The following is a 70889-nucleotide window of genomic DNA, read 5'->3' as shown; positions in this document are numbered from 1 at the left end:
CATCTTCAGGACAAAAACTGTTATTAGTTTTAGTCATATGTTAGTCATTACTATGTGTCATAGTATTAGTTGGTTTTAGTCGAATAAACTCAAAAAGGCTTTGTCTAGTTTTAGTCAGTTTTATGTTGCAATTCATAAAACAGTTAACCTTTGCAATTATGAATAACAACAAGATTCTTTAACAGACTGACAGCTCTTGCCTAGATACTACAATTGCTGGAGAAAAAATGCTGACGTGAAATTCATCACTGCTGTTGGACAGAAAACTGATTTCTAGAATTAAAATAAACGTTTTATTATTTAATGCCCTAGCAGACAGAGAAGCTGACAAGGTTTACAATGAAGGAATGGTTTTAGACAAAAAAGGTCTCCATTGAATAGCAAACACTTCCTGATCTACTATGAATTATGCATTATACACAGATCAATACAATCTCCATTACTCCAAAAAAACAAAAAAATATTTATGTATATATTATTCTTTCTACTTTGTAAAATTTTGCTTTATTTCTAAGAATTTACCCCATACTGCTGATCAGAGTAGATTAAAAGTAGATTTAAATTCATAGGGGTCTGATATAAAAACAAATACACAGAGAACCTAGATAATTGAAATATCATGCCATGGCAATCCGGACCTAAATTTCAAAATTATGTTAACAACAATGTTGACATATTTAAATACATAGAAACAAGAACTGTGAGAGAGAAATATTCAAAGATCTATGTACCTTTTCATCTGCGTGTTTATCAAAAAAGAAACAGTATGCAATGAAATATTTGCTTTGGATATAATCTTGGGATTTCTATTGGTAGCAATTAAAGAAGGTTTAACATCCCCTCTTGTGAGCTGGAAGAAATAAAATCTTGATGTTAGACAAAATGATTTTCTACATTTGGCAAAGGATGATCAATCACATAATTTAAGTATCCAGGGCAAGAAGAGCCATACTGGAAGAGTGAACCATAAGTGCAAGCACAGACTCAGAGCTAAGCATGGGCAAAGATGTATCTCTGCATAAACACAGCTGGAATAGCAGAGTTTGTCAGAACGGAGCACATTAGAGGACCATTCCGGTGCTTATTTTCAACCCTGCCACTGCTGTCATGGTACATCTATGGTCATGAAGAATGTGCACTGCTGCACGCCAGGTGCGTGGCATGACCAAACAGGACGCAGCAGACTGATACTGCTCAGCAGGTTACAGCAAAATTATGCCTTTTAAATGTCTGACAGACCACCCGTTAACATTTTTATTTGGTCTCGTCCCGTCAACGAAAACTTACACCCATGACTCTTCATGTTTTCCTCATCAAAGATCTATATTTAGCTAGTCAGCTCTTGTAATCGCCATAAAAAAAATGGGTGTGAACACAATTATTGAACACAATAATTTCATCATAGTCATTGTTGATGAAAACAACACTGACTCAGAGTCATTTAGCAATGTTACAATTATACACATCTACAATATAAAACCAAATGAAAAGTTTCTACTTACAACCAAAACAAAATCCAACATTGCCAAAAGAACAAACTCACCGCACTATCAATCAATCTGTCTCTGTCTGTCTGTCTGTCTGTTGGTCAGTCGGTCAGTCTGTCGGCTGGTCTGGCTGTTTCTCTATCTTAGAATATGTGAATGACCAGTTTTGATTTCTTGGGGAATTTAGCCTTCCATTCAGCAATTTGTGACATATTTTTTTTTAATTTAGGCGTGTTGGATTAATATTAGGCTTAACTAGGCTAGCAGTTCAATGTTAAACATGATAGAGTTTGAATGCACATGGCAAAGAAAATAAATATATTACTTCATAAGAAGTCTGTAGTACATAGTTGAGTAGTCCAGCAAGTTTCCAGTAGTCCAGCAAGTGTTAATGTAAAGCAAACAGAAATTTCATAGGAAGAGAAAAATGACTGTCTACTGATGCTGCTTATACATTTTGACTGAGGAGGAGAGATACTACTTTCCCAACCTTGAAAGGTTTTTAGAAGATTGGTGGCTTGGTCTTCAGGACTAACATAAAATATTACTTATAAAATATATAAGTATTATATATAAGTATATATATAATATATAAGACATGCAAACCAATTCAAATGAGCAAATTGTGTGTTCTACAAGTAGTATAAAGACTCGTTCCCACTGAAAATAGTGGGTTAATGCATATTTTTAAACGTAGATCAACCTGATAATCTTAATTTGGCTTCCTTCCCATTGGCGAAAAAAGTTGGCTCTAACTCATAGCTGGCAAACTGCACGGCCTCCCTCCACCACTACGTGTATGGTGACACCGTCATTTCAGGTAAGCGTTGCTGTAGTCCCTAGTGTGACAGAAATCAGGAAAGTAAACAATGGAGAGCAACATGTAAGGATGCCAGCTCATATTTAGTGTGCATTATTGTTTTGCTTTTTTATCTTTCAAAATCCCTCTCACCAGTGCTGCGCCCATGTTTATTAGATGGAAACAGAGTTGTTAGATCAGAAGCGACTGGCGTGGTGTGTTGACGTCCATATGTTGTGCTCAATGGTATCATGTAATTTAGCAGGTTACCCTGGATCTGGTGTTCCCACAGCATGCCAGTCAGAGCCGAGGCAATTTTAACATTGCTCTCTGTAAAGTGAGCCTTCCGGCTGTGACAGCCAATCTTACAAGAAAAGACAGAGAGCCAATCAGGAGCTTGTGGGCCATCAGTGTCTGTGTACCGTGTAACATTGTTTTTGGACAGTAAAAAGTACGGGGGACCAAAACTGGCTTTTGAAAATGTGCAGGGGAGATGTCCCCTATCGATGAAAGCTTACTGTAGACAGTTCCTTCTCTACCTCGCCAGATACACCAGACGTCGTCAAATTCATAGTGTCAGATGGTGACGTTCAGTTAGCTTGATTGCAGTAATAGTATCAACCTCACCACTTTTACTGCCTTCTCCAGTCATGCTGGGTTTGACCTAGTTTCAATCTTTGACATTTTGCAACTGGCACAGAGATCTCGCCCAATGTTTAACGTTGAGTACTCGGCTACATACGTGATGTATATGCAGTATAGGGTATGAGGGGTTCCGCAAGACGCTTCTAGGCACCATTCTTGTCGAGAATGTCACATGTCTCCGGCTTTTTCAACATTGGACAATAAAGTGAAATTTGCCAAGAAACCTAATAATTTTATCCCTAATTAAATAAAAAAAAAATTAAAACCAAGATACCTATGGTCCGGTTCACACTAAATGTAGTCAGTATCATTTAATTAACAATGTGAACTTACTTAACAGAATCAAAAGGGTTTGGTGATGCCTATATGCAGACAATGTTTACACCTCAGTATTCTCAAAGCTAAATCAAAATTTCTTTACACAGAAAATCAGTATTAACTGGCTTTATAGGTATAATCACAACGATTTCTAACTTCTGAACTCACAAGTAATTTACTGTGTTAAATTTTTGTATTTAAGCGGAATCTTCTCTACCGAAGTCCATCTGGGTGTCCACAGTTTACTAAGTCCCAAACCCGACGAAGTGACTCGGCGGGTTATAAATTTTGTCTGCCATCCTGAATATAATTCTTCTACTTTGGAGAATGACATCTGCCTCCTGAAGCTGTCATCTCCAGTCAAGATTACAGACTACATACAGCCTGTATGCTTAGCCTCAGGGGAGAGCACCTTCCACAGCGGTACTACCAGCTGGGTCACTGGTTTTGGTCAGGGTGGTAAGTTCCAAAAAATGTATTTTAGATAACAACACTGTTTCTATATTCCCAGTAAAACACTAAAATATTCCTTCACTTAGGTAACGGGATGACACCTGACATTCTGCAGGAGTTAAAACTGCCAATTATAGGAAACAATAAGTGCTCTTGCTATAATCAAGACTTTGCCAATATCACGCAGAACATGATTTGTGCAGGCCTTGATCTGGAAGGAAATTACTCGTGTCAGGTTTGTGTGTCAATGCACCCGTTTTGTTTTTCTTTGTTTTGTTTTTATTTCTGTAGGAATATTCCAGAATGCCTTGTCACTGAAAGATAAGCTTAATATGTAAAATAACCATCCATCTTTCTGTCCATCTATCCAGCCATACATCCATTTACCTTACCCATTTAATACATTTAGAGAGAACCATGAGAGAGCCCACAGATACACAAGAAAAAAGCCATTGAATATTTTTTTGGAGTAATAATTAAATCCAGTTCAATTATACTTTATTAATCCCCAAAGGGAATTTAAGTTTTGGTGCAGCCCGTCCAGGGGATGCAGCATTCGAGGCCTTGCTGACATGGGAGGGGGAAAAAAAATAATACTTCTTAATTTATGCTCGGTAAGATACAGATTGAGATTGTAAAAAACCTCAGCAAAGGCACAAGAAAACAAACAATGAATAAAGGATCATACCTATTCTTACATCATACTTATAATTTTAGTCTACTAGCTCATCATTTACACCAAAACAACTGGCACTACAGAAACAGACATACATTTAGGAAAATAAGCAAAAATTAGAATCGGAATCAGAAATGCTTTATTGCCAAGTAGTACTTTTGAACTTGCAAGGAATTTTTTTTGGTAATGAGGTGCTACACTTAGACAAGCAAACATTAAATATTATACAAATAGAGAGCACAGTGGCAACAGCAGTTTAATATATTATTAAATATTAAATGTATAAACTCTAAAACAACATGATGAATTTAGATAACTAATTTATGTCAAATAGTTCCACTAAACATAGTTAATTAATGGAAAGGAAATTATATATTTACTTTGCACATAATTAAACATAACTTAAGTGAAGACAGATAAATTACTAAATCACTAAATCCAATATTAGGTTTGTATAACTCAGTGTTGTAAAGTGAAATTTAACAGATACTAATAAGGGTTGCTTAGTCCAGTTTAGACTAAATTGTGGAGTTGCATTAACATTTTTGGATTTCTTTTTTTTTTTTTTTTTTTTTTTTCATTATGTCCTTTCTAGTAATGTGGTAATAAGAATTACTTATCCCAAAAAGGTATAGTATATAAAAGTATATACAAAGGGATAGGCAAGGGTGTAATGGTGAAGGGTATGCAATATTTGTTAGGAATGGGCTGCAATATAGAGTGCTGGGGGAGAATGTGATAGAGTCATCTATAGATTTAACAATAGTGTTAGACTCTTTTCATGGTATTTGTTGTTGTACAGTTGATAAAGATACTACAATTGGTAGCGACCATTATCCTTTAGAGATTGAATTGTTTTTTTATCTTGATGTTGTTTGTACAGATATCAGTAAATCGGGTTCTAAAGAGGTTAAATGGGACAGATTTAGTTATTTTTGTTAGAAAGAAATGGAATAGATTAATTTTAATGATAAAGTTAATGTTTTTGATCTTCCTTTATGTAATGCAATTTTGATGGCAGCAAGACAAACAATTAAAAAGAGAAAAGTAAAGAGCAAAGAGGAAATGGTTCCTTGGTGGTCAGGATAGTGTTCCAAAGCTATTGAAGTGTTTAAAGAATTTTAAAGAAATCCTTTTTTTAATCTTTGTGAGTATAAATGGAAATTGTCATAAGAGAGAAAGGAGATTAAAGGGGAATACCTTTTTTATTTTTTACTTTGGCTTCTTGATTTTACGTTATTACATCATGTTCTACTCACCCATTTTAGTTGTGTGTCATTTTGAGCTGTTCCGAAGATAATTGGTTTTGTTATATCCAAGTAACATCTATAAAGTAACTTCTTCCTTCCTTAGAAGGCACAAACTAAACTGTTTATAATTTAAACATTTAGGCGAATCACTGTCCACCAGACATCCACTGTTATATTTTTTTATATTTATATTTTTTAAAACAAAGCGAAGTGTGTATGAAATCATCCGTGCGCACTGGCTACCGTTCATTCATCCTGTCCGCTGAACTGCTGCCAGTTTTACTCACATGCCTGGAAGATGTATAATGCTACAACGACACATGATCTCGCTCTCGAAATGGAATTGAACGATTCAGATTAGCTAGCAGAATGAATGTAATAGGGTAGAGCGTAGCCGCCTGTTGCCCAGGCTGCTTGTCACAACTCCAGTCCGGCATGTGGATGACGTCATACACAGTCTGCTTTGTTTTTTAATATATAACCGCGGATGTCTGGGGGACATGTTATGAATGCTGGCGTACCATAGATGATAAATTATGAACAGTTTAGTTTTATGCCTTCAACTCGTGGCCCATAGGAAGACGTTACTTGGATGTAACCTAACGGAATATCTTCAGAACAGCTCCAAATGACACAAAACTAATATGGGTCAGTAGAACATGATGTAATAACATAAAATCAAGGACCCAGTGTAAAAAAACAAACAAAAAAAAACGCTTTAAAGAAGCAAAGAGGAAATGTTGGAGAAGATATTGTAACTTGTTATGGAGACATGCCTATAGATAATATTTGGGAGTAATTAGGAGAATCAATAAAAAGTTTGGATATTCAGTAATCACGTGTGGAGAGAGGGTAAAATTAAAGCAGAATCCATAACATGGAAAATTTAAGCATAGAAGAAAGGAAAGCCAAAAGTAAGACAACTGGACAACTGGGGGTCCTTTTAAAGTTATATAACAAAATTTGGACTAATAACAGATTGCCTGTTCAATGGAAGGAAGCAACTGTTATATAGATTTGTAAACCAGGGAAAGATCTATGCATTGCAGAAAGTTATAGACCTACAGCCTTAACATCCCATGTTGGAAAATTGATGGAAAACTGGTAAAATATTTTATAGATATTATCTGGAGAGTTAAGAGTTACTTAAAAGTCATCAATATTTATTTAAAGAGGTAGGAAGTATATTAGATCTCTCTTTTCTATTGGAAAATAAAATTAGAAAAGCGCAATTAATAAAGAGTTTTTTGCTATCAAATTTTGATTTCCACTTCATCCTTCAGGACCTTTATGTAATTTGATAACAAGATTAGCAGTTTAGGCAGTGTACAATTCGAGAAATGCCTTAGTATGAGTATGCCTTTTTTTGGAAAACAGACCTGTGGACTTAAGAGGTTTTAAATTGCTCTTGGGAATGAGTGCTCATCATACATAATCCTCTGTCCTGTTTATCTCTGTGAAAGACTAGTTAATTTTTCTGGATCTGTATAAAGCTGTTGCCCAACTGCATAAGATGCTCAATTAAAAGCAATGTAACAGCTTGTAAACCATAAACAAGTTAAATAAAACCAAAGGAGAGAATAATATAGTTTCTGAATTTAAAACATAAACTTACAGTCACTTAGAAACTCATGTTTCTTCCACAGGGGAGAGAAGCAGGAGGACCACTGGTGGCGTTCAATGGGTTTACGTGGGTGCAAGGTGGATTGGCGAGTTTCAGGTATGGCTGTGCCGTTCCACAGAAACTTGGAGTCTTCACCCGAGTGTCAAAGTATGAGAAATGGATCATTGAAACTGTCACTGAAAGGGAACCAGGCTTTGTAACCTTCACCTCCTCAGGCACAGACTCCGACTTGAATTTTACCTGTTGTACATCGATGCCTTGTAACTCTGGTGATAATATTTTTGGCAGCAATGAAAACCTGAGTCTCTTCACTCAGTTCTTGGTTCTTTTGGCTCTTGCTCTATGTTTCCCATGTCTTTAATGGTAGTATGGCAAAGTACAGGTTTTTAATTGTCATATGCACTTTTAAAATAATTTGAATCTTTTTCCTCTCATAGTGCCCCTCTTGGCAGCTGGATTCATATACACCAATTTTGAATACTTTGCTATTGCTTTATTTACTATAATCTAATACTTTATGGTAAAATCTAAAAACGTATCTTTACACATTAACCTTTAACCCAACCCAGACTTTATTTTATTTCTATATTTAGATTTTCTTTTAGCCTGTTTATATTACTTCAAAGTTTTATTGCCTTGTCATATTTTATTGTTTTTATTCTAAATTCATTATTATTGTTTGCTTAGGTTTATTAACCCATTATAACTTCTTTTTGTTTGTTTTTTTCATTGTTTTATGTTTTATGTGGAGCGCTTTGTTTCTGCATTTGCTGTTGTAGCGCTTTATAAATGAATTTAATGATGATGAAAAATGAAAAATCAGTATGAAAATATATATTGCAAAGCCTTCAAAGTGAAAATGGATGCAAAAAGGTGCAAAAATACTACAACTATATAGAAGCACAAAATACAGTACCAAATAAGGAATAAATAATAAAGCACTGACACTGGTTATGGTTGTTTTTGAAATGATTTCTGGTGCTTGGTGCATATGAAACTATTGTGCAGCAAAGGAGAACAGGAGATGATAATGATAACCCTACAATGTAAATGACATAAACACTTCATGAGCTCTCCAAAGATATCCACATCCTTTTCTAAAAGTGACAGTGGCGTTGGATGTAGGAGTTTAGCGTAGTGTAAAGCGCTTTGGTCAAGTCTCCAGACTTGAAAAAAGGCGCTATATAAGTACATGCCATTTACCGTATAAACTAAGACTTTAACGTGTTATTTTCGAGCAATTAATCAAAAACATTTTAAAACAATGAAATTGCAGTGTTTTCTATACATTCTAAAATCCCAAGCGGGAACATTTGTACTCACTGTTTTTTGTACACCCATAAATCTGCTGCACAAACAGCATCACAGGGGTTGGTCCACTGGGGTAATTCAAGCTTAAAAACAATGTCTCGAACTGAATAAGAATTCTGAAGTGGGTTGTACTTGTCATGGAACGGGACAGATGGACCCAGTATTCAAGGAGAGACAGTCAGTAGGAGAGTTCAAAATGTTTATTAAACAAAGAACAAAACAAAACTAAAGTGGAGCTGCTAGGAACTGCAGCTCGCAGATGCTGCAGGAGAGGAGGTGGGGCACCGCCTAATCACTGACACTCTGGTTTAGCAGTTCAGACCATAACCCTTAAAGGGGCGTGAACCAGCAGATGAGTGTCCCCAGTGCTGCAGCTCCAGAGGATTGGCAGGAAGCAAATCCTGGTCAGGGATAAAGATCAGACAGGAACAGAAAGAACAGGATCCAGATATGATAGGAACAGACAGGTGGCAGAATCCAGGCTTCCAGGCATCGTAGAGCTCCCAGGCGGGTTCAGAGTCTGACAGGGTCTGGAAGCATGACCAGCCTATCATGCACCAGTGTAGACAGGATCAGGTGCAGACGGGCAGGCTCAGTGGTAGAGGGTAGCAGAGACAGGACGTGCAACCAGAACTTGATGCAGGACCTTTAAACAGGTCTCCACCTTGGAGCCAGGCTTACTGGGATAAAAACTGAACCTCCCCACATATAGAGCCAAAAACCCTGAGGACTCAGCAGGGGAGGAACAGTGGATGAGCAGGAGACGAGACAGACACAAACCCTCTTTCCACTGGCCAGCAGGATCCAAAACATGAACCATGAAATAAACAGAACTGGAAAGACTAGCAGAAAAACAAATAATGATCTGGCCCCGAATGCTCAGGCTGAACAGAATATAAACCAAAGGAAGCAGGTGGGAGGAATGAATGATAATTGAGGCAGGGAGGGAAAATGACAGCTAAAAGAAATGACAAATTAAGGCAGAGCAAACAGGCCAGATCAAGACAGTACTTACCAAATACCTCAAAACGGCATGGAGCTAAGCTACGGTTAAAGTTCCTCCACAGTAGCCATTATAAGCTATATATATCCGAACAGTCCTAGCAATTAGGAGGAAACTAGGACAGAAAACATGGAATCTCTGATTTAAGAAGAAACAGTAGCCTAAGTGGTAGGCCTAAATATGTAAATCTGTGTCTGTAGATGTTATACATTCAAAGCTGCTCATTTTTACTTTACCCCTTATTTTTGTTGACTAAATCTACTGTAGTTTATTCAACTATAATATTTCGGTCTGAAAAGCTCACACAAAGAGAGAAGTCTTATTGATGCAGTATTTAAATCTTTTGCACTCAAACCTCTGCAGAAACATCAGCACTGAAATTTTATTTGATTATATGCATGAACTGATAAATGTGAATAAGGGGGATTTCCCCAGGTATAAAACTGGTGGTGAAACACAGAAAGAATGAAGATGGCACCAGTTAGAATAAGGTGCAGGTTCATATGAACTTCCATGATGAGCAAGCAAGAAGTGATAGTGAAGAGAAAAAACTCCCCTTGGGAAGAAATCTATGGCAAATCCAGGCTCAACAAGGCGTACTTCTGCCGCACTGGCTTGGGATGCCTTGTGAATGCAGTAAAAAACAAAGCAATCAACAGATGGGACGAGGAAGCACTGTCCAGTGTTAGGTTCTTTATCCTATTGGAGAGGACCTGTGAGTTAACAATGTGATATAGTGTGTTGCTAACCAAAGGAGTGATGATGGAAATGTGATGTTTGGCAATCTTGTAAGTGACAGATATAATGCTGCTGATCATGGGTCTGAGAGGAACTCCTTCCTTGTGTATTTTTTGGAGGCTCTAGATCCAGGGAACGGCTTCTCCTGGGTAAAGCCGGTGTAGGTACCAGACCTGCTCGGGTGGTCAGATCTGCTTGGGCCGTATGCATGCCAGTGAGGTTATGCTACATGATTGGCTGAACATTGCCAGATTATGTAAAACATAGTGGTTGCCCAGACAATGATAATAACATCACACGCCCAGACAATGATAATAACATCACACGCCCAGACAATGATAATAACATCACACGCCCAGACAATGATAATAACATCACACGCCCAGACAATGATAATAACATCACACGCCCAGACAATGATAATAACATCACACAGCGTCTGTTAGCATGTCTAATGACCGATTAAGTTTTACCTGATGTTTTCTTTGTCTAAAATCTCTACGGAAGTCATTTTTTAGGATGTTTCATTTGTCCTCCTCTGCCCTCAGATCTTAATAAAAAGAATAAAAATAAACTGAAACTTTTTTGTCACCTTGTTAAATGACAGAGCTCAGTCAGTCTTAAGCTCGGCGTACACGTGATTTTTGCATTCTACAGAGCAGCTCCATCTCACTGCAGAGCTGAATCCGACGTGGTTTTTAGTCGTAGAGTGTGAGCAGGTGGATTGCATCAGAGCTTTGGGCGAACATAAATCGTGAGCTGTAAGCTCACACTGAACGACTAAACCCTGCTGTTAATCGTACAGTGTAAGCAGTAGCTGTGTGCAACGATTGAAAAAAATTGCACAGTGTAAGCCCAGGTTTAGAAGGTAGTACTTTCCTTCAAGACTGAAAATTATTGTTTTCTACTTTCGGCTACTTTAGATGGCCAATGAAATGTAAAATAATGCAAATATAGGTAATAATATGTTGAAACTCCAGAAGAGATTCAATCCTTAAGAAACGGGTGCAATACAGTTTGTCCGAGTGGAGTTGCCATATGTTGACGTATTAAGAAGGGGCAGGGCCCCAAGCAGATCTGACCTCCCAAGCAGATCTGGTACCTACACCGGCATTATTGTTGCCTTTCGATGGCTTTGTCCTTTTCTAAAAGCTAAATGCAGCTAATGACCATCTTCATGTAGCTGCTGGTGTGATCTTTCTTTAGTGACCTGGATGACTGAAGAAAGACTTCAGATGTATTTAAAGTCTTGTATATCTCAGAGGGCTTTGCCTCAAAACCAGACAATAATGATCAAATTGGGCATCGTCTTAAAGGTATAGTGTAGGATTTTCACAAATTTTTGAAAAGCTCCGTCCTCTCCACATTTAAAAAAACATGCACAAACCTGCATCCGCTCCAGAGAGGGAACGCAAATTAAATGCATGCAAGAGCATGCACCACCCCATCTCTACTCGTGCATGCTCCGTTTAAAAGTTGCTGTTCATATAACTCATGTAAGCTTACTGTATCCGGAAAGTCCGCCCTAATCCCTAAATACCTAAGTCATTATATAGAGCAGAGACTTTATAGTGGACTTTTTAGTGAACTCAGTTTACTGAACGGATGATCACTGCTTTTGCTCTCCGTTGGTCATATAACTCCTGTGCCTGTCCACCGCTAGTCACCGCCTATGTCAGTTGTGACAGCAAATCCCATAATGCTTTGCAAAGAGAGTGATAGGATATAGATATATTCGCCTCTTCTGAGGCCTTTCTTTTCTTCTCATACACTTTGTAGACACTTTTTCTTTTACGACCCTTGACCATTTTCAAAGAACCGTGGTGAGAAAGGTGAGCTTCAATGACTGGCTGAAAACGTAGCTCAACACACGTATGCGGCAGAAGGTGCGAATGCGCCAAAAAAAATTGCTAACTGGGGATGAGCAAGTACGACAGCCTTAAGTAAACCTATCACCAGAATTATTAACAAATAGGAGGACCACATATTTAAATGATCCACACGGAAAAAGAAAATCTTGCACTATACTTTTAACAGTTTTAAAAATACATATATAAATTAATATTCTTCCTGATATATGTCTGGATTGCCCTGCATGCCTATAGTCTTAGATAAACCTTATGTCATTGAAGCCTGAAGAAAAAATGGAAATCCATAAATGCAAATGTGTTTATGCAAAAGTTGCAGTGGCATTAAAGTTTGTATGAACAAGATTATATTAATATACCTTTGATCCTAAAGCACAGAAATAGTGGAAAATCCTAGAAAGTCAAGGTGTCTTATCTGCTGAGATCATTACGTTTGGTTGGATCTGTCATGGTTTTGGTCTTATCTTTCAGTTTGCATTGGTTTTATTTCCATTTTCAGTTATTCTAGTTATTTTTGTAATTTTCGTATTTGAGTTCCTAGATATTTCTTGTTTGCCCTCCGTTACCCTCTTGTGTCAGTCTCCTTTTCCCTAGCCCCCTTCTAAACTCCTCTCTTCACACCTGCTCCCAATCTGCTGAATAGCCTGGTCTTTGTTTCTCTCTCCCATATATGCACCTGCTGCATAGTCACTGTTGCTAGTTTGTCATCATTTCTTTGCCCCCTTGTTGTGAGTATTCCTGGTTTTAAGTATTTTTGGATTTTGTTTGATTGTTGATTTTTGCTTCTGTTACCTTTTTTGTTATTAAACCTCCAAGAAACCACTTCGGCTTCAGTTTCTGCATTTGAGTCCTCTTCAAACCTCCACCCAATCGTGACAGGATCTTATCAGAATTGTGGCGTGTCTCAAAGGGCTATTTCTAAAAAGCAGAGTAGAAGAATCATGGTTACAAGTGGAAGTCAGGCTTGAGAAAACATGATTAATGTTTTTTAGCTTTGAAATGATTGTTTTCGACACATGCCACAAAGGGTTCTGTGCTACACCTGATAACTGCAGAAACATCTATGATAGAACTCTGACTTGTAGAGAACATCTGAAAGTTACAAAGTGGAAAGCAATGGTATAAGTACAGTCCCAAGAGATGCCCCAGTGATGCTGGCCATCATGTCAAACACAAAACCTATTAGCGTTACTTTGAGAGAAAGACATCAATAAACCATTTGGGCATTGTGTTAACACATATTTATATATTATCCTTCCTGAATTACGTTACTCTTGTCTTAGATAAACCCTATCTCTTTGATGCCTAAGAAAGAGATCCAAATCCAAAAATGCAAATGTCTTCATGCAAAAGTTACAGTTATACAGGATATTTACATACGAAAATTAGAGTTATTTATAAACTAGAGTTAGTTATTTCCTTCTTAATACAGTTCGGGTTTGTCTTACATCTTTGTTGTTTTAGATGAGCTGTATATCACTGATACCTGAGGAAGAAATGAAAATTGATAAAAGGTAATGTAGTCAAAGGTTACAGTTTCAATAAAGTTTGATGGACAACATTATATCCAAATACCTTTCATCCCAAAGTTTAAAAAAAAAGAGTGGAATGTTTTAGAGAGTCAGTGTTTTTTATCTGTTAAGAAGCATTGAGATGGGTTGGATCTTATTGGAAGCCTTGTTTCTCTCATAGGGTTATTCCACAAAAGCAGAGGTAAGAAATCAAGTTTAGCAGAGAAAGCTAGCCTTTACCAAGCATGTTTATTGCAGCCTAGTTTATAAAATGATTGTTTTAGTATATGCCAGAAAAGGGTCTGTGCTACAGATTACAACTACAGAAAAAATGAATGGTGGAGCTTTCACTTTAACAAGAAATCTGAGATAAACAGAGTGGAAAGGAGTGATATATTATAGTACCAGAATTTGCTCCTATGATGCTGACAATCATGTCAAACACAAAACCATTTAGTCTAACTTAAAGACCAAAAATATGCCCATTTTGGCCAAGACATCAATACATTTATTTGGACATAGTGTTAACATTTTTACATAAAGAAAGAAAGAAAGTAACAAACAATAAATTAATAAGGGAAGAGAAATCCTTTCACATGCAATCTTGCAAACCTGCTGAGAAAGTGTGATTCATCTCTATTTAATGACTATTAGGTAATATATGCAAACACCTATACAATGCAAAGTAGACAGTAAACCAAAAGAAGCCCTTTAAGGTCCATGAACTTTTCCAAAAAATAATATTAGAGGAGTCAAAATGACTTTATGCTTCATGAATTTGCCCTTTGAATTTTTATTTTGAAGCATTTTCAAGTGAATTGAAAAACTGTCCCCTGCAGGCCTTCCGTAGATTATTTTCTGTTCAGCCAATTTTGTATTACCTCTTTTTGTGTCCTATTTTGCCAATATATCTCTAAGAATTGAAGTCCCATTGCTAGATAATAACTAACAGATTTACTTTCAAAAGTAGACCATTATATTTGATGCCATAACGTTTGTCTTGATAATTATGAATTAAACTTTGTTATAAGTAGTTTAGGGAGTAAAATTGTTTGCAATGGACATGCAAAGGGAGATGAGAAAGAAGTGGGGATAAGAATTAAGAGGATAAAAAAAAACAAAGATAAAAGAAAAAAAGAACAAACAAAACATCAAAACAAAAAAGAAAATATACAGTGGATCCTGAGACTGGGTCGGGTGATGCCATCATCTTTCTTCTCCACCAAGCTCTGGCTCATCTAGAGAAACATAGAAGCACTGTGAGAATCATGTTCTTTGATTTCTCCAGTGCTTTAAAACACCATCCAGTCAGGACACCTAAAGGACAAGCTGGAGCTGTTAGGAGTGGACCAGCAACTGTCCCAGTAGATTCTGGACTACCTCACTGGCCGCCCACAGTATGTGAGGGCACAGGACTGTGTCTCAGATGGGATGGTCAGCAGTACTGGGGTTCCACAGGGAACAGTGCTGGCACCGTTCCTCTTCATCCCCTACACTGCAGACTTCTCCATCAACTTCCCACGCTGCAACCTCCAGAGGTTCTTGGACTACTCTTCTATAGTAGGCCTCATCCCAGGTGGGGACAACTCAGAGTACAGAAAGTGGACTCAGGACTTCATGGACTGTTGCCAGAAGAACCACCTCCTGATTTAAAAAAATGTTTACGAGATGATGAAGACAAAGCAGGAGTACTGAAAAACCTGAAATAAAAGAAACTCTGAGTTCCCTTTCAAAAATAATATTTACTCAACCTCTGTTTCTGTTGCCGTAGTAACATTCTCCCCAGTGCTAACCTGGCCAGGAGCAGGTTTTGTTCACAATACATGAAGAACTAATGAAATTATTTTATTATTCTGTAGATGGACTACTTTTTAAATATTTCTATGTATGCAGAGAAGGACAAGTCCATGTCGGCTCGAAATTTCTCCCTTCATCACATTGGACTTCGACAAGCTTCTACAGCTACAGCTGGCTGTCTTGGAAATGAAGACTAACCAACTGGAAGTGAATGTGGAAGTAAATGCTGGTTATGATACAACCCTGCCTGTGTGGACCTTACCAGTGTCTCAAACCCACCAGTGGTTTTAGACAGCAACTCGTCAAAACAGTCAAGACAGTGTGCTTTGTTTTATCTTTTTATTCCTTTTATTCTTTATCCCATTTTATTGCTTTGATTCTGGGAATGTTACTTTTAACAGTGTTTGCACTGTTTTGTCTTTCATTTGTGATGTTTATTTATTTTTCTTCTATTTGTCGGTTGGTGGTCATTTTATTGAAGCTTTAAAATAAAATGGTTTGGTTTGGAGCAACAACTAACCATCGGAACTGAAAAATAAGGTACTGCTTCTGATAACGATGACCAGACTGATCTCCCCTACAGAACAAACTATTTAACACTGACCTGAAAATACACCTTACAGCACGAACGTCACATTTAGTCAACAAAACCTGGCCAAGATTTCAGAGAAACATGTCTTCTACTTCAAGTGTAACAGGTGCAAAAAGCTGGTTGCTCCAAACCAAAAGATAAGGAAGGACCCACTTAGATCACTTATAATATTGGGATTCGACTAAAAAACTGATTTTCAGCCTGACAGGATGACCTTGCAGAGAAGAGCCTGTTTCCAGACAACACTACACAAAAAAGTATGATGACTTCCAGCTCTCTCATAAAATGCCTCATAACAAACCAGCTGCTAATCCAACAACATTAATAGTAACTGATGATGGTCTGAATGAGATTAAAGGTTTCTGCAACCAGAAAAACACATAAATAGAAAATGATGGCTGCACCAATTCAATTCAATTTCAATTCAGTTTATTTATGCAGCACCAAATTCACAACATATGTCATCTCAAGGCACTTTACAGTTCAACCAGATCATACAGTGAAATTGATACAAAGTTTTCTATCTAAGGAAAACCAGTGGATTGCATTGACTCATTGACTCTTCAGCAATCCCTCACACTAAGCATGCTTGTAGTGACAGTGGAGAAGAAAAACTCCCTTTTAACAGGAAGAAACCTCCAGCAGAACCAGGCTCAGTGTGAGCGGCCATCTGCTGAGGCCGACTGGGGTTCAAGGAGACAGAAGCAGAGATACAAAAAGCAGCTGTAAAAGGCGGCCAGGAAACACACAGCCAGGCAGACGAGCTCCGAGCCAGCTCCCATGCCAGAGGACGAACGACGAAGAGAGCACATCCACTCAGTCACGGTCAGAGAAACAGGACCACACTGGAAAACAGGCAGTTCTCCAGCATCTATAAACAAGGGTGTTGATAGAAGCAGCACAGCTGATGTTTCTTTCCAGGATGGAGTCACAGCCAAACAGGAACAGACGAGGCAAAGCTACTCTGAGGAAAAGCAGAGAGAGCAGAACGTTAGAGATTGAACTAACAGATTCTGCAGAATAGGAGAATGGAGAGAGAATGAAGCAGAATGATGAAATGGGGGTCCCTATGTCCTCCAGTAGTCTAAGCCTATAGCAGCAAAACTATAGAGCTGGCTCAGGATAACCTGAGCCACTCTAACTATAAGCTTTATCAAAAAGGAAAGTTTTAAGCCTAGCCTTAAAAGTAGACAAGGTGTCTGCCTAACAAACTAAAACTGGTAGTTAGTTCCACAGGAGAGGAGCCTGATAACTAAAAGATCTGCCTCCCATTCTACTTTTAGAAATTCTAGTAACCACTAGTAAACCTATAGATTGAGAGCGAAGTGCTCTGTTAGGAACATAAGGAACAATCAGATCTCTGATATAAGATGGAGCTTGGCCATTTAAGGCTTTATATGTGAGAAGGAGGATTTTAAATTCTATTCTGGATTTAACAGGAAGCCAATGAAGAGAAGCCAGGATAGGCGAGATGTGATCTCTCTTTTTAATTTTCATCAGAACTCTGGCTGCAGCATTTTGGATCAGCTGAAGGATTTTTTCTACAGTTTGTGGACTTCCTGATAGTAAAGAATTACAATAATCCAGCCTTGAAGTAACGAATGCATGGACTAGTTTCTCAGCATCACCCCTGGACAGGATATGTCTAATTTTTGCAATATTCCTAAGACCATGCTTCCAGAAATTTCAAAGAGGATCACAAAGATCACAGAACTAAATCCAATAGTAAAGAACATCGTCATTCACATTGGAGCACCGAATGATGTTGCAAAAAGGAAGTAAGAAATATTAGAGGAAGACCTGATTAGTCTGCTTAAAGGTGAACACTGTTTTTTTTACATTGGCCCCTTCATTTTATGTTATTACATCATGTTCTACTCACCAATATTAGTTTTCTGTCATTTGGAGCTGCTCTAAAGATATTGGGTTTTGTTATATCTAAGTAACGTTTTCCTATGGGCAATGAATGTTCATAATTTATTCTTTATGGTACGCCAGCATTCATAACATGTAGGCGAATCACTGTCCCCCAGACATCCGCGGCTATATTTTTCATGTTTATATTTTTTAAGAACAAAGCAGAGTGTGTATGATTGTCTATAAAGAATAAATTATGAACAGTTTAGTTTCTGCCTTCAACTCTTTTCCCAAAGGAAGACTAGGAAGACGTTACTTGGATTATAAAATTGAATATCTTCAGAACAGCTCCAAATGACACAAAACTAAAATGGGTGAGTAGAACATGACGTAATAACATAAAATCAAGGGGCCAATGTAAAAAAAAACGGTGTTCCCCTTTAATACTGTGGAACAGACACATTTTAAAGTGTTCCTTAGTGGCCCTTTCATGCCACCTTCAGCAACAGATTAAGTCTTTAGCAGAGTTTCCTTCCTGAATAAATGAATCAAACAAGCCTGCTCTGCAAGATCAGTTGGCTTTATTGATAACTTTAAAATCATCTGGGAAAAAAGACACCTCTTCAAGAGGAAACATTTTGGTTCAAACATTTTCTATTCCCTGAACAAAGTACATGATGTGAATGTGGTCTCCCTGAGCATGCTCAGAATTTCTTGACTTACTTGCCACATGCCACTGTGTGCTTCAGCGTCCTTATACAAAACTGATCCATTACTTATCCAACGTATGCCAGCATTTTTGCCAGAGTTTTCAGGCAAATGCTGGCTATGTCGTCAAGATGTTAGGAGTTTGAGTTGCGGCACCTCCTACACCTGGCAGAGGGTGAAAAAGGGAACTAAGACTAATGACTAGAAAACAAAGAATGACCAAGGGGAAAACTAGAGAATAGGGGAATGGGCCAGAGATAATTGAAAAATCACCAAACAGGAATAGTAAAACTATATAGTAATTCAAAACGTGATATAATTCTTAACAATTAAAACATAATAACAAATCCAAGCATAACTGAAAACCCAAAGTGAAAACTAAACAGAAACAAAAGATCATAACACGGATAGGAGAGATATGATCTCTCTTTTTCATTTTCATCAGAACTCTGGCTGCAGCATTTTGAATCAGCTGAATGCTTTTAAATACACTTTGTGGACTTCCTGATAGTTGTTGGGATCCTCAGGCTTGCCCACCAGAGGGCGCCGAGGATCCTCTTCTGCTCTCTTTGTCTTTCCCTTAGGGCTGGAGTCACTGTCAAGGTTCTGGAGATTACCCTCTGCCTCCAGCAGAGTGCGCCGTGGGTCCTCCTGAGCTGAACCTCCCACACACCTGTGGCTGATCTACTAATCAGGAGGACCACAGTATATAAGCTGACTTCAGACCTTGATCCCACGCCGCAGTGTTGATCTTAGTTGGTTAGCTTCCTGAACCTTCTGCTATAGACTGAGTCTTGGTTGTTCCTAGGTTGAGACCAGATTCTAACTCTTCCTTGTTTCTGCCTCACAGGAATCCTGTCTCCTCGTGAAGCTCTGGATGAGCTTAACCTCCTGTCTCCTCGTGAAGCTCTGGATGAGCTTAACCTCCTGTCTCCTCGTGAAGCTCTGGATGAGCTTAACCTCCTGTCTCCTCGTGAAGCTCTGGATGAGCTTAACCTCCTGTCTCCTCGTGAAGCTCTGGATGAGCTTAACCTCCTGTCTCCTCGTGAAGCTCTGGATGAGCTTAACCTCCTGTCTCCTCGTGAAGCTCTGGATGAGCTTAACCTCCTGTCTCCTCGTGAAGCTCTGGATGAGCTTAACCTCCTGTCTCCTCGTGAAGCTCTGGATGAGCTTAACCTCCTGCCTCCTCGTGAAGCTCTGGATGAGCTTAACCTCCTGTCTCCTCGTGAAGCTCTGGAAGAGCTTAACCTCCTGTCTCCTCGTGAAGCTCTGGATGAGCTTAACCTCCTGTCTCCTCGTGAAGCTCTGGATGAGCTTAACCTCCTGTCTCCTCGTGAAGCTCTGGAAGAGCTGTCTCTCTGGCAACTTGTCTCTGGCCTGCAGCTCTGGGAGAGCTGCATCACAAGAAACCAGTCTCAAGCCAGAAGCTCTAGGAGAGTCTAACCAGCCTGATGACTTCTGTGTGGAGTTTTCCTAGAGGTTCCCACGTGGATTTTCCCCTGTTGTTCCCTGCTAAGAGCTGGAAGCTCAAACCCAGGACTGCCAGGCTAAGCCTGAAGCTAAATGCTAGCTTCACATGAACTCAGCTACCAGCCATCCCCCATTCCCCGTACAGACCCCAGTGAACCAGTCACCTGCCTGAACCGTTTCATTATTTCATGTGCTTGTGTTCTAAAATAAACTCTTTTGGACTTTTTACCCAGTTCTCCCGTGTGTGTTCTGCATATTGGGCTTGCCTCCATAACCCATCATGACAATAGTAAAGAATTACAATAGTCCAGCCCTGAAGTAACAAATGCATGGACTAGTTTCTCAGAATCATCCCCTGGACAGGAGATTTAAAATTTTTGCAATATTTCGCATTTTGCACTTTCAGATAAAAGAAGAACATTTCTAGAGCCCTCTTTGATATGAGATTTAAATAACCGGTCCTGATCAAAAATAACACCAAGATTTATTTTTTTTTTTTATGGCCACTTAAGTAAAGAAACAGTTGAGCAATTTGGAATTTGTGTTAAAATATTTACAAAGGAAAAGTCACCTTCAGTCATCAGCTCTCCTCGTACAGTTCAGGCTTGTCCTACATGTTTGTTGTTTTAGAAGAGCTGTATGTCATCGATGCCTGAGGAAAAAATGTAAATCCAAAAAAAGAAAATGTCTTCATGCAAAAGCTAGTTTGCATGGATAAGATAATATCCAAATATCTTCCATCCTCAAGCAGAAATTGATCAGATTATTGCATGCTTAGTAAATATTATGGGAGTCTTGTGTCTCTAAGATAGCTGTTCAACAAAAGTAGAGTTAAGAAACCAATGTGGAGAGAGAAAGCCATGCTTGATCAAACATGTCTTTCTACGTTATAAAATGATTGTTTTAGCACATGCCACAAAGAGGTCTGTGCTACACTTGACAAGAGCAGAAACAAGTATGGCAGAGCTCTGACTTGTAAAGGACATCTGAGATATACAGATTGGAAAGAAATTGTGAGAGTACAGTCTCATGAGATTCTCCTGTGATGCTGAAAATCCTGTCAGTTATCTGATTTTTAAACAACGTTTGCCCATTTAATCAATGAATCCTTTGGATATTGTGCAAACAGTTTTTTAAAATTAAAAAAGCTATTATTTTCCTTCCTGATAAAAAATCCGGCTGGTCCCTGTCTCTTGTCTTAGATAAACTGTATGTCATGATGCCTGGGGAAAAATGCAAATGGACAATGTGTTATGTAATATTAATTGGAAGCTACTAAATATGCATTGTTGATCCCACCTCAAATGCAGTATCCACAGTATTTATGCTGTTAATGAGGGACCATGAGGAACCATCAACCAGAGATTCCAAGTGCTCAAGTAAGAAATAAAAAGAGCCTGGAAGTTGAAGGTAGCTGTAGAACCTGTGGTTATCGGAGCAGTTGGGGCAGTAACCCCCACACTATATAAGTGGCTCCAAGAGATACCTGGAGAAACATCTGACATTTCAGACCAGAAATAAGCAGTTCTAGGGACACCTAAGATACTACAAAGAGTCAAAGAACATATATAAATATATATATATATATATATATATATATATATATATATATATATATATATATATATATATATATATATATATATATATATATATATATATATATATATATATATATATATATATATTTTCAGCATGAAGTCTGTGGCATCAGATACCACCCGGGCCCTCTGTTTCATACTTTGCCGCATCCTGGTATAGATGGCAGGATTTACAGTATTGAGGTAGAGACTTGTTGCTTGTTAATCTCATTTTTATCAAAAGCAGGTCTTCCTGTTCCATGCAGGCTGAAACCACAATTTACTATTAAAGAATTTATTGATTTTTCTTTTTTCTTGAGTGTCCAGTTAGGGGCTCCGTAAGTTATTATATGATTTGCTATATGGCACCTGATTACTGAAAACTTGTCATGAAAACGGAAAAGAAAACATGTTCCATGAGCAGTGATGAGTAAGAGCAAGTCGCTTTCTTTAAGAACTGTTCCTATAAAGGAGGGTATGGTGTGTATTAACAAAAAAATAATGCTTTGAATGCAATATTGCAATGATGCCGAGTTTCACACTATTTCATGGACTGAGTAAACCTGATTTGTTAAATCTGATATACTCTAATCTGTATAAATTTTCTATAGGAATTTATTCTTGGCTTCCAGATATTTGTGACCAAAATTAAATAAACATTTTTTATATAACGTATTTCCCCGTATGGTTGCTGTTTTGTATAGACCACTGTTTGGATAGACAACAACAAATTGACACAAAAATTTAAATCTCATTATGGCACACAAACATGCCAAATAAATACCAAAAAGAGAGAGAGAAGCAAAAAGAGTACTTGTAGCATAATGTATGATAGGAGGACCTCTGGTGGAAGAAAGATACAAACAAAACCATCTCCTTGACAGAAAGGTACTGCATGACAAGATCCTTTTTTAAATCATTTTAGGTTTATCAGTCATCCAAGAAACTCGGAACAAATACACTTTTGTGTCTCAGCTCTGATCTTTAAACATTGACAGAGAAGGCTATAACTAAAACCCCCTGTTTTAAGGTGAAAATTCAAATTGTTTTATTTGTTCCCATGACAATTACATGCATCATATGACTTTTTGCAAATTAAAATTAAAATACAATATCTATATATAATAAAAGTTAAAGTTTTTTCAAGCTTTTAATCATTTTGGTGCGGTGAATATCCTGTAGAATTTGTTAGAAATATTTATACAACAAAAAGACTTTTATGATACTGGCATAAATAATTTTGAAATATAAATGTATTTCAGAGTGAAGGAAAAGCAGAAAGAAAAAGCATTTGAAAGATTTTTATGTTATTCACATGTCTTGTTTTTTTGGGGGGGTTTTTAATAGCGTTTATTTGCCTGTTTTTTTAACTTGTAAGACATTTTCTTAATGCTAACTTTTATATATACTACCTTGCTATCACTATCATAAATTACATTATTTTCCAGTACAGTCTAGTACTGGAAACTGATAGTCTCCTCATTATCCATCCTTTTACTACCACTGATCTCTATTTTTTCACCGGATTCCTGATAGCCCAAAAAAAGTGAAGCCACTGGCTGCCATATTGGTACTACCCACAACCATGGAGACGCAGCATAAAAATGCCAACATGTGTAGCATGTCGGCAAAAACAAGCAGTTTTCTGGCTGTAGGAAGATGTTACACTGACTTTAACAGTCAGTGGATGCCCTAACCAAGAAAATCCATATATACACCGATGTATCCTATAGTATAGTATGTAGCCTAACATTAGTCTGGCTGTCTCGGACTGACTCATAAATATTGACTGAGTTAGCCATCGACATTGTGTCTGACATTAGAAAACAGACTAAATAGAAAGTAATTCACTGTTAAATGTCAATGTATTGATTCTTTATTAAGTGGATGACGCTGTTGTTATTGTAGTGTTTGTTGTATTGCTCACTAAAAAAGCCATGTGCTGAAACATAATGTATATAATATTGATGAAAAAAAAGAAGCAACTCAATATTTTTTAAGGCTAATGCACAGACGCAGCACCAAATGTATATGGCATTATGCATGAACATTTACCCAATATATATTATATCATAAGTTACAATAATCTTTGCAATGAAACAGCAAGTGTGTGTTTCGACGGGTCTAATGAGGGAGTAGCCTACCAATATGGTGGTTGTTGTCGTCTTCCCTCCACGCTTACTACCAACGGGCAGTCAACAAACCAGTGTATAAATAGAGATCGGTGGTCACTACCCAATCCGTCCCGGAAGCACGATCCGTACCATTAGCTCATTTGAGCAGGCGCCACCAATTATACATCCGGGTCACCTTCAATTTCATTTTTTAAAGAACACCTAAAAATTATGTTTTTTGGCTCCCCAAAAAATAGTAAGCATACTAAACAATAATATATTAAAGGTTAATAATGTATTTCCTGAGAAAATAAATGTATTAAAATTCTTTCTATTGTATCACTCATCTGTCCCCGATTTGTTCCAGAAATGGGATCCCACGCTAACTTTTTCGGCTTCGGATTTAAACATAAATCAAGTCTTTTTGAGTTGTATGTTTTCCTAGCGTGTTAACATTATGGTATATAGTGCATAATCTAAAGAAAGAATCAACTAAAATGCAAATAAACATGGTTTAATCATATTTTGCCGGACTGCTCTGAGGACATCCGATGATGACGTCAGAGAAGCAGTTTAACAGAGAAAATGTAAAAAGCAGCAAATGCAGAATTTCTACATTGTACAAATTCTGCATTTCACATTTTCCAAAGATGTGTATTATCATTCTTTAGTGAGTTAACGGTATAAATTATTATATTAGTACCATAATCACATTATTTATTGACACCCTGATGTATATCTAGTTGCACATGTCCAGTGATTCATTGTCCAAGGTTTGCCTATGGTCCAAGCTTTCCATGCTCAGAGGAGAAAGGTACTTAGCGCCGAACAGTGGTAAATATTGTAAGTGCAGTTTCTTCTAATACAAGTATGTGAATAGTTCCATCTGAAATGAATGAAAGTATTTTTAAATCAGTCAGATATGTGGCGGGTAATATTGATATATCGAAAAGTTTTTATGTGTTACTCTGTAAATAGGATCTGCTGAAATCAGATTCTATATATCTGCATTGTGAGGACTATGAATCTAATATGCCTTTTAGTTTTTAATAGCTATTTTGCACAATTTGCTTAACTAAGTATTTTTTGTTGTTGAATATAAGAGATTTAGCAGATATACATACCGGTACATTGTTTAGATTTACTTACTTACCTCTATTCCATTCTGTATTCTCATGTGTGCAGTCTTTGTTCAATTTACAATAAAAAAAGAAAAAGTAAATAATAATAAACAGTTATTATTTTCCTGCTTTATGTGTCAACTCTCACAGTTGCGTGGCGACAGAGCTTATGGTGATGGAAAACGAGGAAGGTTAGACCTGTTTGAATCCGCTGCCAAAACTCTTCAGGTCTCCTTATTTTCACGGACCTTGAAGGATCCGGTCCAGATAGACCGGGTCCTGGGAGGATGCAGCCTTTAAAATCGAACACTAGTATTCTGTTTTAGATGCAGAAGTAATGTTCACTCAAACAAGACATAAAGACTAAATAGTTTAGACATCAGTAGATTTTAATCCAAATACTGATCATACACTCCTCATCCAGAAGAGGGCATAAACAGCAAAGTAGTAGATGAAGAATCAATGAATGAATGAATCTAAATCTCTCACATATATTCAAAAAACAAGTAAAAGTGAGGCTCTAACCTCTTTAAGTCACTAAAATTTGCCTTACTCTGAATATTGTGAGTTGTTCTGCCTTTTCTAAATTATACTAAATGATTTTTTTGTAAATCACCATAGCTCTGTCTTGTGGTTGTTTTTGCTATATTTTTTGGTAAGGGAACTAGCGAAAGCAATAGGTCCAAGATGGTATAACGTAATTCCAGAGAAACATTCATTTGTGATTGTGTTTGGACAGGATTTGTCCTCTTACAATGGTCAAAAAAATGCAATGGTCAAAGGCCATCCTTCATTAACCAAGCAAGAAACCAAAGAGGACATGTCTGTTTATTGGAACATTGTTGTCTAGCTGATGAAAGAAGGCATACACATGGTAGGGACAGCATATGATTAATCAGAAGACTTTCTCCAACCCATTCTCCAAAATCCTATCTAGTTTTTATAAAAATAAAACTTCATGTTCTTTCTTATGTTGTCATGCATTACTTGAAATGCAGCAATCTTCTGTACAGCAAAACATCCCACAAAACAAATTACTTATTTACTGGAAAACTAATGGCCATATAAGGGAGCTTGCACAGAATAAAAGCATGACTCAAAACATAAACACACTATTTAGAATAATCTACAAGCAATAATGGTAATTATTTGAGTTGTAAACAACTACTTCCAAACTTTTATAGTAGAATTGTTGAAAAATTTGGTCACATAATATTACACTCCTCGCCCAGAAGAGGGCATCAACAGCAAAGTTGTAGATGTAGACGCAATCTAGATTTCTCCACTCCAAGCAGGAAATAGAAAAGAAAGATTTACACAATTACTGTAGGGCTCCCTTTATATTCTGGTGATAGTTGGAGAGAAAAAGAGATGATAATACAGGGCAGGACCAGGGCAGAAATTACTATAATCTGAATGTGGCCAAAGCAAATGATTTTTTTAATTACAGTTACAGTCAATAAACACTATAGCATTTTACAACTAGTACTGGCTCGCCCCACAACACTTTTAAATCATTCCTTATGGTGCCGGTTAGTTTAGTCTTCAAGCAACTGCTCCCAGGCAACATTCCTTCTTCATTTTCATCTCCTTACATCATCCTTAACATCATCATGAAAATCTTTATTTCATGCAGTAAACTTAATAACACTGATAATTGATTGTGTTATGCGAGGATTTTCAGTTGTAAAAATAGATTGAAAAAAAATGCCTCTCTTAACTACTGAGTGAAATTTGTGTTTGGTAGCTCATTTCCAAGTATTCCTGCATAATAACAAACAGGCAAAAAAAAAAAAAAAACGCTTAAAATTGATATAGCAAAATTGATACATAATTTCCTGTAGATGTTTTGGGGAAATGTTAAAGGCCCTTTAAGATCAGGGAAAGAGTCCCTGACATTGAACCAGGTTTATCTACCTTATTTTACTAAGACACTGGCAGCAAGTTAAACTTGATGTGCTTGTAAAGGCATGCTGCAAAACAACACACTTTTGCAATTACAAAGAACCTGTACAAGTTTAACATTAATGGAGGCAAATAGGAAAGCTTTGCTCTAAAATAAAAGTGAGAATGCAACAGCTGAGTTTGTGAGACTAAATGTAGACAAAGATCATGAGTTGTGAAGTTATCTTAATTAGAAGGATGAGTTCTAGCTTTAATTATTTGACCCAGAACAGAGGACACGTTTGGCATAAAACCAAATAAAACATTCCAGGTAAATAATATCAAGCCAACTGTAAACTATGAAGGTATGTCATTGTTTAGGAATTCTTTGTTGCAGTGGGACTTGGTCTGTTTACAAGGAATCATGCTGTATCAGAGGGTGTAAATTCACTAAGTTCTAACTGAAACATAATAAATAGAGAAAGTCTATAAATGAGTCAAAGCCTAGATGTTCAACTAAATGAGAAGCTGTGGGGTCAACTGAAACAGGGTGTATATATAACAAATCATTTAAAAAAGGTACTGCTAAAGGTGTGGAGTAAGGAAGTCTCTCCTCTGGTACATGCCTTAGAATGACAAAAAGCTATGTAGGTATAACCAAGCAAAATAGTAAAAACAAACAACTTTTTCAGAGGTGTGGTAAAATAACTAGACATAATTACAGCCGCATTTCTTTGCACTTGATATGTTTCATGAGTTCTCCTCAGCTTTTAACAACACTATGAATACAAGACCGGTTAGTCTACTTCTCAATTCCTGGCAGAGAAATGATAAAGGCTTCAAGTACAAAACCAACATGTTAAAAAGGCGTGCCAAGTGAAGAGAAGTGACTGGAATGCTTGAATCCACACCAGCCTATCACAGCTTTCAACAATGAAACATATCCAGAATATGTAAATAAAGCTTTCAAATACTTGTTTTGCTTTATCAAACTCCCAAAGATTGAGTTTAAACTAGAATTTGCTAAAGTTTCATTTTTTTAGAATAGAATAGAATAGAATAGAATAGAATAGAATAGAATAGAAAATCCCTCTATTGTCCAACAATGGGAAGATTCTGGTGTTTACGGCAGCAAAAAGATTATAGAAAAGAAATGGCACACAAATATGTACCATAGAAAAATGTATCAGAATAACATACTAGTGAAGAGTTAAAAGATAAAAAATAAAAATAAAAATACTGAACTGTAAAGTGTTTTAGCAATATAAAAACTGTGCACCTGGAGAATAAATACCAATATACAGCTATGGACATATGTTTTCTTCTTTGTTCTTCTTCTTTTACTTTTTGTTAAAAAAAATATATGGTTTATTGACACGTGTAATCATTTCAAACAAAAATATATTTTTATATTAAGTGGCTTTGTTGTAAAATATTTTGAATCCAACCTCTTTAGATAAACAATACAAAACTAGAACTGTCATTTTCTCAGAATAATCCTAAAATACACACTTTCTTTAAGGAAAGCAAAAGACCCTTTCCTGTTTCAATATAATTTCTGAGGGAGAGTTGCAGCTAAACGCAAACACACAAATATAATGTGCCATCATAAGTGTGATCTCCTGTATAAAAAATAAAAAAAATTCATAAATTTTCTGGTCTGGGGTGTAGATATCTATCGCAGGTGGGTGCTTCGACCGGAGAGGAAGTGTTGGGGCCGGTATGATTTAAGGAGGGCCTTGATTGCAAAATTTTTTCTTTGATTTTTTTTGTTGGTCGTATATATTTTTGTATATTTATGTGATAGCAGTAGTTTTAATTTAAAAAAATTGTCTATTGAATTTATGTCTTTCGTTTTAAAAGTCTGCATCCTTTATGTGTCTATTGCATGTATCGCCCTTTGCTTTTCACTTATTAGAGAACAACTGACGGCAGCGGTCTCTGAAAAAGAGCAATGTCATTGTTGCTAATCATCAAAACTTGTTATACCTGTCGTACACTTAAAATCAGGTTTAAATATGCATATCCTTTTCTCTGGGAAGAAACCTCACTATGCTTAAATATGAGGAAGCATTGGCGTTGTTCTTTCATGCAAAACTAAACATTGGATTTGTGCCAGCTATTGATGTATATAACCTTGTCGCATCCTCATTCTATTATTAAACAGACTAGAGAGGCACATAGTGAAGGTAAAACTTTTGATTGTTTGTTTGCCACAAAAAATATTTTATTAACAGTATTAATCGTGATATACTTTGTTAAATCAGCAGATAACAAAGTGGTTTTGTTTCATAAATTCTTGGATCAACATCATTAGTTCATCCTAAAATCATTTTTTGTTATACTCTTTGTTTTATCAGGGTTCACTTTAGACTTTTGCAGGATGGTGGGGAAAATAATACTACCTGTACTTCTTCTGTCAATTATTGGTGAGTACCCACTCTAATCAACCTTAAATAAATATATCTATATGAATGAATCCAATGAAACATGAAATATGAAAACTGTAATCAATCTATTGAACTAAAAAAACACAGCTTTAACATTCAAATATAAATGAAAATAAAGATAAATAAAATCAAATAGTGTACATAGTCAATAAAACAGTATACTCATATATTACACAGAAAAAAGTTGAATAAAGAAAAACATCTCAAAGCAAATAAACTACTTGAATTTATTTATTTAGGATAGTTAAACAAAATGTGCAATCTAAAAAAATTTAAGTTATAGTGGAGGATGTTATTTTTCTGGGTGGATCATCAAAATAAGTGGTCGTCCTACGTGCTTGTCCCCATTATTACTGATCAATAGCGAGTCTCACATAGTGGAAAAATTGCAAATCTTCTTTTGGAAAGTTAGCTTGTAGGAGCAATGCAAACAGCAACTTTTAAACAGAGCGTGCACCAGGAGAAATCGGCTTGTAAATGCTCTCAAACGTTTAATAGGCGTTCCCTCCCGGGAGCGGGTACAGGGTTGTGCATGTGCATTTTTTAATTTATTTTTTTTAATTGGAGAGGAAGTTTTTTTTTTTTTTTTTTATGTGTAAATCCTCCACTATACCTTTAACTACATCCTGACAGCAAGTGGCACACTCATGCTTCTCTGCTGTCGTTCCATAATGTTAGGTCCTGATGTCATGTTAACCTTTGTTTACATTAAAATAGGTTTAAACTACCTGTTCAAAAGGAAAACAGCGACCTCTGTGTGCCTTATTTAAGTCCCCTTAAGCTGGCAACAATGAGTTTGACTGATTTTCATCTTTTTGTATTTTTTTTAGGGGCTTGAATATGAGAAATGTCATGCTGAGATGAAGCTATTTCTCAGCTCTATTACAAAGCTACTAATGCATAAGCTCCAATGTTTTTTTATTGCTCCTTAATTCTTAATTCTTCATTGGGATTATAACAAGAAGTAAATGTTTACATATCTATGAATTGATTTTTAAAACTTTTTTAATGTATAAATTATATTCTGGTATTCTAGGGATATATTAGTTTTGAATAAAAAAAGTAAATTATGACTAATTTTAACTAATGTTGTGAAACAAATGTTTTAATTAAAAGTTGTTGCTCTGAGCTTTATTTATGTTTCACCATAACTGTTTTTTCTGTAGGTAAAGGGACAACTCAGACATCAGGTAATGTGGAGGTTGTTAAATTGTATCACACAGTCTAAAAGTACATAGTCACATTATATGACTTTTTATTTATGCGCCTCACTCTGGTTACCCAAATAAGTATTTTTGGAAGATCCTGGTATATAATTGTGTTGAAAATCTTCTTTATTTATTATTTACATGTTAACAAACGGAGTTACAGATTTTTTTCTATCTCTCCCTCACATTTCCCTCTGTAATAAATGCTTTGTATCTCACTGAATGAATGACAGAGTGTAAGAGAGGCTGGCTGTGTGTGAGAGTGCCCTATCAGAGAAGTGAATAGCGCTGACTGCATCAGCCAATAGCACAAAGGGCTGAAAATTGTTATTTTGAAAAACATGCCTGCCAAGAAATGCATTCCTTAGCTTTAAATTAGAGGGGCATGTAATCCAAGTTTAGGTTTTTGTATTAGAACCTGAGCTAAATAAGCCTAAATGTGGATGTGTGGTAACTAAATATGCCAGTTATTGTATCTCATATGAACAGAGATGGCAAAAGTACTCACTTTCCGTATAAGAGTAAAAGTACAGTTACTTGTTTTAAAAAATACTCTGGTAAAAGTGGAAATACTGATTAAACCTCTTTACTTAAGTAAAAGTGACAAAGTACAGGCTTGTAAATTTACTTAAAGTATAAAAGTAAAAGTAGAAACCACTTTTTTCATGCCATTGCCTACATTTTAAATGGATGTCTGCCAATAGGACTAGATCTCCGTTGTGTTCATTTTCAATCATCTCGTCGTCCATACTACTATGCTAACGCCTCCGCCACCAAGCTGCAATGATTTGCCACGAATGAATAATCTGCCGATTCATCTTGTAGTGGTGCGTCAAATGCAACGTAGATTCCAATCCAATTAGATCTAATTTGGTATTGATGACGTGAAAATAATAACGGTAACTCCATTGAAATGATTCAAAACTAAAGTAACGAGCCAATTTTTTAAAATGTAAGGAGTAGAAAGTACAGATAGTTGTGTAAAAATTTAAGGAGTAGAAGTAAAAAGTCGCCATAAAAATAAGTAATAAAGTAAAGTAAAAATATCAGAAAAATCTACTTGAGTACAGTAACAGAAGCCAGCTGAATAGAGAGGACGACAAAGACAAGAACCTGCAGATAGTTTTGCATTTATTTGCAACTCAACGTAAATGACATCAGGGGGGAACGCGATGTGAAGTTTTTTAACAGGGCATTCAGATCTGGTGAGTTTATGAAATTAATAACTGGGGATGTCTAATTCTGAAATCCTGTGTGTTTGGGTTGTTATAGATACTGCAACATTTATCTATCCATCTATCTATCTAGATCTATACTCTGTGTGTGACATAAAATATGGATCTCCATCCCTGCCACAAAGGCCATCAAATAATGTTTAAAATAAAAAATACAGTAGGTTGAAAAGGCAGAGCATCCATCCATCCATCCATCCAGATTTCTCCCTTTCTCCATTTAGGCTATCATTTGATAGTTCACGCTCTCCATAGTTCTCCTGTGGCGCGAGTACAGGGCGACTGTTGCACGTCTTTAGCGAGCATGCGTGTTTCCTGTCGCTTGCGCTGTAAATCGTGCCGCCTGCGCTGTGCGGAGATGCAGGGGAAACCGTATGTGATGGGGAAACGCAGCTCGACGTAACACCGGTATTTCCATCTGGAAAACGCTGTTTTGCTGCTGGAGTCATCCTCACTCTCCATCTCTCTGTGTGTGCTGTACGTTAACACCCGCCAGCAGAAACACCCACCTACCCAACTGACAGACGGAATCTCACTATACATCAGCCATTCTCATCCTCCCCTCTCTCATGACAAGGCGCGCACGAGTCCTGTCATGAAAAAAGGTTCATTGTGCGACCTGAGTAACGCGCAGTAACAGGGTGTCTGCAATGGTAACTATAGTTACAGTCAAAGTAATTAGTTAGATTCTCGTTAGTAAAACAAGGTAACGGCGTTAGTAACGCCGTTACTTTCAACGCCGTTAGTCCCATCACTGAATATGAACAACATACTTGTCAATACTAGTTTTTTCAAAAATAAGGATATTTTTTGTATCTGCCCAAAAGATAATTATTTATCATATCTTGTCTTGTATTTTAACAGTTTTGTTTCTTTGACGTTCAATTAATGATTTTTAAGGACTATTAAAAAATAAAACAATTTAATTTGTTCAAATGGGAACCAGAAGGCTAAATAATTATAATTTTTTTGGCTGTTTATTAAAACAGCCAAAAAATAGCAGAGTAGCAACTATACCAATAAAATTAAAGATAAAGATATAACCATGTAAACTGTGTACCGTAATTACAATTAGTCTTTTAGCTTTAATTCAAAGTGCTTTACCTTAATTTCAGGACCCTCTGTCAATTAATAATTGATTCCACCATAGAAAAACTTGGAACTTTGCAATTTAATTATAATAGGCCATAAGGGGTCATATAACACTGCCAATTAAATTTTATTCCAATCATCAGTTTTTTCCAAATCGTCAGTTTTAAAGAAGCATTAATATCACTACTACTTTAATCAACTTTGGTATAATTTAACATATTCAAATGCAGTTTATGTTTAAGAGAATTAAAATTTTAAAATGTTCCAATCAACTAATTCATTTGCACTGTTTACCCTTATTGTAAATAATATTGTTAAAGATGTATTACTCTTGTTAGCAGATATAGTTATCCATTTCCAGCTATGTATCATCTACTAGAACTGTGTCTTTACCCATGGAAAATGTTCGTCATATTAATGTATTTCCTGCAAAAGAAGGTTATTCATTATATTTTATCTGTAAAAACAGTCCAAACTCAATAAAAGATGCATTTATAATCCTCCTTAAGACCAGAATCTAACCTATTAACTTAGTTTAATGTAGCCTGTCATCTTACACTAAAATTTAGCTGTATCATCATAAGCTATTTATTTATCTATTATGAATAACATTAGCTATTTTGTACCACATATTTCATATCTATAATACGTTTATCAAAATGTTCTATATTTAATTTATTCTAATAGTATGTTCGTAGGTTTTTGTTTTTCTCTTTATTCTAGCTTCTTCATGTCTTATTTTACTTTACCTCTTTGAATATCTAAACATCGCCCTTTCAAAGACTTTAATTAAAATGTTACACCAAATCAGATTTCAGTGCCAAACATTTGACATATTAGACCAATCATTATTTCCATTCGTGAGTTAGAACAATAAGGACAAATCCCACATATTTTGAACTTCATCCTTCAAACGTTAGACCACCTGTTTATACCTTTAAATGAGAGTTTTGGATCAGTCGAATTATTTAATGTCCTACCTGCATTTCTATGAAATTGAGAAACTAAAAAAGGGAGACTTGGCCAAAAATAAAACACATTTTTGTGCAAACTGTGCCCACTTGGAAGTCAGCCACGTCCACTTAGAATATAAAGTGACACGTCGAATTACAGCATCCTATCTATCTTGGAAAATATATTTGACTGAATGAGGAACATAAGAAAGAATTTTTGGTATAGATCTTTTCAGCAGAGCCTGAATTCACCTGTATGTTTCTGATGTTCTGTGTAATTTGGCTAAATAAAGGCTTTACTGCACATACAGTATACCTTGACTCCATTATGATTTTTCATGTCTTTCTATATATAATGATTAAACAGTTAAAGGGTGAAATCTGAGTTTCTATTTTGCAGGACTGTGATTTAATTTACTAAATGAACTTAAACTAGTCAATTTAAATGATTGTAAACTTAGTTAATTTTTTGAAAATCAACTAGTTTATTTTCATCTGTGTGAACTGAATTTTGAGCTCATTTTTTAATTATAAATTCGCACAACATTGGTGTACATAACTTATAATTTTTGTATCTTAGACTGAGACAGATTTTATTTCATCACTTTGTACACACAAGGGTATAGAAAAAGAAATTTAGTTTTAGTACAGCTCTCTAGACTTTTTAATTTTTTTAAGTGCAGCCTTAATAAGGTAAGCAGCAGTGATTCCATCTTGATCAAATGGTTTTTCTCGCTTTTTTATATGGTCATATAATGTGATTATACACCTTTAAATGCATTGATATTTGTTATTCTAATTTTATATGTAATGAGATTTTTGTCTTTTTATTAAAGGAAATACAACTCAAAACCCAGGTAAGTTAAATGTCTGATCTACTTGCACAATTCCATTGCACCATTTAAACCAGGTGTAATGTAATGACTTCATGTATGTTAACTTGATGAATGTTTTTTGTGTTTTTGTAGGTGAAATGACAACTCAAAACCCAGGTAGTTACAATTTCTGTCACTCTGCTTACTATTCTTTCTATTTTTGTATTATTAACAATAATAATAATTGCAAATAAGCAATGTATAAAACAATACACACATTATATTGGGCATAACAATAAAATAAATTGTCTAAACTCTAGCAGACACTTTAAAGATGTCTAAAGTATGGACATTTTTATTATCTTTATTTTATGTTTACTGATGTTTTTTGTGTTGTTATAGGAGGAATGACAATTCAGAGCCCAAGTAAGTTGAGGGTTTGGATCTACTTCAATCTTTACAAAATGTTAACATGGTGTAATGTATCGACTTTATATATCTTGACTGGGTTCAGAACTCAGGTTAGTTAAAACTGCCTGTCTGTCTATATGTCTAGCATATCTACCAGCACGTAAACATTGTTTACACACGATAATATGCAATTCAATTGTTTTAACTTTTAAAACATAAGGTAACTAATATAACCTCTAAAGTCACCTCTAGATAAAATACATGTGCTTCTTGCATGCACTTTATCCATATTGCTATCAAGAAAAATAATTTTAGCTTGTGTTGCACTTTTTTATTTGCTTTTCTATAGCTGGTTTGCAGAAACAATAGATGGAGGGCCACATGAAAGTTACACTAAAATAAACATTAGTTACTTTCTTTGTCGCTTGACATGGTGCTTGTTGCTGTCATAAAATATAAATGGTCTTGTAGAAAACTCTCACCAGTGCAGTGCTGTGAATTTGGCCTCTCCATGAATCATTTCTGCACATTCTCCTACCGGCTTGGCTGGTAGGTGCAGTTACTTATAGTAACATCAGTCGTCACCCTGCCATTAGTTCCTTTAGTTCCTGTTGAATAAGGACATTTTGACAAACCTTTTATTTAAAGGACTATTTTATAGATTTGACTCGAGAATTACTTTTTAAACTTGAAAGAATTGGGATTGAAGAGTAGATTCTGCATCAAAACCACTGATTTTATTTATTAAATAAAGCCAGCTTGCAAATATTCACCTCTAAAAGCTTGGGTAATCTGCGCTAATAAGGAAGAGATGGTATAAGAGCTCAAAATGAAATAACCAAAGAAAAAAATATGCATTCCTTATTCATTTACCTTTAAATATATTTGACTTGGTACTGTATGGCATAATGAAAAACTAAAATGGAAATATTCTCCATGTTTCTATATTATCTTATGAAACTAAATAAAAATGAAAAAAACTGTTGTTTCTCATATTTTCATTAGTGGTTTCAAATTAAAACACAAATGACTAAATCATACAATATTGAATTTTAATTTAATTAGATAATCTATATTGTATCTTTTAGGACCCCTCTACCAAACTGGTGGAACAACAAGCTCTCGAAGCGATGATGGAAGCTCCCCACGAATTTCACTCCTCCAACCCTTCAGCTACTTTGGCAAATCTTACCTTCAGATTTATGTATGTTCATCTTTTTCTTAGACCTCAAGGCTTTTCTTTTTAATTTTGAAGACAATATTCAAACATTGACCAAAAAGTAAATAAACATCAACATCCAATTAGAGTGTTGTTTTATTTGCAGGTGAATCACAATGGACATCTGACCTTTGAAGCACCATGGTATAGTTATTCACCAAAACCGTTTCCAATGTATGGAGGCAGAGACATCATTGCTCCTTACTGGACCGATTTAGACAATAGTAGAAGTGGTAACATCTACTACGTTCAGTACACCAATGGCTCTATTCTCCAACAAGTTACCCAGGACATCAACTCTTACTTCCCACAAATTAACTTTTATGCCACCTGGATCTTTATTGCAACATGGCATAAAGTTCCCTATTATTTAAGGCCTGAAACAGTAAGGAAATCTATTCAATGTAATTTCTGCAGTGCAAGTTTATATTAAACTATGTTTAATCTAAATATCATTGTAAAAATTACCCTTTTTCCATAGCAATCAACCTTTCAGGTAGTTTTGGCTTCCAATGGGAATTATTCATTTGTGCTTCTGAATTATGGGGCCCTGGCACCGAGGGAGACCTCTATAGAGGTTAGAGCACTTCAGTTATATAGAATATTTTGTATTTGTCTTGTCTTTGCAATATCCATTGTCTATTTCCTTATATATGACTAAAATCAATTTTTTATGCATCTGTTATTTTCAGGCTGGATATGACACAGCCTATTCCTGTCACCATTCCACCATTGTTGGATCATTCTCTAATAACACAATTTTCAACGATTCACTTTTAAGCCATGGTAGTAACGTCAATGTATCCGGTCGCTGGGCTTTCCGCCTAGATAATGGATCAAGAGACTGCATTGGTAAGAAGAAAGCATCATATTTTGCACTTTTTTTTGCTGGATTATTTTGAAAACATAAACCCTTTATGAAAGTCTGCCATAAAAGCAGATACAGTACCATACAAGTGCGTGGGGGTAAACAAGATAAGTGGATAAAAAAAATGAGCACATCAAGGTTGTGAAAATCTTGAAGAAAATGCCAAGATCCAATGTGATGGAATGCATAAAAAAGATTTAAACCTTAGCGGGATACGTTTAGACTCACAATGAACACTGTGCAGCAGCTGCTGTGAAGTCGCGGTGCGGGTATTTGGCAGAAAGCCACTCACACCAAGCATTGTTTATTGTTATCACAAAATAATATATAATCCATCAGTACAATATCATTTGAACAGAAATTACAAGCCTGAGTGAATGTTTCAACCTTGCATATTATGAATATGTTTAAGAACACAGGAAGAACTTTTCAGGACCCCTCTACCAAATTTGTGGAACAACAAGCTCTCGAAGCGATGATGGAAGCTCCCCAAGAATTTCACTCCTCCAACCCTTCAACTATTTTGGCAAATCTTACGTTCAGATTTATGTATGTTCATCTTTTTCTTAGACCTCAAGGCTTTTCTTTTTAATTTTGAAGACAATATTCAAACATTGACCAAAAAGCAAATAAACACCAACATCAAATTTGAGTGTTGGTTTATTTGCAGGTGAATCACAATGGACATCTGTCATTTGAAGAACCATGGGGTAGTTTCTTCCCCCAACGTTTTCCAATGTATGGATGTAGAGACATCATTGCTCCTTACTGGACTGACTTAGACAATAGTAGAAGTGGTAACATCTGCTATGTTCAGTATACCAACGGCTCTATTCTCCAACAAGTTACCCAGGACATCAACTCTTACTTCCCACAAATTAACTTTTATGCCACCTGGATCTTTATTGCAACATGGCATAAAGTTCCCTATTTTTCAATGCCTGAAACAGTAAGGAAATCTAGTTGATGTAATTTGCAGAAAATAAACTGTTTAATCTGCATAGTCATTGTAAAAATTTTCCCTTTGCCATAGCAATCAACCTTTCAGGCCGTCTTGGCTTCCAATGGGAATAACTCTTTTGTGTTGATGAATTACAACCCCCTAGCACCCAAGGAGATCGCTGTAGAGGTAAGGACATTTCAGTTATATGCATTGAAAATTTCTATTGCTTTTTAACAGTTCAGTATCTATTTTATAAAGCATGCCTGAAATTATTTTTTTCTAAACGTGTCATTGTCAGGCTGGATATGACACAGCCCAATCCTCTCACCACTTCACCATCCATGGATCATTTTCTAATGACACAGTCTTCAACAGCTCCCTTTTAAGTCATGGTAGTAACGTCAATGTACCTGGTCGCTGGGCTTTCCATGTAAATAATGGTTCAAGGGGCTGCAGTTTCAATGATAAGAGGGAAACATCAGTATATGTTTATCAAGATTTGAACAAAAATAAGGTAATAGGCAACAACTCCAGTCTGTGTCAAATAGTTAAACAGAAGGGCTATTATAATAGCTGCAGGGGGAAACACTCGGTCAATCGTTCCAGGCCAAAGGTGTGTGTGTAAGGACTAATGCCAGTGTTGGGACCTTAATCTATTTACGTAGTCACCTCATGGGGACCTATGTCCCTATTGGGACCAGGATTTTTTTGAGCCTGGGTTAGGTTTAGGACCTAGGTGACAATGCAGTTCAGGTAAGGGTTAGGGTTAAGTGTATGTAGGTAATAGGCGATCTTAAATAAAAGCAAGTCAATGAAATGTCACCATAAGTTACAACCAACCCTCTCCATTTATGGAGAGGGTCGGGTCTTTTTTATTATTATTTTTGTAAAGAAATACTGCTTAATTCTTAAACTACATAGCTGCAATACATAAGGCTTGTTGCGCTAAAGACAGAGAAAGGAAAATACACAACCATTTGTCCTGGGTCATGGAGCAGCACCACCATCATAGAAAATTGTTACAGTATAGCGGCTCTCACCTGAGAAACACGCCTCAAGTCAAAGTAACAGCTTAACTTTAGACAGCTCTCACCTGCAAGCAGTCCGTTCCCCGTGCAGGCAGTCACAGCTTGTAAATCCTTTGATACCGCTGAAATAAAGTTCAGTTTCTGATTTGTTTATGTTTGCTAGATGCAGTTATAATTAAAACCAAAACCAACAGAGTCCTATATTTTGAAGCAAGGTTACTGGGATAGCAAGACAACTTCAGGTTTAACCTTCAATTTCAGGTACCAGGAAGCTGGATTCATTCTTAGCAAGGCTAGTCACCATCACGTATGCTGAACGGCAAAGCAGTTCTGGGGCATGCTAGCTTTCAAGAATGATCTGAATCCTACAAAACCAGCAGCCTATCAGCTACTTGAGAAACAATTATGTGCATTTTCATTGAAGACATGATTTAATTCAGAGCCAAAAAAAACTTAAATAATACAGCATCACAATGAAAGAACTTGGAAACAAAAAAGCAGTTAAAACAAAATATCCTCTTGGCAAAGAAATGAGTGGCGGGTAGCAGGCGAATCACTGTCATGAGCAACGAAGACACAAACTTTCGGTCTTTAGAACCGACACAGGGCCGAGCATGTCCCTACAGAAACAAAAGGGAAGCACAAAGAACAGAAACACATAAAAGAAACTCTTCAAACTTGTGGATATCCAAACTGGGCATTTGTCAAATCAGCAAGGAAATCCAAAAGACACGCAGCACAACATAACATTGAGAAGATGAAATGCAAAACATTGCCATCCCATATGCTGCTGAAGTCACTGAAAAAATGAAGAGGATTTTATCCAAACTAGTGCTAGTTTAGTTTTAGGCTAAAGACAACACCCCCAGACCCCTTAAAAACCAAACAACCTCAACACAGAAGCATGGTTCAAAACAGGAGAGCTACCTCCTCCGGACAAGACTCAGCTGTACATCTACAGCTGACAGGTGGTTTGAAAGGAATGTGAAGGAAGCTATTTATGTTAAGAGACAAACAACCTTAAACACAGGTGGTGGATTCAGGTTTCAGTTCTAAAAAACCCACAATGCAGCGATAGAGTTGATTTTTTCATGCTATCATAATTCTCATCGCCATGCAGGGGACCAAGATATCTTGCCTGGTCAGCCAGGCCAACAATGCCCCTAATTACCCCCCCCCCCCCCCCCCCCCCCCCCCCCTTTTTAAAGGGAAAGGCCAGGATCTGGTATTGCAGGCTACCAAAGACCTTAAAGACTCCCCATCACCAAGGCCATTTTAGGTTCAACTTGCATGTTTTCTAAGCCAGAACAAAGCTATGTTGGGCTACTCCATAAAGCTTCGAACTCAACTCTAATTCTGACATTTTGAATGGAAAAAGCTTCCTGGATGGGAAAGAAATTTCTTCAAACTTGGAAAACAAAGTCCAATAGTTGTCATGATGGGTCTCTGTGATTTATTAATCAATACATTAATGTGATTAATTAGTCAATACAGGGTCGGAGAGAACCGTCCGTTTTTCCCACAAAGAAGAAACCAGCACCGAGAGGGGATGAGGATGGTCGAATAATACCAGCAGCAAGTGACTCATTGATGTATTTTTCCCATGGTTTCTCGCTCAGGTTTAGATATATTGAACAGTCTCCTGCTGGGGAGGGGAGCTCCTGGTAATAAATCAATGGCGCAGTCGTATGGTCTATGAGGTGGAAGAGATGTCGCACTGACCTTACTGATGACTGGTGCCAGATCATGATACTCGGAAGGAACAGAAGAAAGGTCAGGAGAGTCCATCTCCCCCCTACCTCTAGGGGACTAAATAGCAGGAGCCACAGAACGAAGACATGAGACGTGGCAGGAAGTGGACCAAGACTCAATGTGGCATTCAGCCCAGTTGATATTGGGGTTGTGACATTCCAACCACTCGAATCCTAGCACCAGGGAAGAACATGCAGAGGGGAAAAACAAAAAATGTTAGGGTCTCATGATGATTTCCAGAGATAAGAAGCTCTAATGGTCGTGTCTGATGAGTGACTTGATGCAGCTTCTTCCCATCAATAGCTGAAACTCTGAGAGGCTTTTTCAGCGGAATAGTCTCAATCTTTAGCTGCTGAACAAGATTTGAATCAATGAGTTGTCTCTCACAACGAGAGTCTATAAAAGCTGACAATGTGAGAGTCTGATCAGAAACAAATAAAGTCGCAGGTAACAGTAAGTGAGGAGATTTCTCAGATCTTAGATGGTCCGTCAGACTCCTCACATCCTCTGACGGACCCTGGCTTTTGATTTAGCCGGGCATGTAGCTATAAAGTGGCCAGGCTCACCACAGTACAGACACAAATTCCCTTTGAATCTCTGTTGTCTTTCTTCATGGGAAAGCCTTGTATGCCCAATCTGCATGGGTTCGACCTCAGCTCCTTCTGTGGACGAGGAGAAAAAGTGAATGGCATCAGTAGGAGCAGGAGACGATTGATTCTTAATCCTTGGTCTGGTATTGGGCTCTGGGGATCTAGAAAAAACAGAAAAATTTAGGCTTCTTTGCCTAGAACTATTTCTAGTTCGGAGTCTGTTATCCAACCGGATGGTTATTCTGATTAGATCCTCCAAACTAGCTAGTTCGTCAATTGTGGCGAGTTCATCCTTGATGTTTTCATTTAAAGCCTTAAAATAGGCACTTTTAAGTGCACACTCATTCCAGCCTGAGGCTGCGGCTTTAACCCGGAAGTCAATGGAAAACTCCGCCACCGTCTGATTTCCCTGCTTTAAACTAAACAAGGCTCGGGAGTCAATAGTTTTGTCAGAATCTTGATTAAAAACCAGAGAAAATTCAGTTATGAATTCAGAAAAGGTACATGAAAAACTGGATTCAGAGGGAAACCTAGCCTCCGCCCATTCAAGAGCTCGGCCAGTGAGTTGAGAAAGAATGAAGGCAATTTTCTTCTTATCATTGGAAAAACTGGCGGGTGAGTGTTCAAAAATTAAACGACACTGGAACAAAAATCCTTTACATTTACTTTGAGTACCTGAAAATCTTTCAGGGAGGCCCGGACGGAATTCCGGAAGTGACGTGACAGTTTCTGACCTTTGAGGCGGAAGTGGCTCCGAAACGGGAAGTTCGGCAGACTCTGCGTTAGCATTTCTCATATAGCCAGCCTATTCCTGTAAAACTTGATTCTGGTGCTCGATATGCGTGTTTAACTCACGGAAGGTTAGTGCATGTCCTTGAATTTGGGCAGCTTGCTCCTCTATTAACTTCCGGAGGTGGTCTGCTGGGTTCTGTTTATGGCCGGAGTGTTCTGTCATGATGGGTCTCTGTGATTAAACACACATGCAGAACACCACAGGAAACGGAGTAAAAGTTTAACAGTTTATTTAGGAGAAGCACACAAGAGTATTTAATGAACAGGTTCTGGTACAGGTCCGGGACTGGAATCACAGAGTAATCTGCAGAGAGGGATAGTTTGGTTAGCCAGGTAGCAGTGATGACTTGTCAGGGGTTTGAATCTGGTTTGTACCTGCTTAGGTTTAGACTGATCGGTGGAGAGAGGTAACTGGTTGGGTCCAGAGACTGAGGATTCAGCAGAGAGCTTAGCAGCGGCAGCGTCTTAGCTTCAGGCTAACGAGGTTCAGACCTTGAGCTGTTCTCCTAGTCCTCCCTTGAGAACTTGCTGGAGAATTCAGACTGAGAATCTTCAGGTTTGGCTTTGCTGGGCAGGCAGGCAGGTTTCCAAGTATGAGCTCCTCCAGAGCTACAGACTTCAGTCGGGTTTCCTATGAGCAGAGAAGACAGAGACTGGTTAGGATCAAAGTTACTCTCCAGAGCAGACAGAGATTCTAGGAGCAGATTGTGGCTCAGGTTCTGCTAACCAAAACTGGTCAACACTCCGGAGCCGAAGACAGGTCTGGCTGCTGCTTATGTAGGAGGTCTCCTGATGGGCTGATGATCCTCAGGTGTGCGGGAGGCTCCAGCCCAGGAGACCCACAGCGCTCTCTGCTGGAGACAGGTGGCAGATCTCCAGATCCCAACAATAGTTTGTTTTTAACGTTTTTTGAAAGTCTTATAGTTTTGTCCTAAATTAATGATTTTTTTAAAATTATTATTCAGTCAGATATGTCAGTAAAGTTTGGTTTACAGAAAAGGTTTTATCATTCCCTATGCAAATTTGTTTGGCTGACATTTAAGCTCAGATTCCAATATCTCTGCAGGAACGACAATCTGTTATCTGGAACAATGGTACTGCTGCTGAACCTACTCAAAAATGTAATTAGCATACAGAACAATAGTGAGAAGTTCGACACCCATTTTTTGACTGGTCTCTGTGTCAACTGACATGGTTGCTAGTAGGGCTGGGCGATATAGAAAAAAAACCTTATCGATAAAAAAAAATGCATATTGATCGATATCGATAATTATTGAAAAAATTTGAAACCATATTTTATGTGCAGCTCTGCCTGGACTTTTTATAATATTGCTAAATGATTTAATTATAATAAAGAACACAAACACAGACTTCTAATAAAATCTTTATTTAATCAACTTTTTTAACCATAACAGAATTGTTCTAAAGAAAAATAACTTAAAAGACCTGAGTTATGTTATTAAATACTGACAAAGAATAAACTGAAGTGACCAGAAAAGTGACCAAAATAAATATAACAAATAAATAAATGGACCCCCACCCCCCACATCCCCCGGGCGCCACCCGCATTCCTGCTTTAACCTGAGTTATTACTTTGAAGTTTCTGGCCCCTCAGCATTTTTCTCTCAATCGTTAGAACTACGTGGGAAACTGCCCAGAATTGAAAATATATATACATTTTCCCGAAATTCCCGAAGATTCCTCGGAGGAGAGCCGCGCCGGGGCATACACAGCTCGTACTCCTGCGGGTGTGAGCGGCTGAGATGATAAAAAAAAGTTGGTTGTGTTATCCGACTTCGTTTTCACTGGTTCCCTACACATTTTACAGATGACTGTGGTTTGTTTTTTGTCCGACTTGCCATGACCAAAATACTGCCAAACTGGCGAACTACAAAAACCCTTCTTTGAAACAATTTCCTCCACCTCAGACCACAACACAGAGCACATCTTCATGTGCTCTGTGTTGTGGTCTGAGAGGGCGGTGCTTGGTGACGGCGTGCCTGGGTCCACGATTGTGATTGGTTTTGGAGGAAGTAGTGACTAGCATAAACCTACATGCTAGGCTACAATGAGAAGGAAGGAAAGCAGCGTTTCTTTTATATCGAACTTTTATCGACTCTCTTTTTTTCTATTGCGCCACACGTCTATCGATCGATATATATCGTTATTGAATTATCGCCCAGCCCTAGTTGCTAGGCAACAGAGCATCCTTGAACTGACACTGACAGAAATTAGGCAACAATATAGACAACAAAATATAGCATTAGAAATAGGTTTCCCTTTACATGACATTTCAATTCAATTCAGTTTATTTATATAGCGCCAAATTCACAACACATGTCATCTCAAGGCACTTTACAGTTCAACCAGATCATACAGACAAATTGATACAAAGTTTTCTATCTAAGGAAAACCAGTTGATTGCATTGACTCATTGACTCAAATACAATCCCTCACACTAAGCATGCTTGTAGCGACAGTGGAGAGGAAAAACTCCCTTTTAACAGGAAGAAACCTCCAGCAGAACCAGGCTCAGTGTGAGCGGCCATCTGCTGAGGCCGACTGGGGTTCAAGAAGACAGAAGCAGAGATACAAAAAGCAGCTGTAAAAGGCGGCCCCGTCCAGGAAACACACAGCCAGGCAGACGAGCTCCGAGCCAGCTCCCATGCCAGAGGACGAAGAGAGCACATCCACTCAGTCACGGTCAGAGAAACAGGACCACACTGGAAAACAGGCCGATCTCCAACATCTATAAACAAGGGTGTTGATGGAAGCAGCACAGCTGATGTTTCTTTCCAGGATGGAGTCACAGCCAAACAGGAACAGACGAGGCAAAGCTACTCTGAGGAAAAGCAGAGAGAGCAGAACGTTAGAGATTGAACTAACAGATTCTGCAGAATAGGAGAACAGAGAGAGAATGAAGCAGAATGATGAAATGGGGGTCCCTATGTCCTCCAGAAGTCTAAGCCTATAGCAGCATAACTATAGAGATAGCTCAGGATAACCTGAGCCACCCTAACTATAAGCTTTATCAAAAAGGAAAGTTTTAAGCCTAGCCTTAAAAGTAGACAGGGTGTCTGCCTCACGGACTAAAATTGGTAGTTGGTTCCACAGGAGAGGAGCCTGATAACTAAAAGATCTGCCTCCCATTCTATTTTTAGAAATTCTAGGAACCACTGGTAAACCTGCAGATTGAGAGCGAAGTGCTCTGTTAGGAACATAAGGAACAATCGTATCTCTGATATAAGATTGAGCTTGGCCATTTAAGGCTTTATATGTGAGAAGGAGGATTTTAAATTCTATTCTGGATTTAACAGGAAGCCAATGAAGAGAAGCCAGGATAGGAGAGATGTGATATCTCTTTTTAATTTTCATCAGAACTCTGGCTGCAGCATTTTGGATCAGCTGAAGGCTTTTAACTACAGTTTGTGGACTTCCTGATAGTAAAGAATTACAATAGTCCAGCCTTGAAGTAACAAATACATGGACTAGTTTCTCAGCATCACCCCTGGACAGGAGATTTCTAATTTTTGCAATGTTCCTCAGATGAAAGAAGGAAATTCTAGAAACCTCTTTGATATGGGATTTAAATGACAGGTCCTGATCAAAAACAACACCAAGATTTTTTACTTTATTATCTGAAATCAGTTTAATCCCATCCAAATGAAGTGACTGGCTAATCAGCTTCTTTTTCAGAGACTCTGGTCCAAAAACTATAACTTCTGTTTTGTCTGCATTTAGAAGCAGAAAGTTAAGAGTCATCCAGGTTCTTATGTCTTCAAGACATGTAATCTATGTAATGGGTTAGCTTCATCTGGATTTATAGACAGATATAGCTGGGTATCATCAGCATAACAGTGAAAATTAATCCCATGCTGTCTAATAACTCTACCAATTGGGAACATGTATAAAGTAAAGAGAATTGGTCCTAGCACTGATCCCTGTGGTACTCCACAGGTAACCTTTGAGCATGTTGAAGATCTATCATTAACATGAACAAACTGAATTCGATCAGATAGATAAGATTTAAACCAGTCTAATGCTGTTCCTTTAATTCCAACAAAATATTCAAGTCTTTCTAAAAGAATATTATGTAAGTGATCGCAAACTTGTTTGGCAACTACGTTTTTAAGAATTTTGGATAGGAAAGGAAGATTGGATATAGGTCTATAATTAACCAAGTCATCTGGGTAAAGAGACGGTTTCTTAAGCAGAGGTTTAATTACAGCAACCTTAAAAGCTTTAGGTACATATCCCTGTAACAGAGATAGATTAATCACATCATTTACATTGTGTGCTCAGTACTCGCCTTAACGCACAACTACACCAGGTTTTCAAGAAAAGATCTTAACATACCCTATGGAAAAATATGACTGAGCAGGTCATAAGCCTCAACACTACTACATATTTTTAAAGTAAAACCCACATCATAAGTTACTTAATTAATTCCAACCTTCATATCTACATTTTGTAGCAGCAGTAATTTGCATAATTAGCATGTTACGTTCTATGGTTAATTGCAAGGTGTTTTTTCTGCTTTAAAATAAAGCATGGTGTGTAATTTTGAAAAATCCTTGAAATATTTGACATCAATACAAAACAATATCAAACAAGAAAACAGAACACGAATCCTCTTTTTCAGATATCACTATCATTTTGTAATCAGTCTGTGTCTTTATGTTCAAAATCTAATATAGCTGCAAAATTCAAATATAAAAAAAATTTGGGATTATTTCCTAAAAAATCAATAACTACATATTTGTTCTGTGTTTCAGGTTGTCAAGCACAAAAGCCAGGTAAGTTTCCAATGCAATTTCTAATTATTTTAAGTTATTTATCTCTTCTCAGATTAGACAGTAAGATGATTTTATTTTTTCTTCCTCGGGTTACCTTAGTACTATAACATACTAGTAAACATGTTTAGTTTAAAAATGTTTTGTATAATTAATTTTGTACCACCACTTTAAAAGAAATTTCAATATAGATACAACATTAATACAATCTAACCACATCAATTTGTGTAATCTAATACAATTTGCACTTTTCTTGTATTTATAAATATGCATAACTTAGTTTTGACACATTTTACACTTATCTAGGGGATCTGGAATTTGCTTACAGTGTTAAAATAATGTTTGACTTTGGGAGCTTAGATCATCTAGTGTAAAACCTCAATAAAAATGAGTTTTTACCATTTCATTCATGGGTGAAAGTTGAACCAAATGGTTATCAAAAATACTATGAATATTAGAGATAATTATTTTTTCACATTGTATAAACACTGATGACATTTATCTCAAATCATACAGTTTGTACATTTTTTCCTTTTCTTTTTTCATGTTAGAATGTGGTTATGTAGGTTCAAGAGCCAGAATCGTTGGAGGTCAGGATGCAACTACTGGGCGCTGGCCTTGGCAAGCAAGCTTACAGCGAGTTGGTGGTTCCTCCTTTTGTGGAGGATCCCTGATCTCTGACCAGTGGGTGCTCACTGCTGCTCACTGTGTAGGAAGGTGAGATTTTACAAATTTAGCATGGTTACAACTATTATAACATTAGGGGCCTTCATTTTCCCTTTCCTTAATGGAGGTAAGTTATAAACTGCAACAGCCATAAGCAAATTCAAGTTCGGGGCACTTCCAGATCAGAAGAATTGTATTTGTTAAAGGAAGCAGATAGCATAGAAATGAATATCCATCTCCCTCACTCACTGTCAGGTCTAAGCACCTAAAACATCATAAATACATACAGGGAAAGAAAAAAGGCACAGAGACAATTAATTTAGTTACTCGTGAGGAGAATAGGAAGGAGACTGCGGAGTTAACAATCTCCGCCCCACTCTGCAGTCTTCAGCTTTCTCCTCGTTATTTATTGAAGAAAAGGGGATGTCCCTAATTACACCAGCTGAGGTTTAACTAAAGGGAAGGGAAACAAAAGGATCTTACTTTAAACCTCAGCACATATATTAAAACAAAACATGTGGTTGTTTTACAATTGAATTGTTCCAAGAACACATGTTTAGAAGAAACACGTGATAGAGGCTGTTTAGGCCTCTTTTACAACCCAGCATGTGATAGAGGATGTCCAGGCCTCTTTCACAACCCGTCTGTTGCATGACCTTTATCTGGAACGATCTTAAGCAAGAGTTAATAAAAGATGAATCACACATTATACATCATAATAGTTCATTAGAACACAACCCATGAAAAAACAACGGAGTATAAATAAAATATTTCTAACACTCACTCTCCCACTTTCTCAATTCCTCACTATACATGGAAAAAAAAAAAAAATATATATATATATATATATATATATTTATTAAAAAAACGAATAATTTACTTCATAAGAGATATTTAAATGTTGCTGAGCAAGTCCAGCTAGAACACTGATTTAATTCCAGCTGAAAATTTTGGGGAGACAAAAAAGTTAACACCACTGCCTGCAGGTGAGTCCTTAATTGTTGAAATATCCCCTTTTGGTGGAATAGAGACAGGTGTGATTAAAGCAAGGTGGGTTAATCATCATCATTACCTTTATTAAAGACAAGCAGTTTTGTTTTCTACTAGCGGTTCAGAACAGTTCACTGTCTGGATATCAGGGCGAAAACTAGGAAAAAATGATATAGTATTTATCCCTGAGTGGATTTGCAAAGAAAACCAAACCAACAGACATTATTAAACCTGATTTATCACAAGTGTTACTTGACCGATATTATACAGTGCTCACTATTTCCACAGTCCATCATCAACCTCAGTACAAAAATGACTATGGCCTCTGGCCATACTCTTACTCCACTCAGCTCCTCCAAATTAAGTATTTTAGCTCGGATCCATCCCCTATCAAAACTAGTTGCCCAAGAGCTATGTCCTGGGGCCTCTACTTTGTATCATCTACCTTTTGCCTTGTGGTAACATCTTTCCAAAAGCCTGGTTCACCTCTAACTTCCTAAGGCTAAATTGCAAAAAACAAAGATCCTCCTTTAGGAAAGAAATGTGTTTCCAAGTATCCAAGTTTCTCTCTCGATTGAAAGTTCAACCATCTCTCCCTCCACTTAGGTCAAGAATCATCTGTGTGTCATCCTTAAATCTATTCCTTGATTGTATTCACCTCCCACAATTATGTCTGTTCTGCATATCTTCATTTTCTACACAATCCTCCTCTTTGTCCCTCAATAAGCTTCAGTTTGTCCAAAATGTTTGATTAGCGAAACCCCATCATTTCATCACAGTACTCCAGTCTTACAGGGGTAATGTTGGTTCCCTATACCTCTAAGAGCTACTTCAGATTGCCACCCCCTTCCTCTTCCATCCACCTTATTGAGACTCCTGTCTGCCTCATCACCATGGGGAGCAGAGTTTTTTCATCCTCTGCTCCAACGCTCTGAAAATCACATCTTCCTGATGTTTGGAATACTGATAATTTACCTTTTTAAAATAAGACTTAAAAAGCATCTGTTTGAGACAGCATACCTCCAGAGATTTCCCTTTTATTGTTATTATTATTGCAGTTCCCATACACTGATTTATACCATTCCATTTAGTGAAGAAAATTAGCTGAATAAGTTATTGATCAAATTGTTGTGGTCAGTTTAAGAGTAAGGGTAGTTTTTAATACGTTTTAATTAAGGCTGGGCAAGCTAACTCGTTATTATCACGTTTACTCATCAATCAATTAACGCTGACAATTATTTTATCTCGTATTAACGCAGTTTTTATTATTTCTTTTATTACTGTAAAAGTCTGTTGCTCCCAGGCTTTTATATGGTAAAACTAAAAGTACTGGAACCGGAAGTACAGGAACCGAAAAAGAAAAGAAATTGCGTGATAAACAAACCAACAAACATGGAGAAGGGTACGGCATTATTACATGGCTATTTTCATTTTAAAGTTCTTTCAGACGGCGCAGTCGACAGAGTTATTTGTAATCACTGCAAAGTTGCATTGTCTTATCACCGGAGTACTTTGAGTCTAAAATATCACCTAAATGCAAAACACACAGTTGATACCAGCAAATCATTTGAAGAAACAGACAGTGGTGCAAGGCTTCAGCAGACTACGTTAGATGCAGTGTGTGGGAGAAGTATAGATAAACAAAGGCAAGAGAAGCTAACAAAGGCCGTTTAGTATATTTACAGACTATTTCCCTGCACAGTAAATCCCAGCAGTGAAGTTTTTTTTTTTGTGCTTCACCTCACTCTAACGGGGACATTTGGTACTAGACTGGTTATCCTGCTCCCTGATAAAAAAAAAAATGTTTCTGCTGTTACCTCAGAAATTGCCTGTTTTAATGTTATGATTGTGACTCAGGAGCAGTTTTTATTTAACTGCTATTGTATAACCAAATGCTGATGTTAAGTGTTTGCAGAACAAATGTTATGGCACTTTCTTTAATATGGCAGAACATTTCAAATAAAATTGTGCTATACACTACTTTTGAATTCATAATTTTTTTATTTCGTATAAAAATGTGATTACTCGCAATTAATCACGGAAATCATTAGATTAATCGCGATTAAAACTTTTAATCGTTGACCATGTTAGAGTGATAACTATCCTGTGTTTCAACCAGAAGGGTCATAAACTTTTATGACCTCCTGTAGGTCATGAGGCAGAATCACACGTTTGTGTGACTTCCATCCAGCCAGTTGGTGAATTCACACTATCTTGTTACCTGCATCCTCCCAGACAATCATTACTGGGCCTTCTGTTTTAGGCCTGCCTGTTTGATGTTGTAAACTGTTAATAAAAGGCTTTGCCATGAAGGGATCTGTGTGAGAAGGTGCTGTTTTTTTCCGAGCCAGCATCTTCTCTCCACCCGGCACACGCTGACGTCACAAAACCCTGTCTCTGTGTTGATCTTTTCCTTTTAATCTTTTAAACTCACATTTCTCTGGATTAAAACCCAACAGACCAGCCCTAGTTTTAATACTTTAGTATTTAATACCCAGTGCAATAACTCTATATAAAAATACATATGTGTGTTTGTGTGTGGTCTTGTTTTACCTACAATGTGAGGGATGTATTTTGTAAAATATCCTACATGCGAGGACTTACAGGTACATATGGGGACATTCAACTGGTCCCTTTATGGTAAAGTTCTGTTCTTTGAGTCGGGGTTAGGTTTAGGACTAAGGTGTGAATTCAGTTTAGGTTAGGATTTGGTACATCTTGGTAATAGTTAGGGTAAGGGTAAGGGTCTGGGTTAGGCCATATAAAATGAATGCAAGTCAATGAAATGTCCCCAAATGTCATGAAAAATATATGTCAATCAATTAATTTAAATTAACACAATGAGTGTGGGTTTGGCAATGCCTATGCAGATGGTGTTGACACTTTAGTGTTCTCAAAGCTAAATCATAATTCCTTGACACAAAAAATCTCTATTGGATGTCTTTTTAGATATGATCATAACAAATTTCAACTATTGAACTCACAAAAACTTTACTGTGTTTTTCTTTTTTGTACATTTAAGCGGAATCGTTACGGCTGAAGTCCATCTGGGTGTCCACAGTTTATCAAATCCCAACGCCAACGAAGTGATTCGGGGGATTGACTACTTCATCTGCCATCCTGACTATGATTCTTCCACTTTGGAGAATGACATGTGCCTCCTGAAGCTCTCATCTCCTGTCTACTTTACAGACTACATACAACCTGTATGTTTAGCCTCAGTGGAGAGCACCTTTCATGATGGTACTACCAGCTGGGTCACTGGCTTTGGGGACCTTGGTAAGTTCCAAAAAGGTGTTTAGATACCAGTAGTGTTTCTAAATTCCCACCTAAACACAAAATTATTCCTTCATTTAGGCAATGGGATGACACCTACCATCCTGCAAGAAGTAGAACTGCCAATTGTGGGAAACAATAAGTGCTCTTGCTACAATCAAGACTTTGCCACCATCACAGAGAACATGATTTGTGCAGGCTTTGATCTGGGAGGAAAGGACTCATGTCAGGTGACTATGATTTTGTGTGTGTTCACATAACAGATTTTTTTTTCTTTCCTATAGGACATGTTCTAGTATGTGCTGCAAGACAAAGACAAGTCTAATACATAAAATCTATCCATTTCACTGTCCTATCATCCAATCATCCATCCTATTTCCATACCTGCTTAATCCATTCAGGTAGAAACTAGAGAGGTCCCCCTGATAAATGAGAGAAAAGAAACATTGGAAAGTCTCCTTTTTTAAGGAAAAGCTAGAATGCAATTGATATGAATTAAGGATATCATCCTTATAATATCACTCTACGTGAATTACCATTGACTGCAAAACAACTGGAACCTGGGGAACAGACATAAATCTGTTTATATGTTAATTTTTTTTTGAAACGGGGGTGGGGGGTGTACAACTTTGAAATGAATCTTAAAATGTATGGGAGCCAGGCTTAAAGGGGATTGCCATTTTTTTTTACATTGGGCCCTTGATTTTACGTTATTACATTATGTTCTACTCACCCATATGAGTTTTGTGTCATTTGGAGCCGTTCTGAAGATATACTGTTAGGTTATATCCAAGTGACGTCTTCCTTTGGGCAACGACTTGAAGGCACAAACTAAACTGTCCATAATGTATTCTTTATGGTACGCCACCATTCAAAACATGTAGGTGAATCACTGTCCCACCAGACATCTGTGGTTTTCTTTTTTATATTTATATTTGTTAAAAAACAAAGCGGAGTGTGTATGACGTCATCCTCGCGCCAGACTGGAATCGTAACAGGGTTAGGGTTACCCTAACCCTAATCCATCATCTTTGGTAGTAGCACTAGACATCTTCCAGGCATGTGTGTAAAACTAGCAGTAGTTCAGCGGACAGGATGAATAAATGGTAGTCAGCGCGCGCGTATGATTTGCAGTTTTTACCACAAAACTTAAAAATTTAAAAATCCTAACTCATAAAGTACATGTAGCACCCCACTACCCTGTCATGAAATAACTGCGGTCCGAATGTAAATGAACTAGTGGGGTGCCCCCTTTTTTATTTTCTTTTTGGGTTCTTTATTTTCTGGTAGATACCCTTCAGGTTTACCTTAATTAAATCCAAACTTATTCCTCTGACTGATAAGGGAAATAACTTAAATAATTCCAGACAACCTGTTACAGAAACGGTTCCGTTTAATTAAAACTCAAAAAGAACATATACAATCAATAAAAAATAAATGCTCAGCCCAGACTCAGGCTACCCTCTTTTTAACCAGCAAACATAAAAAATAATAAAATAAACCACCTCTAGGCTTTTAACTTCTAAACCTAAATATCCCTCAAACCAATGTGAAATAAAGTTTAAACACTTTTCCTTTATCAACAATTCTGTTTTTCCCCCCCTTTTTTTTCAACTGATTAAACACTTTTTCTCAAAACCCTATTTCAAAGTTTTTGCACTAACAGTACTCCAGTCGTTTACCACCAAAGAAACACATCACTAAACACTAAACGTGGGCCAACACACACACACACGCACACACACACACACAGTTCGGTACCGGTTTAACTATTCGTTGCAGGCCTGTTGAAGCTAGGGTGCGTCGCAACACAAAATCCTCTTCTCCCAGAATATAACGGGAACGGACTCGCTCACCCAACAGGTGCAAAACTCCGGCAGCGCGCGAAAACTCCGGTCGTCCCTCTGTCTTCTCTTCTCCACCTTAACCCAGGAGAACCTCCGCAGCAACGTTGGGGCTACGGTCGCCAGGTTGACACGGTCACCCCGCCTCCCACGATCAGCCGCAGTTTCTCTCAGTTCAGCCGCGGTTCTCGTCTCTGGTTCTTCACCTCTGTCGCGCCCCAACACACACCTCAGAAGTCATAGACTGCGATGGTTGAGTCCACTTGTGGGAAAAACCCTGGAACAGTTCGGGGCCTTCTCCAAACTCGTTTTTGACTCTCCTAAAATGAGTCTCCATCAGCGTCCACCATTCTCTTTCTTTTTCTCTTTCTCCTGTCCTTCTTCCCATCATCCCACGGTCTGCTTTTTTTTTTCACTCCAAGATGAGTTCACTTGTCCCTCAGTTTTTTTACTACTTCCATAGTCTTAAGACTAATAAGAATCCAGTCAGACAAACAACATTACACATATGTAAATACACATGTTTTGTTCAGAAATGCTTTTTTTCTTTTTTTTTTCACATTATGAATAAAAATAATCAGTCACGATAAGTATATAATCACTCAGATTACACATTGATAACAAAAAAACCTGAAAGCAACAATACATGACTCTCACCTGTATTTTTTAATACAGAGAACATAAACCTGTGATTATCTTGTAGATAATTTTTGTTTTTGTTTTAGCCAGGGCTACATACATAAAGCCAAGCTGCTCTATAGCTTGAAGCAGCAGCAAACCGCAGATAACAACCACATACAGAGCTTTGAAGTGTCAAAGCAACTTGACCAAGTGTCATGTTTGGCTTAAGGTGCCTAACCCACATGCAGAACACTCAGAGGCAGGAGAAAAGTTCAAAGGTTTATTGAAGTGTTTGAGCACAATGAATGAACAGATCCAGAGGGGAACTCGTCTGGTCACGAGTGGGTTCTGAAAAGCACACAGATTAAAAAGATCCAGGACTGGTCACGAATGGGTTCACTGCAGAGGGGGACAGAGGAGTTAGTGGAGGTCCAGGTAATTTGCAGGATGAGAGTGTGCAGGGCAGAGCTTGATTTGAGTGTTGGCAGTTAACAGATTTGAGTTTCCTTCCAGTATTTTCTGAGAGCGGGCAGGCAGATCTTTGACAGGGATAATTCTCCAGGGTTCTTCAGAGAACGGATAGGCAGATTACTGGTAGAGAAACTCTTCAGGGTTTCAGGTTTCAGACAGGTTCAATCTAGGAAGCAAAGAGGAGAAAACAGATCAGGTCAGGTTCAGGCTTTCAGGGAGTCAGAGGTTCAGACAGGCTGGTTGGCTCAGGTTTGCTAACCGTTATTGGCAAACACTCTGGCGCTGGAGAGACGTCCTCTGCCTCCTTAAATACAAATCTCCTGATGAGCAGACGAGCGACAGGTGGTACAATCAGCTCCGGCTCCAGGAGATCTCGTACGCCCTCTGGTGGAGAAAGTGGACAGACCTCCAGATTAGGGGTGTGCAAAATAATCGTCATGACGATGCATCGTGATTCTAATTTTCGTGATCTACTGCATCGATTCTTGACGCCAAGTATCGATTATTAATTTTAAAAAATGAATAAATAAAGTTGCATGAATGGTTGGTGAACATCAGCCAAAAACAAGTGTAATACAAGTTCCAGTCCAGTAGATGTCGCTGCAAATGTGTTGACGCACGCTGCCTTGTGTCACACGCATTTCCGGCCGCGGGATACTGTGCCGTGTCATTCAAAAACAAAAGATGGAGGAGAAAATATTGCAATGCATCGCAATAATTCAAGTATCATGATGCATCGTGATAGAATCGCATCGTGGCCTGTGAATCGTGATTCGAATCGAATCGTGACTTCTTTGGCAATACCCACCCCTACTCCAGATCCCAACACCAAGGTTTTATCAGCAATTTTCTTAGCATCCAAATTTCTGGGTTTAAGCGTTTTTGATGCTCATTTGTGCATGCAGTATAAGGGTAGTAAGGGCTCCTTTGGCTCACATGAAAAAACATACCGGTACCTTCTAGTTATAGGGATATCATAAAGGAGACTTACCCACTATGAGACCTGTTTTGAAATATAGGCAGTTTTGTAGCCACCTTTTAGTGGTGGGATCCCTAAAGCCGGGTATACACTGCGCGTTTTTTTCAATCGTTGCACGCAGCTACAGCTCACACTGTACAACGAAACTGCAGGGTTTCGTCATACAGTGCGAGTTCACAGCTCATGATGCATGTTCAGCACGACGCTATGATGTGATCTGCCTGCTCACACTGTACGTCTAAAAACCAAGTCAGACTCAGCTCTGCAGTGCTACTCTGACTCGTCTATCCAGAAGCCCAACAAGTAGAAGAGGAATATGAAGCTCACTAGAGCAAAATACGCTGCCTTGGTAATTTGTACAATTTTGTGATGAAAACCCTAAAGATAAAAGGCAATCACATATTTGGACAAAGACATGGCTGAGCAAACGTGGCTACTACGGTCTGTCAATTTTACAGGAAGAATTCCATTTCAGCTGCACCCCCACCATGCTTCTGTGTTTTCATCTGAGAGGAAGAAGAAAAAGAAGAATTGCTGTTTGTGCATGCCCACTGTGCGATTTGCTGATCGCCCCTCGCTACCCCCTCTACACTACACGACACACGATAAGGCTGAAAGTCAGCCCGATCTAAAAATTCGACTGGAAAATCGTCCCAAAAAGGGGCTTAAGGGGCAAAAGAGCTACACTCAAACCGAGGTTTGTCTGGATGGGGCCTTATTTTCAACAAGCACAGCCTGTTAACATCGCACATATATTGGCTAAACCTCTGATGAATTACCTTAATAAGTCTCTGTCTCCATTCATAAGTTTAGCTGTAAACCAGCATCTGCCCCAGTGTCTAACCCACCTCGGTGCATGTTGGTATACAGCTGTCTCACAGAAGTTGGTGTAAATCTGCACAGCATCTGTAAATCCAGATTGTTAGTAGCCATCCGGAATCAATCAATATTTACATAGCTTGTATTTGGGCAATTATGTGAGAATAAGGTGCACACCACATGATAAGAGTGAATGAGCGCACCACAGGGATAACACGTTAGGCACATCTCACGTTGGTGTAACAGTTTTCCAAATTTTTCCCTCTGTAGTTGGACACTTAATAAATAATCTGTATTTGGGGGAGTTTTCTTGTTAAAATTACCACAACTATTGGCGTGTCTACTCCAGAGATATTATACGGTTGTTGAGCATGTGCTAGGCCTCGTGCATGCTAGCCACTGTGAAAAGAAAGGTGAGAGAATAAAAAAGTTTACAGTAAATTAAAAAATATTCCAGATTAGGAGAGCAGTGCAGCTATATCAGCTACATCTGTACATCAGCTGCTGTTGGTGAAGAAACAGATATTTCCACCCTTTGCTTCACTTGACAGTGGTGTGTCTTTGTCCAATCTGAACATCTGGAAGCTAGCTAGCTCCATTTCCACCCCATGAAACTTAAAAATAAGGCATGTAGCTGAACTTTGTACAATTGCAGAGCGAACGCACATTGGAAAGAAATATGGCTGGGAAAAGGGTAGCAGAATCCCGACCTGCTAAATTGCCAACATTGTCATTTTTCCTTTACTGTGGAGCCTGATAGTATAATCAGCAGGTGCACCTTTTATCAAAATGTTAATTGATTCAATTTATTATGAGAGAAAAGGGGGATTCACAACAAAAATTCTCTTTTAAAGGGATACCCATTGCAAATATGTTATACCTAACTGACAAGCCATACAAAGGCTTTTTGGTGGATAAAAGGGAAAACAAAAATGACAGGAGATTGGCTATTATAGTTTATGCCCAGTTGTAAACTCCAGATTGAAGTTGTGTTGATTCAGCTGGTCCACCTACCTCAGCAATCTCATGGGTGTGCACCAAGCCTTAAGTCGGAAGCAGTGGTCTGTGCGGATGCGGAAGGCCTGCTGACGTAGGTAAACATGCCAATGCTGACATGCCCACAGGCAGACCAAGGCCTCCCTTTCCCTGGCATTTTTTAAAAAGAATCCTTCAGACCTCAGCCATAATTTGATCCTTTTTTAAGTAAAAGATTTTTTTGTCTTCTATTCTGATTCTAATAATTGCTTTCTCTCAACTTTCCTGTCACCGTACCTCACAACAAGATCCAGTCAACATCCTGATTGGTTGACATGATGCACATTGACAGAAAATATCAGATTTTTGAACTTCATCGAAATGTACTCCACTGAAGGTTTTGCTTTCGTCATGTTTCAATCTGTTCACCCTTATAGGGCCATTAGCATTACTAGATAAGCATACTTCTCATTGCTTTGCTCCTGAACCCTCTTCTATATAAGGGTAATATGTAAGTTCCCGCTCTGGGAACTTACATATTAACCTAAATAAGCATGAGGACACATGCAGCAAGCAGGTTCTAGATTTGAATCATGGCTTTGGTTCTCTTGGCATATTTTGTATTTTTTCCTCATGCATGCTTTCATTTCACAGTCCAAACTAATTATTAATAGGTTTACTTGTTATTTTGAATTGCTCTCAGGTATGAGTCTTTGTTGAACATGGTTGACTGTGCTGTCTCTGTGATAGACTAGTTAACTGCATAGTTTATATTTTACCCTGTTTACCAATTGCACAATGAAAACGTATTGCATTTTTTTGTGTAAGAAATAATGGCAACCAGAATTTGATCATCAGATTTTATCTAAGCATGATGCAAATTACATTTTGTTCAATGAAAAGCAATGTCATAGCTTGAAAACCATAAAAAACGTAAGAGAACTAAAATAGTTTAATAACATAATAACAATAAAAAAATAGTTTAAATAGTTTAAAACAAAAATATACCTCCTTACAATTCTTTACAAGTTTTCTTGTTTTTTCACAGGGAGACTCAGGAGGACCACTGGTGGTATACAATGGGTTTGTGTGGGTCCAAGCTGGAGTGGTGAGTTTTGGAGATCGTTGTGCCATTCCAAAGAGACCCGGAGTGTACGCTCGAGTGTCGCAGTACGAGAAATGGATCCATGATAGTGTTACTGGAAGGAAGCCAGGCTTTGTGAACTTCACCTCCCCAGGCACCGACTTTGACTTGTCCTTCACCTGTGCTACATCGATGCCTTTCACCACTGACGATAGTATTTTTGGCAGTGGTAAAAATCTGAGTCACTTCACTCATTTCGTGACTCTCTCTGCTCTTGCTCTGGTTCTTCATGTCTTTGTTGGTAGTGAGGGAATGTAAAAGATGGAGTTTTATTTTTGTTATGCACTTATGCAGAGGCTGATTTTTTCCATTTTCTTGCTTATCTGCGGTTCAGGTGACCTAAACAAATTTAGATTTTCTTTACTCATTTAAAAAATACATAAGTTGTTTATTTAGAATCTAATACAGTATTTATGGGGAAAAAATGTATCCTATCTAAATGAAACAATCTCACTAATCCAGCACTATTATGGCTAAGTTGTATGATTACAAGTGGGCTGATTTTTTAAAAGTTTGTCTTTATGGATTTAGATTCACAGGCATTCATAATCAAAAATAAACAAGCTTTTCAAATTTAAATCTTTCTTTCATTTTTTTTCGATGAGAATTAAATCAAACAGATTGATTTTCATCATAAGTAGTATATATGTGGGATTGAACTAAAAAAAATAAAAAACTAGGTAAAGGAAAAAAGAAAAGTCCTCCTGGGTGTTTTGTAATCTGCTAGTAAACAACTTTTGACCAACAGTTTGAGAAGACATTGCAAGGCCGACTAGGGTTCAAGGAGACAGAAGCATACACACAGAAATAATAAAAGATACAAAAGGAAAGTGTCAACCAGTTCCACAGGTGGTTCTGTCCAGGGAAGACACATCCAGGTAAACATAGCCAGCTCCCATGTCAGAGGATGGAAGAGAACACATACAGTTAGTTATAGTCAGAGAAACAGGACTACACTGAAAAGCAGGGCTAGTGCAAAATATATAAATAAAGGTGTTAATGGAAGCAGCCCAGCTGATATTTATCTCTGGGATGGTGTCACTGCCAAACAGGAACAGACCAGATGAAGCGAAAGTGAAAATATTGTAATCAATGATCCAAGTAAATTAACAGTAGGCAAAAACACTATGTAGAGATTCAATTAGACACATTTTCAAATGTGTATGTACAGCCCAATTTTTTTTTTATTTATTAAAAAAAGGAGGGAGAGATTAAGGATATATTTTGTCAGTATGACACTTGGTTTAGAATGTTGGTGAATATAAAAGACTGTTGTTATAAAATTTAAAAAACAAGCATAAACAAATATGAAGCATGTGAGGAGAGATGTATGAAATGTGTGCAATGGAATGTGCACACAGACAAAATTGTGGATACCCATCATTTATAAAAAATAAAAAAACACAATGGTCACTGAAACGGTTATCTTGAAAAAGTCCTAATGAATAAAAATGCTATGAAAGTCAGAAATTGCTTTTCAGCCATGCTTCAGCATAATTATAAAAAAAAAATAAACTCATGAAACAAGTTTGGACTAAATTAGTGCCTCTAGAAAAGACAAAAATGTGACCAAAAGGAAATGTTAAATTATGGTGTTTCCACTAATTAGCATTACAGGCGCCTGGGATATTTTAATCAATCAGTGGGCCTATATATAGTGCTACTGGTAGTCACTGTGCTGTTTAGCAATATGGAGCGTACCACACTCAACATTGACCAGAGGAAGCAAAGGAAAGTTGCTTCAGGAGATCAGAAATGAAATATAGTCAAGCATTTTAAAGATAAAGGCTACAAGACCATCTCCATGCAGCTTGAAGTTGACTACTGGGACTCAGTTGCACATAGAATATTATTCAGAAATCTAAAATCTCTGGATGTGGCCAAAGGAGAAAAATTTAGGACTTATAATAGAGAGAGAAAATGTGAGTACTATCAAGAGAGCCCAAAAAGAGAGTCCCAGCGAAAGCCAAAAAGTGGTATCTGGCATGCAACTTCTGAAAAATGGTATATGCCAGTTGGGAAGTGCTATATGCCATATGTCATTTGAAAAGTGGCCTATGCCAAATAAGAATTACCATATGCCATTTGAAAAGTGGGATATGCCAGCTGGGTCTTAAGTCAGGACTTAATCCTTCTGACCCGTCTCCCTGACCTCTGTGGTTATGAAGCCCATTTGGGAGCTGCCTTGTGCCTTCACAACTGATCAACGATGATCACTTACAACCTACAGTTTGCTAAAGAGTGAGACCTATGCCTTATGAAATCTCTATATTTTTTATTTGTTTTTATGAGAGATTAATAATAATGGACAAGTTTTCATATATAATACTTTAAAGATATTCAGAAAAATTATCATATGCTTTATAAACATTATCTTCTTGCAAAATAGGGACTTTCCCAAGTTATGTTTCACTAAGTACCTCTTTGAAAGATTTGAGTGATTCCTCTGTTTAGTTTTTTTAAGCTTTGGGTTACTTTATCCTTTTTTATATAATAAATTGTTGCTGACAACAAGACTGGATGGATGATCACTAAAATGATAACTATTGATCACTTACGTATTGTTACCTAAGATACTGTAAATATATTATCTATTAATGTGGCGCTGTTATGTGTGATCCTGCTGGTGTAATGATCCATGTTTTTAGAGATGGCTATGATAATGAATGGCTGTTTAAACATGTTCAGAGTATTTTATGTTGTTGACAAATTTGCATATAAACTTTTGCTGTTGGAAAATGTAGAAAATGTATTATCTACTTGAAACTTGCCCTGTTGATTGATCAGTTGTGTAGTAGAGCAGTTATCAAAATGTCATAGAAATGGTCGTCATCTGGATGCCAATTGTCTTTCATGTCTTGATCCGTATAGCTCTAAAGTTTTCAGTTCCAGTTTATTGCAATAACAGTTGTAGGTGTATAGTGTTGTGGTCCATAAGTAATGCAGATAAGTTCCTGTAACTTGTGACATGGTGAAAGTTAGTTGTATGTGATATCACCTGTGCTCCAAATGTTCTTCAAAGAGTCTTCTCATATTTATCTAGCTCTGTAATGTCCCAAATGACCAAATTGTCAGTTTGGTCATTCGTTCAATACCTTGATGAAGCCTCTACAGCTTCGTGGTCCATGTGGAGTGGATTTCTTCTTTTTCCTCAGGAACCAGGCTTCCTCACAATGTAGGCGTTTCTTCTTGATCTAGTACTCATTAATGAAACACGTCTGACACATAATAGAATCCACGGTTTGTCGTTGAGAGTCGGGCTTAACCCACAGTCCGATGATGATATGAATCTTTACTTTTGGTGTACTGTTCCAAGTCAGACACTCGGTCGGGTCGAATGGCTGCGGTTTCTCCAGAAAGGAAATCCAGCACTTTCCTTATCTCCTCAAAATTCTCCAAGGCTGGATTCTTCTTTGGGCCCATGCTGACAACAGGAATGTAAACACTGTCATGTAACAGCCCAGAAGCTGCCAACCTCAAGTTGCCACTTTTGCGCCTTTGGCACAACTTCCAGCTTAACAGGCTAATCCGTTTGACTGGCAACAGTGAGTCCTACTGGCAACAGTGATTCCCAAATTGAATTTATACAGTATGTCACATCATTATAAAACAAACAGCAACGTTATCATACATAAAATAGAACTTTAAGAAAATGTATGAAAAATATGACTCAGAGCAACAATATACACCGTTAACATTAATTTTATACAAATTCCCATAACACTTTTCAAACACGTGCCTGAACTTAACAATTTACAGGATTTTGTTCAACGAAGGGCTTGTGCATTATCAAATCAGAGCAACAAGCCTGTCACTTGGGGCATTCCCAGGTGCTTCATTTGGGTCAGGGAGTTCCTTTAACAGCAGTTCAGGGACCATGTTGTCCCTGCCACATCCTCATCAGATTCCAAGATGTTTTCATTGTCCAAGCAAATGTTATGCAGAAAGACACATAATGCTATTAATTGGGGTGCAAATGTAGGCTTGATTTCCAGGGCCTTAAAAAGTGCAGACCTCCACTGAGTTTTCATTATGACAAAGGCTCTTTCTTTAATTGAACGCCCCTTTGCATGGTGGTGGTTGAACTTCCGTTGCACTCTGCAATTCACCGGTTTCCTGTAGGGGGTGATAAGGCAGATTGGGTGAGGGTTGTTTCCAAACACATGTTTCTTCCATCACCCAGAATGAAGTACCCACATGGAGGATACCATCTTGCAGCATAAAAAGAGCTCCTTTTCAGAATCCAAGTTTCATGTACAGACCCCAGAAAGCCCACAAAAATATAGAAGAATTTTCTAGAGGAGTCACAAATTGCCTGTATGGTTATTGAATAGATAGATTTGTGATTTAAATAGTTCAGCTTATGGAGTGGTGGGGGCTTAATCCGAATGTCGCAACCGTTATTGCACAGACAGCTTTATTGAGGATGGGTGTCCCAGAAGGTTTACCAAATCCATGACCCACACTGTCCAGATTTGCCAGGCTTGGAAAGGATATTGCTCTGCTTAAATTGACCCAAATGCAACCTTTTGGACATTTCTATGGATGGTTGACCTGGGGATATTAAAAACACATGACACCACATGATAAGGCAGACCATAGGCAGGCCAGTAAACATATATCAGAACTTCTAGCCGAAAGCCCCAGCCATGTTCCTCTTCTCTCCTCTGTAGGTCGTGCGTGGCCTTCCTATTCAGTCTGAAGTCCTGGATGAGTTCCAACTCCAAGTCAAACCTCAAGCGCAGAATTGGCACATTCCTGTCCAACGTACAGTAGGTTAGTGGACGGCCACTCTGGAACAGAATAGGCAACAACAACAAGCTTTAAGACATATTCATAAGCATAGGAAAAAAAAAAAAAAGCTTTTACTTTTATTTTCTACATATGTATCGTGTGAACATATTTTTTCTTTTAAAAGTAGTCATAACTCTGTGGCAGCAAAAGTGTGAGTTAAATAATATTCCTTAAAAGCCACGGGGTGTGGGACCTACAGGAATTTTTTTCTAACTTTAGCAGTTAAGCTTCAGGATTAAGGTGGACTCTATTCCATTTGTTTGTTTAATTATTTGCTTACTTTCTCCTCGTGTCATTTGTTAATGACTCAGAGGCTATACCATGCGTAAAAAAATAACAATAATAATGAGGTTATTATTTTTTTTAAAGAAACAAGTAATATTATTTTAGCCTTAAGGCTAACATTATTAGACCAACACAGCGTCATAACAAATGAGTTGGCATACTGTAAACAGATTAATAAGCAGGGGAGCTGTCGATTTTCCACATTTCTTCTCTGGGTTGGCCAAACAGAGAAATTTCATCAGCGCTAAAGCAATAGGTAAAATAAATGCTGGGGCTGGCATTTCCAAACATATAAACACTCAGAACATAAATACAGTGAAGGTTTTGACTCATGCTGTATTTACGCATGGCGTAATTTAACACAACTCATAGTGTACAGGTAATGTATTACCGCCATGCACTGGGCTGGGGTGCAACTTTGCCACTAGCAGCGGCCTATCTCTCAGGAAAAAATCTTCACCCACACTTCTCTCAGTGAGTGGACTTCATTGTGGACAGAACTCACTCGATTGTTCTAAGAGCCAAGTGAGAGGAATGGAAGTGGGCCGTACACTTGCTCTTATGAGGTTTTTTGAAAGCTTGTGACTCGTGACTTTGAAAGCTCATGACTGTGTTAACAACAGGTTGAGATTTTGATTGGTGCACCCATATTTTTGTTTTGGTTTATATTTTATATTTTATTTGTTTTTTGTGTTTTGGAGTGAATGTGTGTGATGAATGTGTGTGATGAATGTATGTGAGCGCTCATGATGAATAACTGATATCTTTATGCATTTTTATGATTTGAAAGTTGATTACAGCTTTGATATTTTGATCGTCCAGGGGTTGGAGCGTCTTGAAATCTATCGTCTTTTGTGTTGCTTCCTCCTGTCCAAGATCAAAACGAAGAGCTTATTGAGTTTATCCTTGTCATGTGGATGGGGCAAACTAAAACAAAACGAACTGTATTGATCTGACTGAATTGATTTTTATAAAGTGCCTTGAGGTTATAGTGAATTTGCAGTAAATAAATAAGCTGAATTGAATAAATTAAATTAACAAAGCAATCAACATTACTATCTCCGGAGGTTAAGGGGGTCTTGGAGTAGGAACCAAACCAGTTGGAAGAAACAGGGCCCCCGAACCAAGTTTTCAGGTGACACGTGTTTAAAATTTTTTTTAGGTTTAAAAGCACATAAACCAAAACTACATCAACAACAAGAATGTAAGAGAATGGTGGAATGCTTTTTAAATAGAGGTTGAAACCATTATAAACAAATACACATCTCCAAAAATAACAAAGAAACAAGAATATTAATTTCAAATGATCAGCTAATGAAAACAGATACTTTTACAAATCAAGACAAAAAAGAACAAAATCTTTAATCAATCCAATAAAATTCAGGTACTACAAAACTAACACAGAAAAACACCATAATATTACACCTCATCTTCCGTTGTTGTTTCCATCACTAAGCTGACTGGTAAAAATTGACCATGAAGAGCGATGTTCTTGATTCTGGAGTCATTGTGCTGCACCATTATTCTGTTGTATACTAAATAAATATTACCTCTAAGGGGTTGTTTTTAAATGTAAACAAAATTAAAAACAGTGAACAGCCCTTTCTAATGTCACATTATATAAAGTGGTAATGATCTGTATTGCTGATTGCCTTTTGTAAAGGTTTATGTTAAAAGTTAAATCCATTCCTATATGGTGGCTACCATAGCTTAAATGAAACCTCTGCTGGTGAACACATTTCTGTTGCCAGGCTGTGTGTAGCCCTCTTTGTTTGCAAAGGTAACTGTTCAAATTGAGCTATATAGGGTTAGATGCGCAAACTCATTGCCAACATGGAGAGTGATCCAGGACAGCATGTTTTGCAATACTCTTTTTTTTATTTCCTATTCAATCCAGGTGGAGTTATCAGTAAGAGAAAAACTGGGGGTGACTCAGAAATCTTCTATTGGATGTCATTGTCATTCCCTGGGTGGAAGCTGAACACACAAGATCAAGTATTAATTTCTAATGGTTAAAGAAAAATGTTATTGTTCAAGATGTCTCTTCAGCGGTTGACATGTGGGATCACTGTGATTATCATCCTTTTCTGCAAAGGTGGGAAAATATGTAAAATGATTTATATTACACAGGCTCTTATATATTTGTAGCCTGTGCACACTGTGGAAATCATCGAAATGGTCATTTGTTTTATAGATTGAATATTTTTTAAAAGAAAGAAAATTTTAATGTTTTTTAAACATCTTATTTAGGCACTAGAATATTGGATCTGATGCTTTTGTCTCTCTAATGTTCTCAAAGCTAGTTAAGTATTGGTCAGAAGGAAAAACTACCATATCTATATAAATATCAGTTATTAGGAAGCAAATGCAACATGAATTAAAGTGTAATTTATAAGTATAACTAAAATCGTTAGATATACCTGAGAGTTGCATCCATTTTATGATTATTTATCTCTATAACAATAAAAGAATTAATGAGAAAAAACATGGACTAACAGGAGGACCTGAAACTGATAAGCAATGATTGCATCACTGGTTGTGGCAACTCAATATTAGTGATAAAACTTTTGTATTAGAAGAGGGTCCGCGAGTGAGGGGTTCCTGATGGCTATAAAAGCAACAAAGGGAGTTTTTGAAAAAAACAGTACCTCTGACGTACTAATGCTCTACTGAGCTCTCTGGGCTTGGTAATGTATTCTCTTGATTTGATTCCATTTGTTAACTTGCTAATGGTATTCTTGTTCTTGGACTATGTTTAAGCTGTTTTGGTTGTGTTCTATGTCCACACCTGCTTCTTCTTTAGCAGTTCTCTAGTTGCTGAAGTAATGTCTAAGTCAGTTGTAACCCTAGTTACAATGTTGTACCGTTAAGTTGTGTCTTGTTCAGTAATTTTCACTTATTGTCTAGTTTTTGCATTTATTAAATACTGTTAATGGCAATGTTGTTTGATCAAAGTAATGCCAATAATTTATTGTTCTCTGTTTGAAATCATTCTTATTGGATCAGATATTTAAGAGTTGCTGTGGAAAAAGGTTGTATTTACATACGCTCTGCCTGAGGAAGAAAATAAAATTGAGGAAGTGTTTGTCATTTTTGTTGGATGTCGTTTGATACTGTAAAATATCTCACCGGACTAATTTGAAATATTATTTAGTAGCGTGGGCACGTATATGTCAAATTTAAGAAATTCTCACAATCTGGTTGTTACCAAAAAAACCGAAAAAAAGAAAATGAAAACTGAAACATTCCCCCCTTTCTTCCATACTTTTCTTACCTGTTTAAGAATAAAAAATTACTTTAACATACCCTTTCTGTTTAAAACATATGTCGTTATTACACAGAAACATATTAAAAAGGGTATTTGAAACCTTTAAATGTACGTTTACAAGGACACATTATATATGAAAGAAAATGGAGGTAGTGCAGTAGATGTAACTAAGAAGGCAGTTCTGTACGGTTGCAACATGTTTATGTAAAATATATATCTAATATATGGCAATTTGGAATTTAAATGTGCAAAGTGAATGTGTGCTAAAGGATTTAGTAACCAAAGTCTGTGGTATAGAAAAAAAAAAAAAAAAACCTGAGCGCAGAAGCACAAAAAGGTTTCTTAAATCCCACTGTCTCTACAACATTTATTCATTATGTTTGCTAGGCCTATTTTTTTCTCCTGAGTGTGATGAAACTGCTTAGTTGCTAAATTATTTTCTCATCCTGGTAATATTTTTTGTCAAGCTGTTTGGTGTAATTTGTGTCTATAAAAGCTTATGTCTAAAGACGCAAAAGCCCTGCCTGTAAATTACCTTAATTTCAAATGTACCTATTAAAGAACAGCTTGAAAATGTACCAACTTTGCTGTGAGGTTTTCATAAAAAAAACCATCAATGAATGAAGAACATTTGAATAAAACAACTAAACAGAAAAAAAAATGGACAGTAGTGACAGAGTCAGACCTTAGTACAAAGAATATATATGAACTTCAGAGTTATCAAAAATTGGGGGCGGACCTTATACACACTCAAAGATAGAGTACCAGCATGTGTACATAAAATGATGGAAGGTTATAATTAGTGTAAAAGTTCCTAAATTTATGTGCAGGTTCAGGTCAAAAAACAGGCCCACAACATTTGCTTTGTCATGTTAACTTGATACAAAAGTAGAAAAGCTTTATTAAAGAAAAAAAAAATATGGATAAATATATATATATATATATATATATAGTATATACTATATATATATATATATTTATATATATATATCTTATATATATATATATATATATATATAATATATTGGCAGACTAATGCTGATTACAGTATATTTATGAACTCTTAAGATAAGTGGTTCTGCATTTGTCTTCATTACCCAATTAATATTTGATTAGGGACACCATCTGGAGTAGAGGAAGGTATAGCTACAATTAAGGACATTAATTTCTGTTTATTGTAGCATTTTTTATTGTGTTTATGTTAAGCTGCGTATGATCAAAGTGTATTTTAAGGAGTATTTAAAGGCTCTTAGCATCAGTATTAACATATAGTACAATAAGATTTGATAACATATTTTTTTCTGTATGTTAATATTAAATATACTCACAAAACTGTATGTCTAACATATTTGTGTCTGTTGTGTATAAAGTTCAGGAATTAAATCGAACCTGGTAAGTATCTACCCTCTTTTTTTTAAAACAGCAGAAAAAATGAAAAGAAAAAAAGAAATATGACTGTGTTTACATTATATATATTTTATTTGTTCTTTAAATGTTTGTGTTCCATGCGAGCAGAAGAATAAACTGTTTGAAACTGAAAGACCATTTGGAAATAATAATTTATAACATAGTGAATGATAATAAAAGCTTCAATTCTAATTCTTTTTTTTATATATATATAATTTTGTGGATATTTGTCAGCCTGGCCAGGTCTTCAAATTCAACAGCAGGATCTTAGGAGGGCAAAGAGGCCTCTCCGGGAAGTTGGGCCCTGGGCATGTTGCTTTTAACAGTTAAGGGCAGGATCTTTTGTCAAGCTACCTGATTACAGACCAATGGGTGCTGACAGCTGCTAGATGTCTCATGTGTAGTAAGACACTCTATTTTTGGGGGGGGCCTTGTGAATGATGATATGATGTTGTGCAGCAACTGACAGAAGACAAAATTTTCAGAATCACTTTTTATTTCTTCATTATTTAGCAGAATTTAGGCAGAAATAGAATCTTTAAAAATAAATCTTGTCAATACTTTTCTTGGTCCTGAGCTGAATTTTCTCTGAGAGAGACAGCAGAAAGTTCAGCAAAGCAAGAGGAGGATCTGATTAATGGTGATACTCAAATTAAAATATTATGTTTTTCTTTCATTCTCCTTAAGTTCTTACCTCAGTGGTGCAATATTGCACTTAGGTGCCAAAAAACCAGTTCAAGATTTGGGGAAGTAACTCGGAGAGTTTACTCCATTGTTTGCCACCAAGACTAACGGCGGCTTTTATTTAAATTGTGCTCGAGAAACGACATCTGTCTTCTAAAGATGTCAGCTACTAGGTAAACTTGACAGACTATCCAAACCGGTCTGCTTGGCTCAGAAGAAAAGCATTTCTATGATGGAAGCTGCAGCTGGGACACTATTTTGGTGAAGGCTGTAAGTCTGATTGTTTTTTGTTTTGTTCATTCATGAAAAGCTGCATTTACAAACATCTTTTAGAATCCTTTAAAAAGATCTAACCTTTACCACTTTGTATAATCTTAGATGAAGATTATGATCCAGAATTGATCCAAAGAGATTAATGCATCCAGTATTTGGGAAACAATAAAATGCAGGCTTCTATAAGAACTTCGGACTTCTTTTAACCCCTTTTTTTTAATAACAGAGAAATACTATATGTGCTCTGAAAACAGAAAATGGATCAAAGGATGAAACTATGTAAAATACATTTTATTTTATCTCTTGATTATATTTTTTGTATTTGTCCAAAATAAAATAAAAGTGTTAAATGAGTTTAACTGAATTTAGCCAGCTCTGAATTTGGGCGAATACTTTACAAATATGCCCACACTTTGTTGACTATAATATAATACAATAATTTTCTGCATGCCCTTAAAAAAAAAAAAAAAAGAGAAAAATCAGGGGTGCTAAATCTACATTCTTCTAACACAACACTTTCCAGGGTGACAAATTGGGCTCCTCTATGTGAACAAAAAAGGCTCCAACTTGGGTCCAGAGTGCGGATTTCGAGTTATTGGTATGATGTATGACGCCGTGGTCAACTACTATCTACACTCTTGTGTCAAAGTACCAAGAAATGGGCTGATGAGTGACAGACGTAACTTGGCATGGAACCAGGCCTTTGTGACCTTTCACCTCCCCAGGCAATTGACACAACAAACTTGAAACTTCACCTGTCCCCACACCAGCACCTACGCACTGAATTCCCCCTATTCAACAGGCTACCTTACTTGTACAAGAAAAATGCATATTTAGCGTGGTGAAGCTGTGGTTCCTACTCTGCCAATGGTTTTCTCTAACGTTCCTTTTGTCTGCTTTCCATCTCTTTGTTGGTGGCACACCAATATTTAACTTAGAACTTTTAAACTATGCTGCACTTAAGTTTGTAAACTTGGAAGCTTTGGCCCTTTAGGCTTTCAACATCTCAGATGGTTAAAAATTTGTTTTTTTTTGTTTTTTGGTGGGTTGTTTTTCTCTAAATAAGCTTAGAGTTTCCATGTTCAGTTCTTTTTTTACTTACTTTACATGCTCACCACATCCTACAGTCTAAATTGATTCATGTTTTCTGTCTAAGGAAACAGATGATTGAAATCGAATGCAATCCTCACACTAAGAATGTTTGTAGCGACTGGAGAGGAAAAACACCCTTTTAACAGGAAGAAATCGTCAGCAGAACCAGGCTCTCAGTGTGAGTGTCTATGAAAGTCACAGATAATTTTCTCTCCAAACAAATAAAAAGGTGAAAATAGGTTTAGTCACAAGTAATATAAAAACATCAAGGAAAATGCTTGAAAAGAAATGCATTCCAACCTTTTTATTTTATATCCTGTAGTGTTCATGTGCAGGTTCGATATTTAAC

At 37.2% G+C, this 70889-nt stretch overlaps 1 protein-coding gene across 6 annotated transcripts; it reads left to right on the top strand.

Moving 5' to 3' along the window:
- The first annotated feature begins 28884 nt into the window (after window positions 1–28884).
- LOC119785109 (venom serine protease 34-like) lies at window positions 28885–59316 on the top strand. Of its 6 annotated transcripts, XM_038287539.1 has the most exons (20): window positions 28885–28995; window positions 29167–29235; window positions 30423–30446; window positions 34578–34598; window positions 34710–34733; window positions 34959–34982; window positions 36056–36171; window positions 36293–36571; window positions 36668–36763; window positions 36879–37038; window positions 37467–37603; window positions 37725–38003; window positions 38088–38183; window positions 38296–38461; window positions 46935–46955; window positions 47504–47669; window positions 51631–51887; window positions 51966–52114; window positions 58642–59032; window positions 59065–59316. In XM_038287539.1, the coding sequence occupies exons 1-19, from the start codon at window positions 28932–28934 to the stop codon at window positions 58993–58995; spliced, it is 2502 nt and encodes an 833-aa protein (XP_038143467.1). In that variant the 5' UTR covers window positions 28885–28931; the 3' UTR covers window positions 58996–59032; window positions 59065–59316. The 6 variants fall into 6 exon arrangements, with proteins under 6 accessions (XP_038143467.1, XP_038143459.1, XP_038143478.1 ...); XM_038287531.1 differs by having other exon boundaries at window positions 58642–59316; XM_038287550.1 differs by lacking the exon at window positions 34710–34733 and having other exon boundaries at window positions 58642–59316.
- Window positions 59317–70889: the final 11573 nt, after the last annotated feature.

Source organism: Cyprinodon tularosa, unplaced genomic scaffold (genome assembly GCF_016077235.1).
Source record: "Cyprinodon tularosa strain WSP-4 unplaced genomic scaffold, ASM1607723v1 ctg1061, whole genome shotgun sequence".
NCBI classification, from domain to species: domain Eukaryota; kingdom Metazoa; phylum Chordata; class Actinopteri; order Cyprinodontiformes; family Cyprinodontidae; genus Cyprinodon; species Cyprinodon tularosa.
This window is presented reverse-complemented; position numbering and strand designations above follow the sequence as displayed.

Bases quoted from the DNA above. Each gene is read 5' to 3' on its own strand.
- LOC119785109 (XM_038287539.1), top strand. From the start codon at position 28,932: ATGTATATAACCTTGTCGCATCCTCATTCTATTATTAAACAGACTAGA. The intron at 38,462-46,934 runs ATAAGAGGGAAA...TCTGTGTTTCAG, and splicing joins AAGGGGCTGCAGTTTCAATG to GTTGTCAAGCACAAAAGCCA. The intron at 46,956-47,503 runs GTAAGTTTCCAA...TTTTCATGTTAG, and splicing joins TTGTCAAGCACAAAAGCCAG to AATGTGGTTATGTAGGTTCA.